The following is a 54,507-nucleotide window of genomic DNA, read 5'->3' on the forward strand; positions in this document are numbered from 1 at the left end:
CTACCAACTTATTTTGGGACAGAATGAATTTAGAAGGTCATGAAGTCAGAAGATAGCAAGCTTCAAATGCTAATTACCTGCACTTACACCAAGTAGCCTGAGGATAGTTACAACATGGCTTTCTGCTGAGCACAAATATACCACACTTGGAAGAAGGACTAGGGATTACGTCCCATAGTAGGTCCCTAGTTACTATTTTATTAAATAAATGTGTTGTAAGGCAAGAGAAAATCATTATTCCCCCAGCATGTATACGATCAGACCAGGTCAAGTTTGGTCCACTTTCTGGGGTGCCCGGGTGGCTCAGTCGGTTGAGTGTCTGACTTCGGCTCAGGTCATGATCTCGTGGTTTGTGAGGTCGAGCCCCACATCAGGCCCTCTGCTGTCCACACAGAGCCTGCTCCAGATCATCTGTCCCACACCCCCTCTCTCTCTGCTCCTTCCCCACTTGCACTCTCTCTCAAAAACAAACATTTAAAAAAAAAAAAAATTGGTCACTTTCCCCCTTAGCTACCACTCCATTTCTTTACTTCCATTTATTTATTAAAAAAAAAAAAAAAAAAATCCTGTCTCCTCCTGCTTTCTATTAAACCAGTCAGGCTTTCACACCTAGCACTTCACCAAACTACTCTTTTCAAGGTTACCAATGATTTTCATGTTGCTAAATTCAACAGTCATTTCCCAATCCTCATTTTACCTGATGGCAGCATCTGATACAACTGCTCACCTCTCCCTCCTTGAAATGCTTTCTCTACTTGGCTTCTAGGAAGTGTTAGTACCTATGACTTTCCCTCCTACCTCGCTGGCCACCTGTGGCAGATACACAATATGCAGTGCTGTATTCCCAGCACCTAAAACAGTTACTGACACTTAGTAGGCCCTCAAAGAATGAACTGTAAACGATTCAAGTTTCTTCAAAGCTACAAGTCTTTTATATTAAGAATTTTATACAATTTCCCAACCAGATAGTAGAGAAAGATTAAGTATTGGAGAAAGTAAAATGTCTGTTTAATAGGTATTCAATTGACCTTGAAATCAGTCAATTCTGTACTATCATTTTTCAGTTGAGTCAGGCCCCTTAATTAAAATAAGTTCAGGGGCGCCTGGGTGGCTCAGTCAGTTAAGCGGCTGACTTCGGCTCAGGTCATGATCTCGCGGTCTGTGAGTTCGAGCCCCGCGTCGGGCTCTGTGCTGACAGCTCAGAGCCTGGAGCCTGTTTCGGATTCTGTGTCTCCCTCTCTCTGACCCTCCCCCGTTCATGCTTTGTCTCTCTCTGTCTCAAAAAAATAAATAAACGTTAAAAAAAAAAAATTTTTTTTTTTAAATAAAATAAGTTCAAATGTGACACACCAGCATCACGAATTTTAATTTAAAACTACAGTCATGATTTGCCTTCTCCAAATATACATTCTCTCAGGTAGTCCATCCGAGCTTCCTTTGTTGACAGTGCCATAGAGTTCCATTCAAAATGAGAGATCTGTAAAATACGCAACGTAGTTTGAATTTAAAGTTTTAAAGCAACAACAAAAAGCATCAGAGAAGACTTGTAAGCACTACTAAGCCAAACTGTAGGAGCCTATTAAATTAGCTCACATAAGCATAAACCATTTTTAGAAGCCAGGTGGGTCCTTCTCCCAGATAAAGCCCAGATACCTCCTTCTGCCTCACGGCTACTTTCACCTTCCTGTTCCTACAATACCAACAGTGGACGTTTTTTCCTGTGTACCTTTCCTACATACACACACTAGCCTTTTTCTCTTGTATCTCTACCCATCTCCACAGTGCCTCTCTCTCTTGTAAGATAAATAAATATAAAAACCAACAGGTCTTCTGCAGATAATAAAATAAATGATTTTTATTTCCTATTCAAAAAACATGGAGAATGTCTGTTTTGGAGATATATTAATATAACTGTTTTTTTAATATTAAAAAAAGGTAATTCTAGGGGCGCCTGGGTGGCGCAGTCGGTTAAGCGTCCGACTTCAGCCAGGTCATGATCTCGCGGTCCGTGAGTTCGAGCCCCGCTTCGGGCTCTGGGCTGATGGCTCAGAGCCTGGAGCCTGTTTCCGATTCTGTGTCTCCCTCTCTCTCTGCCCCTCCCCCGTTCATGCTCTGTCTCTCTCTGTCCCAAAAATAAATAAACGTTGAAAAAAAAAAATTTAAAAAAAGGTAATTCTAAAACTGTCACATTAAAAGGGAACACATACTGGATGGACCTAGAGAGCATAATGCTAAGTTAAATAAGTCAGACAGAGAAAGACAAATACCATATGACTTCAGTCATGTGTGATTAAGAAACAAAACAAATGAACAAAGAAAAAAAGAGACCAAAAAACCGGACTCTTCTTTTTTTTTTTTTTGAGAGAGAGAGAGGTAGTGAGAGTGAGCACACGTGTGTGCATGCATGCAAGTGAGGAAGGGGCAGAGAGAGAGAGAAAATCTCTGCTGACAGCTCAGAGCCCAACACAGGGCTTTGTCTCACGACCGTAAGATCATGACCTGAGCCAAATTAAGAGTCCGAGCTTAACTAATTGAGCCACCCAAGAGTCCCAAACACCAGATTCTTAAATACAGAGAACAAACAGGTAACCATCTGTCAGAGAGGAGGTGGGTGGGGGGAAAGGGTGAAATAGATAAAGGGGATTAAGAGGTACAAACTTCTACTTGCAAAATAAATAAATTATGGAGATGAAAAGTAGAGCATAGGGAATTTAGTCTGGAAGACTGCAAAATGTTTGAGGACAGATGATCACTACATTTAATTGTGGTGAGCACTGAGTAATGTATAGAATTGTTGAATCATGCTGTATACCTGAAATGAATATAAAAATGTATGTTGATTATACTCCAATTTTTAAAAAAAGAAAACACATGTGCATCTAGTTTTCTGAGTTCTTTAGGGGCAGAATTACATCAGTATTTCATACCTGAATTACACGATACCCCAAAATTTCCAAATGTCGTTTTTTCATAGCAGATTTCCCCTTTAAGTGAGGGATGTTTCTACAAAAAGCTCTTGAGTCCAAAAATTCCAAAGCAATCCTACACAAGATTAAAAATATATATATTTACTTCTGAAACCAAAATGAAAAACTAAGTAATTATAAGCGTTTCAGGAACAAAGTTACATCTTCATAAATTAACAAAAACCAGATGAATATAAATGAGTATGCTAAGTTATTATTCTACTTAAATTGGTAACTAGTGACAAATAAGCCTACTCATTAGAATTTACACCATATTATAGTAAAAATTTCCATGCTTTCATTCATTTGTTTCTTTGTCCAACATATATTTATTATGCAACTACCATATGGAAGGCACTGTGAGGGACACAAACATAAAGAGATACAGCTTATAGTCTAACAAAACATGTGATACATATTAAGTAACTGTAATGCAGTGTAGGAAGTGGCTAAGTGCTATGAGATAAGTAGAGATGTATGGGAGCTCCAAAGAAGATACTATTTACTTCCACTGAGGACAATCAGAAGGTTAGCACTTTAGTTAGATTGCTAAGCTTTGGACAGCAAAGAACAGACAGTAAGTCAGAAGACACATGAAAAGCAAAGACACAGGAAAAGATAATATGAGCAGCAGATACTCCTACAATCAATCCTTGTTAACAGAATTCATTAAGTTATGCCAAATGTAACGTTTAATTAACAAAATCTGAAACTAAGAAATAAGATACCTTTCAGCTCCTGGTGGCAGTGTTGATCCAGTTATTTGGGTATTTGATTCCCAGTGCATTTCTGGTAGTTTAACCAAAGTTATATTATTGCTTCCATATGGAAGAGGTTTTTTTCTTTTATCCAAGATACACTCAAAATCTAAGGAAGTACAGGAATCAACAGTATGAATTAAGTAAATTCCTACAGGTATAGGTTTAAAGATATATTTTATTTACTTAAAAAAATTTTTAACATTCATTTTTGAGAGAGAGACAGAGAGTGAGAAGGGGGGGGGGGGGAGAGAGAGAGAGAGAGCGTGAGGAAAGGGCAGAGAGAGGGAGACAGAGGATCCGAAGCAGGCTCCGCGCTGTGAGTGCAGAGCCTGATGCAGGGTTCAAACTCACAAACTGTAAGATCGTGACCTGAGACGAAATCAAGAGTTGGCCACCTAAACGACTGAGCCACTCAGGCGCCCTAAAGATATATTTTAAACATGTATATACATATATAGAGAGAGACATACATATCTATAGACACAAACGAAAGAATGATGTACCTCCCTAATTACCCAACTTGTTTTATAAGATCTGGTCCAATGGCACCTGTCTTTGAAAATCAATCAATAAAAATCAACCAACAAGTATTACTAAACTAGATTTACATGGAGTTATATTTAGCACTGGTACAGGCCAAATCACATTAAGTTTTATTTTAATCCTCTTAAATCTCCTGGTAACATTTGGAGAAAGCTAAACCCACTCATCTGAAGGAAAGGTTCAAACATGTATCCTGTCTTTCCTGCAGGAAGTGTACATGAGAGTAACTAAATAGTTGATATGGGTAAGTTCTTTTTAGACAAAATCCAGCTAATGCAGAAGAAATGATACAGAGTATCACTACTTTACCACCCCTAACGAATGATGGATTTAGACAATAATTTTAATGGCTAATAAAATCTGTAGGTGAAAAACTGATAGGAGAACTTTCTAATGGATAAGCTGATGAATCTTTAATATAATAAAAATAAGACAACCAGCATAGTGAGTCTTCTGATATGATGCACTAAGAAATTCATACCACTTAAGAAATAGTCTGGGCAAAATAAATAAATGACAGGAATCTAGCCTGAATCTAATCAAGCCCCTAGACCTAAGGACTGGCTCACAGGAAAACAAGGGATGCAGGAGCATGTTGAATGATACAACAGGGTTGCAACTGGAAAAGTCTAGATGGTGAAAAAAAATTTCTTTCAATAAATAAATTGTAAGGGGAAATGAGAAAAGTAGAACTTAAAAATGTAATGTTTGGATTCAAATTTCAAAAAATAAACAGTAAAATAAAACATACAAAAGACAATTGAGACATTCGAACATTGACAAGCTATGTGATATTAAGAAATTATTGGGGCGCCTGGATGGCTCAGTTGGTTAAACGTCCAACTTCATTTGGTCATGGTCCAACCTTCGTTTGGACAGGTCATGATCTCACAGTTCCTGAGTTCCAGCCCTGTGATCCGGCTCTCTGCTGTCAGCACAGAGCCCACTTCGGATCCTGTTCTCTCTCTGCCCCGCCCAAGCTCTCACGTACACACTCTGTCAAAAATAAACACGTAACACGTATTTTTTTAAGTTTACTTACTTATGAGAGAGAGAGAGAGAGAGAGAGAGAGAGAGAGAGGAAATAAATGAGCAGAGGACAGGCAGAGAGAGGGAGAGGGAGAATCCCAGGCAGGCATTTGCTGTCAGCACAGAGTTCGACCTGGGGGGCTTGATCCCAGGAACCACTGAGCCACCCAGGCTCCCCAAAAATAAACATTTAAAAAATTATTATGAATGGCTATAGGGGTGATCATGATGGTACTGTGGTTATGCATCTTTTTAGATATACATTTCAAGATGGTATGTCTGATTTGCTTGAAAAGGATCAAGTGAATTTTGATAACTGTTGATGCTGGGTGGAGGTTCATCATGCTATTCTATCTTTGTACTTGTTTTGAAATTTTTTTGTAATAAAAACAATGGTAAAAATATTTAAACCAAGAAAAACAAAACAGGACCGAAATGAAAAAAGAAACAACAAATGAAAAGGAGGAAAGAGTAGGTTTAGTTATCTGCTTTTTATACATAAGGGAAACTGAGGCACTGAAGCAACTTCAAGCTAAGTATCAAACATGAAATATAGTTCTCTCATTGAGGGAACGAATTCTGGAGCTAGAATGCCTAGGTCAAATACTGGCTCAGCCATTTGCCAACTATATAACCTTGGGCACACAATAATGTCTCTGGGCCTCAATTTCCTAATATATGAAATAGAATAATTTATGTATCTAGTAAGGGCATAATAAAAGTTTATTATATATAAAGCATTGAAGACGGCATCTAACATGTAAGAAACAATATGTAGTTATATCAATTGCTATTGCTGTTGTTGTATGAAACTGCAGCATTGTTTGACAGCTGCGTGTACCAACAAAATATCCTCAAAAAAATCTAAGGATTAAATAAACCATCACACACTCACTCAATGAAATATGTATGAAGTCACTAAAAATAATATATATCTATGGGCACAGAAAAATATTTACAATATGTAAACATAGCTACAACCACTATATAGAATAAGCCCTTTTTTGTTTTAAACAAGTCAGAAAAACAGAAAGAGTAAACAATGATTAAACATGGTAATTCTTCTTTTTTGTTATCTGTACTTTCTGGATTTTTTAAGTATATATTTTGTAATTTTTTTAAAAATGTGTGTCTTGAGGCTCCATAGCTCAGGGGTTAGAGCACTGGTCTCGTAAAATGTGTGTCTTTTTTGGGGGCGCCGGGATGGCTCACTCGATTGGGCATCCGACTTTAGCTCAGGTCATGATCTCATGGCTGGTGACTTCAAGCCCCGTGCCAAACTCAGTGCTGACAGCTCAGAGCCTGGAGCTTGCTTCGGGTTCTGCTTCTCCTCTCTCTCTGCCTGTCCCCCACTCACACTTTGTCTCTCTCTCCTTCAAAAATAAATAAACATTAAAAAAATTTTTTTAATATGGGTTTTTAAAACCCTAAGCAATGCTTCCAATCCACAGTTATTAATCATACTATTATACTATCTTAATTATGCCATATCCATATACACAAATATTACCAGTTAAACCTCATTTTAATGATTTATATACATTTTCACATAAAAATAAGCCCCTTGACAGCAGGAAGTACAAACATGAGTTGGAAATACAATGGGATATAGTAATCCTGGTTTCAGTACTAATTACATGTTATGCATGATTTGTAATACATGATTTTTTTTTTACTTTTTTCTTTTCTGTATTTTCCAAATGTTTTACATAGATGTGACTCTAATCAGAATGAAACATTAACAAAAATAATAAAATGCAGTAACAGGAATGAAGAGCCAGTCACAGTGCCTGTCACAAAGCTGGTGCTCAATAATTTTAAATTATGACATGGAGTTACCCACCATTTTCACATTCATACTTTAGTGCATTTCCTTCCTTTAGTGCATTATTTTTACAGGAGTATATTTTAAAATATACAGATATATAATTTTTTTAATGTTTATTTATTTTGAGAGAGAGAGAGAGAGAGAAAGGGAGTAAAATGGGGTCGGGGGGAGGATGCAGAGAGACAGGGAGAGAATCCCAAGCAGGCTCCTGTCAGTGCAGAGCCCGACGCAGGGCTCAATATCACAAACCATCAAGAAAAATCAAGAGTTAGATGCTTAACCGACTGAGCCACTCAGGTGCCCCAAAATACACATATATTTTAAACAGTGCAGATTAACAGGAGTATGCAGACACAGTCCCCAATCTGTGAGTTTTCAACTTTACAATGGTACAAAAGTGATAAGCATTCAATAGAAACCATACTTCAGATTTTTAATTTGGATCCTGTGTGGGCTAACATGCACTACAATAATCTCTTTTGATGCTGGGCAGCAATAGCGAGGACTGACAACTGACACAGTTAGAACCATTCTGTTTTTCACTTTCAGTAGAGTATTCAATAAATTATATGAGATATTCAATACCTTACTGTAAAACAGGCTTTGTGATAGATGTTTTTGCCCAACTGTAGGCTAATGTAAGTGTTCTGAGCACATTTTAGGTAAACTAAGCTAAACTGTGATGTTCAGCATGTTACATGTATTAAATGCATTTTTGACTCACAATATTTCCAATGTAAAATGGGTCTCCTGGGATATAACCCCATGGTAAGCTAAGGAAGATCTATGTCAATCTTTTAAAACAACCCTGTCACAGGGTGTAGGTCGTCCCCCAATACCTAATACTTCCATTCATTTTTAATAATAGAATAAGCTGAGTACATAACCCGGAATAAAAACCACATTTTCTTAACTTACACATAGCCAAGTGTGGCCATGGGGTATAATTAAAAGCGGTATGTGCAGAGGCGCCTGGGTGGTTCAGTTGGCTAAGCGTCCAACTCTTGATTTCGGCTCAGGTATGGTCTCACAGTTTGTGCGCCAGAGTCCCACGTCAGACTCCACATGTTGGCAGTATGAACCTTGCTTGGGATTCTCTCTCTCCCTTTCTCTCTATCCCTCTCCTGCTCATGCTCTCCCTCTCTCTCTCTCTGCACCCCCCTCCCCAAACAGTATATGCAACTTCAAGGAACGGTACTTAAGGGACACCCTTCCCTTTCCTTCCTTCTCCCTTCTGCTCAGATTATAGATGTGTTGGCTAAAGTAGAAGGAGTCATTTTGGGCCAAAAAGTGGAAGCTACATGTTGAGGTTGTAAATTATAATAAAATAGAAGGATCCTGAACTTTAATGTTCACGGAGCTGGCATCCCAGCCTTGGATGCCAGTTACACATATGGGAGAAGGAAATAAACTTTAAGTTCCTATTATTTGTGGATTTTTGTCACTCATGGCCAAATATAATCCTGACTAACATAAAACCAAACAACTGAGAATATGTGTTTTGTAGTACAAGATGAGGGTATTAATGACTATTGGGTTCAGCCTTCGGCTGAATACAAAAATCACACACATACACACACACACACACACACACACACCATCTGATCACCCATTTCTGCCCAAACATTTCTTCTTCACAAGGCAGACCATTATTTCATTTTTTGACAAATCTTTCATAAAACTTTTATATTGACATAAAACACTCCTTTTTTTCCCATATTTTTATTCTTGAGATAAATATCCACTTCTTCTTTCACATAGCAATCCTTAAAACATTATGTTATGCCCACCGTAACTCTTCCAGTTTTCAGATTAAACATTCCTAGCTTCTTTGTTAAATAAAATTTATCGGGCACTCACTATGTTCCAAGGACAGTGCTAAATGCTTTTCATGCAATATGTCAGGTAATCCTATTAAGTGGGCATTATCATCCCCATTTACAGATGAAGAAACTAATAAAGTTCGGAGGTTTAGGAACTTGCTCAGGGACTGGAATCTGTGCAGTTCCTGTCCTCTCTAGTTGTAAGACATGATTTCTAGATCCTTTGTTTCCAGGCCCTATTTGTCACTCTCACAAAATGTAACGCTCAAAAGAAGAATACAATACTAAGATATGTCTGAAGGCCAGAATACAGTGGGACTACTAACTTTCTTGTTATTCTTAATAACATAGTTTAAAACAGTATTTGACTTTTGGTAACCATTTACAGTATTAGTTTATATCAAGCTTTTAATACTTTATAACATCCTGTATGTATGCAGAAGTTTTCTAATCCTAAATTTTATAAAGTTTATGTTAATCCTCTTAAAACCTCATCTTTTCCTTTAAGTCCACATTTGAATTTAGCTATTTTTTAAAGTTTATTTATTTATTTTGTGAGAGAGAGAGAGAGAGAGAGAGAGAGAGAGAGAGAGCACACAAGTAGGTGAGGAGCAGAGAGAGGAAGAGACAGAATCCCAAGCAGGCTCCATGCCATCAGTGCAGAGCCCAATGTGGGACTCGAATTCACGAACTGAAAGATCATGACCTGAGCCGAGATCAAGAGTCAGACACCTAACCAACCGAGCCACCCAGGTGCCCTGAATTTAGCTATTAAAAAAAAAAAAATCTTATGTTGCCACCCAATTTATCAGCTGGCCAACCAACTTTATGTCATCCATGATGAAATCAGAATGCCTTCTACAACTAGACCACTGAGAAACAAGGTTAACCAGGTTAGAGTTGATCATACGTACCTATGGAAATCTTCATCCAGGTTGATAATCCAACTTAGTTTTTATGATGAACTTAAAACAATGAAATTGTTTCAGGGTACTTAGTGGAGAGGAAAAGAACTTTTGAAGATGTAGGAATGTTCAGTGAATCTGAGCCTGGGATTTACTTAGAATTTTTTAAAAATATTTTTTAATGTTTATTTACTTTAGGGAGGGGTAGAGAGCATAAGTGGGGGAGAGGCAGAGAGAGGGGGAGACACAGAATCCAAAGCAGGGTCCACACTCTGAGCTGTCAGCACAGAGCCTGATGTGGGGCTCAAACTCACAGACTGTGAGATCATGACCTTAGCCAAAGCCAGACACTTAATGGATTGAGCTGCCCAGGAGCCCCTGGGTTTTACTTACAATTAGTAAAAGATAAGTAAAAAATTTTTTTTGAAAAACAGCAAAATGCTGACGGTTATCAAAGCTGGACCATGGGAACTTGAGAAATCACTGTACTCTTCTATTTCAGTCTGTTTGGAAATTTCCATTTGATGAGACAATTCTAGTTTAATTAGTTCAGTCTTCTGGGGCACCTGGGTGGCTCAGTTGGTTAAGCGTCCAACTCTTGATTTTGGCTTATGATCTCACATCTTGTGAGTTTGAGCCCCGCGTGGGGCTCTGTGCCTATAGCGTGCAGCCTGCTTGCGATTCTCCCTCTCTCTCTGCCCCTCCCCTGCTCATACTCTGTTTCTCAAAAATAAATAATAAATAAATTAAAAAAAAAAAAAAAAACTTTTAAAAATAGATCTACTCTATGACCCAGCAACAGCACTGCTAGGAATTTACTCAAGGGATACAGGAGTGCTGATGCATAGGGGCACTTGTACCCCAATGTTTATAGCAGCACTCTCAACAATAGCCAAATTATGGAAAGAGCCTAAATGTCCATCAACTGATGAATGGATAAAGAAATTGTGGTTTATATATACAATGGAATACTACTTGACAATGAGAAAGAATGAAATCTGGCCTTTGTAGCAACGTGGATGGAACTGGAGAGTGTGATGCTAAGTGAAATAAGTCATACAGAGAAAGACAGATACCATATGTTTTCACTCTTATGTGGATCCTGAGAAACTTAACAGAAGACCATGGGGGAGGGGAAGGGAAAAAAAAAAGGTTAAAGAGGGAGAGAGCCAAACCATAAGAGACTCTTAAAAACTGAGAACAAACTGAGGGTTGATGGGGGGTGGGAGGGAGGGAAGGGTGGGTGATGGGTATTGAGGAGGGCACCTGTTGGGATGAGCACTGGGTGTTGCATGGAAACCAATTTGACAATTAATTTCATATTAAAAAAAATAATTATAAAATAAAAAAGTGGTCTTAGAGTGATAAAAATAAATAAATAAACAAACAAACAAACTTTTATATAAAAAAATTAGTTTAGTCTTCTGAAAGTACCTAGTAACCTGCCAAATACTTACCTATTTTATGGTAATAAGGTGTAAGAACCGAGGCTTTTACATAATTGGTTCCTCCTAACACCTCTGCTAACATTTTATAAATCTGCTGTTGTGCTCCATTCATGCTGCCAGTATCTTTATGAAAATAAAAATAATTACTTCACTTAAAATAGGTTAATCCATTTTTTAATAAAAATCATCCCAATTCTGCAAACCAAAAAACAAAGATTAGTATTTTCAACAAGAGCTTCAGTATAATACCATATGCAATGATATTAAATTCATAACAATGTAAGTTCTGTATTTTCTACCAAAAGAGGATTAGTGTCCTAAATATTAAAAATTCTTATAACACAAATCTCACCTACAAAACGGTTCTACTAAATAGGTCATGGCACTCGCAGCAACTCTGGTGTCATGGTTAGGCTTAGCAAGGTACTACCTAAAGTTTACTTTGGAATTAAACTTTGCTGTCTGACCCAAAGAAAACTCAAACCTTTATTATACTGTTGTTGACAGAAGCGGTCATGAAACCATGGAATCTGATACTCAGGGCACTCCAAGCAGACAGCTCTATTTAACTCCATAAGACGTAATTGGACCCTCATACTTAAAGATGAACATAAAACTGAAAGCAAAAATAAAATATTAATGGATTTTAACAGGTTTTTCACATTCATTTATTCCCATTATTTGTTAGTACTTTTAGTCTCATATTATAAAATCATCTCATTTGCACACACATGCTTTATATTTTTTAATTATTCAATGGTTTGATTAGGAACAACTCCTATGTCATTTTCACTACTCACAAACATTAGAACTACATTTTTAAAAATACAACCAAAGAATTTTCATTGACCTAATATTTCACATTAGGAACCAATCCTAAAGAAACAAAGATGAGGTCAGTGATTCATATATAACAGTCATTATTTATAATAATGAAGAATTGGAAGCAACCTACATGATAACAAATGCTATCACATTCACATCATGGCAGATTATATAGACACTAAAAAAATCATGACATCAAAAAATACTTAACGGCATGCAGAACTGTTCAAAATATAGTTCAATGACCATAGGCAACATACAAAAGTGATATATAAATAATCCAAATTTTGTTTTAAAATACAGATAGATATATAAACACACACATAAGAACAGGAGACAGACAGAAAAAAAAGATACACTCCAAAACATTATTTAAAGGGGTAGTTTCACTTGGCAAAAGATGATGAGTAATCTCTTACTTTCGTTTTTATACTTTTCTATGTTTTCCAAATTTTCTACAAGCAGGAAATACTTTTATAAACAGAAAAACATATATTAACATTCGAGTGCTTCAGTAGAGGTAGAGTTGAAACCTGGCTAAAAGCACAAGTAATAATTTGATAAAATATAGGTACATACGTTCAAGTTGAGAATCCATTTTGGCTAAGAATTTAATGTTAAAAATAGCCTGCAGCAGATCTTCCGGAAAATATTCAAGTGTGGCCAAAGAGAAACCAAGAAACACTAACATGAGAGGATCCAGTACACCTAAAACAAAATTACCATTAAAAAATTTATAATGTACAGCCACTTCACATATACATAAGTACACACTTTATTCAGTTCAAACCAGGTTTTTAAAAAATAATACAAACACAGCCTTTTTTAAACACAAACACAGCTTTGACAAAACTCATCTATACTGTTAATAAGACAGGATAGTGGTGAAGTGCTTACATCTGGGTGGGAATAGAGTAGGAAAGGGGGACAGGAGAGGATACTGTGGTAATACTCTGTTTCTTCACCTGGATCGGATTCCTTGGGTGATTCAGTTTGTATAAATTCATACTACATGCTAAGGATATGTAAATGTTCCTGTATTATTATTTCACTTCCATAAAATGTGTTTTAAATTGCTTTGAAAAGAGAAAGAATTCAAAACAAAAGGTCAATGGTGTATGTAAAAACTGGTCCTAGTCTTTATAAATTGGTAACAATGTAATATTGTTCAGAATGTGTTAGGTATCCCAGCGCCTGGGTGGCTGGGTTGGTTGAGCCACTGACTCTAGATAAACGCTCAGGTCATAATCTTGCAGTCATAAGATCAAGCCTCACATTAGGCTCCTCCCTTTTTCTCTGCCCTGCTCTCTGCCTCTCCTCTGCTCGTGTGTGCACTCTCTCTCTCTCTCTCTCTCTCAAAATACATAAATAAACTTAAAAAAAAGAGAATGTGTTAGGCGTCATTCCAACTTTACATATATATTAACTCACTGAAATCTCACTTCAGTATATGGCAGGAACAATTATTATCTCCTCTTTGTAAATAAGTATACAGAGGCACAGAGAAGTTAAATGACTTGCCTAAAGTCACACAGTTAGCAGCAAGTGGAGGCTAGACTACTATTCTGTGCTGCTGTGTAGGGATCTCAAATATCCAGGCTGAGTGTAGACACATGTGAAGCCCAGATTTCATATAGCAGTTCCTCCCTTTCCTGTCCCCCAACAGCATGACACATGTCCCAGAGTACAAGACTAAGGTTATTTAGCTGATTTGCCTCATCCAAGAGACATTTCTGATGAGAAGGAAGGGGTCCCTATTGACAGCAATATTCTTAGAAAGGACAACAAAGATGTTAAATCTTTTCTTCTGGATTTTTTTGCTGAGTCTATTTAATAAATCAAAATTAAGTCATAAATGAGGTTAATAGTAACCTGTCAAAATTATATTTATTCAAAATAAAGAAAATTATCATACCATTATTTAAAATTTTACTTATAAAGGCTCCCATGAATTTTCCAAACATTCTCTTAGTACGTCTTAAAAAATCAAAGCTATATTTCTCAAACTTTCTTCTCTTAAACATTTTATTTAAAAAAAAAAAAAGGATATGCTTCATTTCCTTCCATCAGAAGGAACAACACAAGACTGAACAACTGGGAGAGCACACTCTAAGTCTCAGATTCAGGTCTCCTCTTTCTACACATAATTCTGTTACTAAAAAAGGGTGTATATGAATGCCACACGTGCATACACCCATTCATGACTAAATATATACATATCACAACAGCCCATTTTACTTATCTATTTGCAGACAAAGTAGTATCAGACATAGTTCTCATATCATAGTATCGGTCAATGACAAGAAAAAGGAAAAAAAAAAAAACAGAATATCTAGATTATAAGAGACTAAAGAGGTATCATCCTAATGCAATAGGTGGTCCTTGATTAGATCCTGGGTCCAAAATAACCACTCTGAAGAGTATTTGGGGAACCATGGGCTGTGTATTAGATATTAGGGACTACTCATTTTCTTAGATGTGATAACAGTATTATGGTGAAGAGGTCATTATTCTTAGAAGGTATATGCTGAAGCAATTAGGGGTAAAGGGTCACAACACAACTTACTGTGAAATGGCTCTGAAAAAAAGTAAGAGAGCAAGAGAAACAAACAATAAAGCAAATATGATAAAATGTTAACAATTACTAAATCTGCCCATTGAGTATATAGGGGCTCTTTGATTCTTTCCATTTTTTCAAGTTTGACATTTTTTCATAATAAAAATGCTTCAAAAATGGGTACAAACTTTTTTTTTAGGTCTAGAACTCATGGCTGTTATGGTTACCCCTTAAATGAAGGATATCTCTTACCACAATGGCAATGGTATCCTCCAACCTACTTACTCAATGTACTGCCAAACAATATACCTACTTAAGTAAGAATTAAGGTGTTGAACGCAAATTCCAAAAAATTCATCACTTTGAGGTGGATCATAGTTCAAGATGCTAAATGGAAGAATAATAGGAAGGATCGCAAAAGGGTGGATCTGTATAAACACAACAAAATGTTACAGTTTAAACTTCAGTAAAACAAAACAAAATTTTAACCTAATTATTATTTTGGGTAGAAATCTTTTTCTAACGTGCTGAGAGTTAAATGAACATGCCTACAGTAAAATGATAAATGCAGCACTACTTATTAATTTGTCCACCCTGCTATAATCTACTTAATCCTACCACTAGTATCTAGTAACTCTAGTATCAACGTGGAAAAAATTAATCAGATAAAATGCAAATTAATTTTGTTAGGTGTAAAACCTATTCCAGGATTCATTAGTCATTAAAATGAATAGGAAATAGTGTCACTAATTTCCATCCTATCAGCACATTATAGAGACCCATCATATAACGTAATTAAGGAAGCTAATTAGTTTATAATCATTAGCATTTATTTTTCTTTCATTGATTCATTTTTTAATTTCATTATTCACTCATTCATCCAAAACTTAATGACTGCTAGGTACAACAGATTTTTATTTTAATTTGGGAGAAATATTGTCTCGTAAGTAAAAGCCTTATCTGATATATACAAGAGATTTTAATAAGTGAGCTTCTTCTCACATAATCCAAAAAGCAACATTTTACAAGTAAGTTCCAGAAACAAATCTGTAAGAAAACACACTGACAATTTAAGAATACACAAGTCAGTGTACAGCTTATATTTTTCTCATTTTTCACATTTGGGCTTTTGAATGGAGTCGTTCTTAGTAAAAGTAAGATTACAGGATTATAGAAAATAAAAAGAAAATAAAAATCATTCATACTCCATTTCCTAATACAACTACTATTAAGAATTTCCTTCTAGACAATGAAAGTTGACTACAGATCCTAAAAACATTGTAGTGAACCAAAAGATGACTGCTAATCTCCCCAAATCTATACTGCGGGAGGAAGAAACTTTAGAGGAAGAACAAACTGTGGCACCAGACACTAGGATTTAATTTTTAAACTTCAAATTCCAATTAAGTTCTCAAAGTACTTACAATGAACTTATTCTTTTAGAAACTGACAACTACATAAAACTCAATTTCACCTTTTCAGTCTGCTGAAGGACCACCGAAGCTATCCTATCAAGTAGCAAAGTACTGAGGTAGTTAGTTCTAGAAAGAAAAGATGCAATCTCAGCCACATTTTTGTAATTAATTTCATCCATCAAACGGTGTAAAGTAGCAACCGTTTCTTCAAGAAGTGACTCAGCAAACCAGTCTCCTTTTAAAGATTTAAGTTCTTCCCATAACAGATTCAAATTGGTGCATTTCTGTAGTCTCTGAAGACCATAGTGATCTAGTTTTTGAAGTAGTTTCAGCTGTTTCCCAGTAGTATTATCCAGATATGTGCGATCATAATGAATCCATCTTAAAACAGATGTGGCGAAACTATTCAGGTCAGTTAGGTCACATTGTGGTAAAACTGCTTCAATTCGAGATATCTCCACTTCATCTAGGTAAGGAGATGGAAGAATGGAAAGGGCATAGACCAGGATGGAAATATCACTAGGTATAACACTAATTTTCAAATAACTATAAAGGAAGGGGGAGAAAATGAAAAGAACAAAATTAATAAATCAGCAACAATAATGAAATATATTTAAAGTCTGAATATATAATTATTATTATAATTAATAGATGTGGTAGGCTTAAAATACAAGTTAGTTTAAGAAGGGTTAGATAAATTCAAAGATGACAGGTCCACAAAGGATTACTAAGAGAAGTCCTAAGATTTTCTAAGGCACATCCCAAATATTTTACGCAAAAATGAAATCATAGTCCCTAGCAAACCAAAGATCAGTGTCAGAACAATGTTTCCAGTGCTGTTGCTTGTGACAGATTTTGGGCTCAAAGTTTGGTCTGACCTGTCAGGAGCTGGTATGACCTAGCACAGGCCCTGCCATACTGTGATCACTCAGTAACACTAGTTCCCCTTCCCACTTCTGCTATATAGGAAGTCCAACCTTAAAAAAACAGAAAACACAGAACATACAAGTGACCCCATTTTCTACTCCTTTTTCCCCAAATTCCCATGATAACAGTCTCACCCCCAAAGTAAGAGTCTTGCTACCAGGACAGCAGTTGTTAAATCGCAAATAAAAAACTGAGAACTTTTAAAGACTCTTTTGGCTTAGACGTACTAGAAGAAAAAATCAAATCTAAATTAAAACAAAGTTGTTGAGCTACTTTTTAAAATATTAAATTAGCACATTAAAATAATCATAATAGTCAATGATAGAAAGGGTGCATCAACACAGGCATTTTAAACCTAAAAAGCAACAATATCATTTGACATGGTCAATTCCTGTCTAGGAAACTAGACTAAGAAAATAAACTAAAATGTGGGCAAATGTGAACCTATTTTGGGGCTCCTGGGTGGCTCAGTTGGTTAAGCATCCAACTTCGGCTTGAGTCATGATCTCACAGTTCATGGGTTCGAGCCCTGCATCGGGCTCTGGGCTGACAGCTCAAGAGCCTGAAGCCTGCTTTGGATTATGTGTCTCCCTCTCTCTCTGCCCCTCCCCTATTCATTCTCTGTCTCTCTCACTCTCTCTCTCAATAATAAATAAACATTAAATTTTTAAAAAAAATTTTTAAATATATAGGATTATGAAAGAAAAATAAATAAGATGCTAGCAAAGATTTGTGTTATGTTAATTCATCATATTTTTACATGGCTAAAATTTAAAAACTAAATATTCAATGAGGGAACACTTAAGTGAATTATGATACAGTCATATGATAGGTAATATCCAGTCATCAAAAAGATTTACAAATAGTTCTAAATGATGTGAGAAAATGCTAAGTGGGTAAGGTTAAGGGGGGGGCGGTGGGGAATACAAAACTAATCTCAACTAGAAGGGACAAAAAATTTTTTTTTCAATATATGAAATTTATTGTCAAATTGGTTTCCATACAACACCCAGTGCTCATCCCAAAAGGTGCCCTCCTCAATACCCATCACCCACCCTTCCCTCCCTCCCACCCCCCATCAACCCTCAGTTTGTTCTCAGTTTTTAACAGTCTCTTATGCTTTGGCTCTCTCCCACTCTAACCTCTTTTTTTTTTTTTTCCTTCCCCTCCCCCATGGGTTTCTGTTAAGTTTCTCAGGATCCACATAAGAGTGAAACCATATGGTATCTGTCTTTCTCTGTATGGCTTATTGCACTTAGCATCACACTCTCCAGTTCCATCCACGTTGCTACAAAGGGCCATATTTCGTTCTTTCTCATTGCCATGTAGTACTCCATTGTGTATATAAACCACAATTTCTTTATCCATTCATCAGTTGATGGACATTTAGGCTCTTTCCATAACTTGGCTATTGTTGAGAGTGCTGCTATAAACATTGGGGTACAAGTGCCCCTATACATCAGTACTCCTGTATCCCTTGGGTAAATTCCTAGCAGTGCTATTGCTGGGTCATAGGGTAGGTCTATTTTTAATTTTCTGAGGAACCTCCACCCTGTTTTCCAGAGTGGCTGCACCAATTTGCATTCCCACCAACAGTGCAAGAGGGTTCCCGTTTCTCCACATCCTCTCCAGCATCTATAGTGGAGGGAAAAAAAATTTTATACACACATGTGTAAGTATTATCACAAATGTATATATATCACAAACTGTTGTCAGTGGATGAATGAGTTTAGGAATGATTTTTATTTTCTTCTTTATACTTTTTTCTATTTTCCAAAATTTCCAAAATAATTGTTATACAATGTTTGGCCCAGGGCCTGACACAAAGTAGGTACTCAATTAGTACTAAATGAATATTTTATTCTTAGAGCCACAAAATATAAATACACCCTTTTATGTAAAGGGAAAAACTTTGTCTGTCTGCAGAATTGACCTAGGAGATAGAACTCTCAATATCTGCCAACCTTGTGATACTTGTCTAAAAGTAAACTCCCAACAGATACAATCTCTTCAACCTCCACTTGATGTTTTTCCTGGAAATAGTTCCTCAAATTCCAAAACTTACATGTGCATGTGTGTTCACTTACAATATCACCACATACCCACACCAGTATGGCTAAAATTAGAAAATAAAAATATACAAGTGTTGGCAGGGACGTGGAATAGGAATGCTCACATTCTGCTGGTGGGAATATAAACTGGTACAGATACTCTAGAAAACCATTTACCAGGATCTACTGAGGATGAACATATATTTAATCTATGAACCAAGAATTACAATCCTTGGTAAATATCTACAGAAGTGCATACATATATCTACTAAAAGATATGTATGAGGATATTCATAACAGCACTATTCATAATAGCCAAAAACTGGAAACAAAATATCCACCGCCTATAGAATGAATAAAAATATTTTTGTTATATTCTTACAAAGAGAATACCATACAACAAAAACATGGATAAATCTCATAAACATAATATTGAGCCAAAAGAAGCCAGACACAAAATAGGCAAAACTAATCCATGCAGTTAGAACTAAGTGTAGCAGTTAATCTGGGAGACAGGGGAAGCAGAGTAATGATTACATTTCAATATAGTAAAAAAAAAAAAAAAAAAAAAAAGCCACCAAAAGCCAACATTATTCTAGTAAATCAATTCCCTGTCTTCTCTGAATGGTTTCAGGAGCTTATTATATAAACATCTATGTGAATAGTTCAATTAAATTGTGTTCCTTCTAACATCTACTTAATATTGCTTGCACTGAAATAGGGGAAAGTGAGCACCTATGATTTTCATACAACATCTCCCAATTAGGGTTTGGATAAAATTTTAAATTACAGAGACATATAAGGGCCATCCTTACTCAGAGTTACTAAATTTTAACATTGTCATATTTGCTTCAAGTCATTCTATAAAGGAAATAAAACATCACAAGTAAAGTGGAATCCCCTTGTATGATCCCACTTCTGCTCTTATTTTTCTGTTAACATACCTAGTGGCAAACGGTATTCTATAATTTAACTTTTTAAAAAACATCGTGCAGACCAAATAAACCATGTCCCTGGGTCAGTTTATGAAAATTTAGAACATAAAATTCTTCATTCAGAGGCTAATAAAAGTCCATGCTATACGTGAAAAGGGTGAGGAAACAATAATCCTGCATATTAATACCTTGATAAGAAGGAAGTTATTTCTTCAAGAAAAGAGTGAACTTTCTACTAACATACCTATTAAGCTAAATTTTCACCTGATAAAGTGCCATCTCTTATTCTTCAGTTCAAATCCTTCTTAACCTTAACAGCATATACCTTTATTATAATAAAAATCATTTTGAACTACGTGCCAGTCTTTTGATTAATCGCATAGAATCCCATGTCTGGTCTTCCAGGAATCAAACTAAATCAAACTAAATCAAACTAGTATAGAAAAATGAAGGAGAAAAAGATTAATCTAGCTTTAGTTTCACTCAAGACATTATTCTGATCATTAAAATAAAAAAATTTTAATGGAAAACTCCATTTTGGCTCCATTTCCATAAACATCAATGGAAAACTAACTTCCTAGTTGAAATACAAATGTTATATCCATAGAAAAGCAGAAAATGTTAAATTATATACAAAAATGCTTTTGTAAGTAATATTATTCTTAGTATCTTATTTTAAAAAGTAGAAATTAAAAAAATTTAATGTCGTAAGACAATCTAACACGCCTTAAAATAGGCAAGTAAGCAGACTGAAGTCCCCTAAATATGAATGCTCCCAAATGGAGTTTTGCCTTGTTGGGCAGCTCCAATTTTTCGTAGTTATTCTATTCCTGCATGAAAGGAAAATGCCTTGGCTTTTGCCGTTATTCATGTCCTAGGGAACTCCTCGCCCTACTGGCTTCATTTCAAAATATACCAAGCATAAGCACTTGCAAAATGGGTATTGGAGGAGACAAGTGCGTTAACATTTTAAATAATAAGCCACTTAATTCTGCCTCCAAAAGTTCCAACTCTCTACGTAATCAAGCAAAACAGATGTTGAGTCTAGATTATAAAATAAATAAACACTTTGATTTTAACCTTACCTATGCAGTAATTCTCTGAGTTTCACAAAAAGCTCTTTATTTTGAAAATGGAGAAAAATCAGTGCTCGAGTTATCTTCAATAACTCTATCGGTTTATAGTTATCCAAATGTTTATGCAGAATTGAAGCCATTCTAAAAAGAATGATAAAATATATTAAAAATTCATTCACTTATTTATTAAACATTTACTGAGGAGCTCTTTCATGCCAGACATACACTGCTTTAGAGGAATGAATAAAATAAGGTTTTCTGTTCTTGAACAGCTGTCTCAAGAAGGTGACAGAAATGTAAACAACAAAATAGAATGATATAAGAGCTATCAATGAAGTGTGAGTGAAATAATATTTAATTATTAATAGTAAGAGGAGGAGGGCGCCTTGATTGCTCAGTTAAGCATCTGACTCGATTTCGGCTCTAGTCATGATGTCGTGGTTCGTGAGTTTGAGCCCCATGCCGGCTCTACACTGACTCCTTCTCTCTCTGCCCTTTCCCTACTTCTTGTGTGAGAATTCTCTCTCTCTCTCTCTCTCTCTCTCTCTCAAAATAAATAAATAAATATTTAAAAAATAATAATAGGAGGGAAAAGCATAAAGTTTCACTTTCTAAATTAAAAAGAACTCAGAAAACAGCCATCAAATTCCACATCTTCCCCCAAAAGAAATCTTTATCAGGATTTACTAACAATTAGCAAAACTGATTTAATTCTCTTCCTTAAATCCACTGGCCCTCTAATGGAACTGATTAAAAACAATGAGAAATGCGCCAAGAAATAGGGCATAAGGAATACTTTAAAAAGGAACATATAATTGATAATAAAACATTAAGTATATATCTGAACTATGTATTTTTTTTCTTCTTAAATTTCAAGTAAAAGAAAGACAATATATGGAGGTATGATTTCAAGGTAACAACTGTGGTATGAAACAAATCAAGTTCACATAGATGCCCTCCACTTTCCAAGACTAAAATGTTCTGGCTTGAGAATAACAATAGCAGCAAATGAAGTGAAAAATACTATAGACAATTTAAAAATCTCTACCTTAAAAAACAAGCTATTTAATAAACAATGCCTTAAGTGTTAATTCCTTATTTCTTCAAAACCAACAGCTAAATTATAGAAAAAAAATAAGGCATCCTCAAAAAAAAAATAGTTACTTATGAATGACAACTAAAGATAAGGCCATGAATTTCAGGAAAGACTACTTTTTATTCAGATGTGAATTTCTGCTTTCCATCTCTTCCATTGCTCCCATCACTGCCAAGGCTTGCTGGCTGGTTAGCTCCTCTGACATTAATAATATAGTTGATTTAAGTCTAGAAGAAAAGAAAAATATTTTTATGTTGAATAACTGATGAAGCCTATGAAAGTTTTGTGTTTTTTTAAAAATAACAGTTCTGAGGTAACAAAAAAATATAAACAAAAACTGAATTCTATATATAATTCCAATTTTCTCCCCACCTAATAGGGGATAATATAAATATAATTGAATAAAGAAAAATATACTGTTTTCATCAAAGGAATTAGGCTTCAGTACAATCTAATCTTAAACTGTCTCTTAAAAAATACAGACAAAAGGTTTTTAAATTGATTTTCAAATAAGATAAAAGTTATAATGATTATAAAATACAATAATCCAGTGAAATTCAGGACTATAGAGCTAAAGAACTAAAAATTGGCATTCTAACAATATCCCAATTATTCTAAATTGAGTAAGATCTGATCAGGAAGTCAATATACCTGCATATTAACGGAAATCTTACCTACTAAATACTTGCTGTGACACTATAAACTGAAAATTTACAAAGATGATCCATTTTGAAACCATCCAAAATTGTACACTAATACAACTATCTATATATAACTGTATCTTTTAGAATTTAGAATTATTCATATTGGATAGCTCTACACCATCCTTTTCATCAACCTTATCAAACATTTTCAAATCCAGCTTCTCCTCAAAGCTTTGCCCAGTCATTTATTGTCTCTATATTTTTCTTCCATTTTCCTATCTACTATCTATAATCACTAATTTGAGTACTTATTCATAACTATATTGCAGTATCGTGGTATTTATGCAATTCAATTATATATACATTTCTATCCTTCCAATTGGAATATAAACTGCTTGAAGGCAGGGACCCAGTTAAATTCAACTTCTGTACCGCTTTAGAATATGAGATTCCAACAATACTTAGTGACCAAAAATAAATAATTAAAAAATAAAATACTTAAAAAGCTTTTTAAGTAATCATCTTGTTCCCATCTTCATACAGTCTCTTAAAATGTCTTAAATGTCTTCATATAATTCACAGGACTCTTAAAATTAAAACTCTCCCTGTGTGTCCTTTGCTAACAGAGTAATAATGATGCAGATACCTCTATTATGCAACTCCTGGAACCCCTGCTTAACTGAACCTACTAATCATACTTATCTCTTGGCTCATACCTAGTAATCATTCATTAACTTAATGTTTGCTCATCTTTATATCTGAAATAGTCCTATCTACATCAGTGTCAGGCAAAACTGGAAATTTTTTAAAGATAGGAGATAGATAAAATTCACTCCAACCTAGCAAGGGAACACTTACCAAGGTGCTTAAGAAATGCCTTTGATGACAAATGTGAGGATCACAAAGCACAGAATGGTCCATTGTTAGCATTAATATAATTCTGAATATTCCACACCCTATACTGGGGGTGGGAGAGTCTTATACCTGTGTGTAAAGCCTATCAAATGGCCCAGGAAGGGAGAATAAAAGCACTTAAGCGGCATTCTCCACAGAGAATATCCATCTCCCTCATCCTTTGGGTTCGCCACCACCAGGAAGTCATTGGCCCTTTCTCAGAATTTAGCAGTAGACTAGCAGTAGAATTTAGCAGTAGAGATGTAAATTAGAACATTCAGAGAAAGCATCAAGGAGCAGACATAAGAGATCATTCTCCCTTCCAGGACTGCATGGGGGTGACGTCTGTGCCTTCTAGAACTGCAAGGAGGGCTAAGCTTGCAAGGCCCCATAGAGTCTCAACAAGAAAAACAAAGCATTTTTAGCCAAACTTACTGTTCCTTTTCTTCAGGTCCTGCCATGGGTCCCAATGCTACAAACAGTTTTACAAAGCTATGAGGGTGATTGAACAGAGAAATCATTTCAGTTAGCCTCTTTTTAGCCATTTGAACAAATTCAAAACTATGAAACTGTAGAGAGTGGTATAGACTAAGTATTTTACTGATGGAGTCCAAATCAAGGTGGTTCATATTGCTTAAAAATACTGTATTACACCTTTCTAATAGTGGGTAATAACTATATTTAATATTTCGAAGAAATTTTACTATTCTTCTTGCAACGTTGACCTGGGAAGAATCTATGGTATCAAAAAGATGTTCTGTTTTGTTCACTAATTGGTCTTGAAAATGTTGTGATATTAAAGAAGATATGTTGACCATCAATATAGACAAGGACCTAAAAAGGAAACAAATGCAAAGATTTTTACATTATTTAAGAATAAAAAACAATTCTAAGACTAAATGATTAGATATGGAAGAGAACTAGTTAAAATATTACAGGTTTTATACCACAAAATTTTTCCTTTACTTATGGGACTTGAACACACATCTAGTAATTAAATGCCTTTAGATTTAAAACAAAAAAAATACATCAAAATAATATCTTTTGTTGAGTGTGTATAATATCTCATTCTATAGATAACTGCCTAGAAGGAAAATATTTCAGTAAAATTCACTCAGAAATCACTTTGGACCAATTGCCTATGAATGCACCATTAAAAGTCTCATTTTATATTTTTGGAAGTAGACTTCGCTTTGTTGCCCCTTTCTCTGTATATCTGTATCTTACTAAAAAAAAATCTTGGCAAAATGTTTCTTACTAATAAATTATTTCATATTTTTTAATGCCTCATGCTAGACAGATAGCAATATACGACAGTAAGTACTGAACTTCTGGCAGCATTTAATATTTCTTCACCAAAAAATACTTTTAAGGAACATAACTCTTCCAGTTATTAAGGAAGACATCAAAATTACAAAGGTGAAGTTCCTGCTTTCAAAACGCAGGTGTTACACAATACAAAAACTGAGCCTGAGTGGCTCAGTCAGTTAAGCATCCAAACTCTTGATCTCAGCTCAGGTCTTGATCTCAGGGTCATGAGTTCAAGCCCCACATTGGGCTCTATGCTGGGTGTGTAGCTGATTTAAAAAAAAAAAAATCAGAAAACTACAAATATAAAGCATCATAATGCACCCAAAATGAATAAGGAATGCAAAATGTAAAATACATATAACAAATGTTTGGGGATGATCATTAGAAAACATCTACAGAAAAGACATGAAAATGTAAATATAAAAAGATCTCAATCATTAGGATAGGGAAATTATTTACATTTATTTTTGTTTCCAAATTTCTTCAACATTTTCAATAAAATATATTTTAAAAACCCAGTTGTGAGGCGCCTAGGTGGCTCAGTCCATTAAGCATCCGACTCTTGGTTTTGGTTCTAGTCATGATCTCACAGTTGGTGAGTTCAAGCCCCACACTGGGCTATGTGCTGACAGTGTGGAGCCGGTTTGGGATTCTCCCTCTCCCTCTCTCTCTGCCCTTCCCCCATTCACTCTCTCTGTCTCTCTCTCTCTAATATAAACAAACTTAAATAAAAATTTTTATATTAAATTAAAAAACTCAGTTGTACAATCTCTGGCTTCCCTACTCAAATGTTTAATGCTAACATTAATTAGTAACCTATCATTGCTATTTCACTTAACCATAAAACCCCCTGAAATGATTTTTTAAAACTGTATATTTATTTGTAATTGTAGTTTGGAGTAGGGAAATGTCCAAAGATTTGACTAGATTCTCAGTGGAGTCTATAGGAATTTTTTACACTTAAAAAAATTTACACTGATTTTAATTGTCTCGGCTTTTACAAGCTACTTTGGTGTATGGGCGTGAAAACAGAGAGAGCATAAAATATACCACTGTAATGGTGTAAAATATACCACCATTATTTTAATGTTTATTTTTGAGAGAGAGAGAGAGAGACAGAGCACAAGCAGAGGAGAGGCAGAGAGAGAGGGAGACACAGAATCCAAAACAAGCTCCCGGCTCTGAGCTGTCAGCACAGAACCCAACGTGGGGCTTGAACCCACAAACGGTGAGATCATGAGCTGAGCCGAAGTTGGACACTTAACCAACTGAACCAGCCAGGTGCCCCTACCATTTTAAACATTTTTAATCATACCATTCAGTGATAATAAATATTTTCACATTGTTATGCAACTATTACCACCACCTACCTATAGGACTTTTTCATCTTCTCAAACTAAAACTCCTTGGCCATTTGAACAGTAACTCTCAATTCTTCACCCCCGCCAGCCCTTAGCAATAACCATTCTACTTTATATTTTTATGAATTTGACTACTTTAGGAGTTCATATAAGTGGAATCATAATATTTGTCCTCTTGTGTCTGGCTTATTTCACTCAGTATAATGTCATCCATGTTGTAGCATGTGTCAGAATTTCCTTCCTTTTTAAGGCTAAATAATATCCCATTGTAGGTATATACCACATTTTGACTGTCCATTCATCAATCAAATGGACATTTAGGTTATTTCTACCTTTTGACTATTCGAACTAATGCTGCTATGGACACTGATGTATGCTATAGACTGAACTGTGTCCTCCCCCAAGCTCCATATATTAAAGTCCTAAGCTCCAATGTAACTGTATTTGGAGACAGGGTCTTTGGGAAGGTAATTAAGGTTAAATGAGATCATTGAGGGCAGGCAAACTTGTTAGCTTGCAAGTAAAGTAAAATCTCAAATCTTTCACAGATCTCAACAATATCATGTTACATTTTACATGTGTAAACAATATCATGTTTACACTTTCCCACAGCAACATTGCAAAGTAGATGCAAGGTAGTACTATTTTTTTTTTTAATTTTTTAAATGTTTATTTATTTTTGAGAGAGAGACAGAGGGTGAGCAGGGGAGAGGCAGGCTGAAGCAGGCTCCAGGCTCCAAGCTGTCAGCACAGAGCTCAACACAGGGCTCGAACTCACAAACCACGAGATCGTGACCTGAGCCGAAGTCAGACACTTAGCTGACTAAGCCACCCAGGTGCCCCAGTAGTACTATTTTATAGATAAGGATACTAAAGTTTCAAGAGATTAAAGTCACATAGGTAAGAAGTGGCAATCTAAGTGTATATGTATCCAAAGCCCAGAACCTCTCCAAACACATATTTACCTAAAATAAATTTACCTTAAGTCCTCTATGGTTTCCAGTTTCCTGTGCACAATATCAGCTATTTTTCCCATTAATGGACTGAAATATAAATGTTGATTTGCTAGGCAAAAGGAAAATTTTGATAGCATATTAATATCAAACCTATGAAAAGAAATATACAAAGGAGATCATTACTATTTACTTTCACTTAAAACACGATACACAGTTATAAAATAAAAAGCAATCAAAAGTACTAATATACTACTAACACATTATGAATATAAAAGGAATGTTTCTAAAATGTTGATTATTTATTATTATAAAAGTAACAATTAAAAAGTCAGATACCTTTGGAATATTTTTAAAAGGGAAAAATCACAAAATTATTTGAATCACTTATTAATTTTTTGAGGTGACAGAACAATTTCAACACAAGGCTGAACAGTAACAAAACAACCACTGCTACAACCATGCTGTAAAAAACTCCAGAATTTTTCTATAGGAAAAATAATCCTATTTCTTCAAGAAGTGAATGGCAAGACAAAAGAGAGGAAAGAAAAGTTGTTACAGATTTTAAGACTCTTGGGAAAAAAAAAAAAAAAACAAGACTCTGACTTCACTAAGACAAGCAGAAGAAAGTCCACAGCAGCACAATATGTAAGAGTAAAAAACTGCAAACAATCTAAATATTTATCAAAAGTACAACAGATAAATTGTACATATTCATAAAATACTACACAGCAATAAAAAAAGAACAAATGACTGAATCATGCAACATCATGAGGGACTCCTTAAAGCATATTAAGCAAACTGAACTAGACATAAGAGAATATACTATAGGCTTCCATTCCTATAAAAACAAAACTAATTTATGGTATTAAAAGTCAAGACAGGGACGCCTGGGTGGCTCAGCCAGTTGGGCGTCCAACTCTTTTGGGTCAGGTCATGATCTTGGTTTGTTAGATCAATCTCCGCATTGGGCTCTGCACTGACATCAGAGCCTGCTTGGGATTCTCTCTCTCCCTCTCTCTGCCTTTCTCTCTCTCTCTCTCTCTCTCAAAATAAATAAATAAACATTTAAAATAATAAATAAAAGTCAACATAACAGTTATCCTCATGGTAGGGGGATGTGCCTGGAGAAAACATGAAGGGAACTTCTGGGCAACTAGTGATGTTCTATTTATGATCTTGCTAATATTACACAGAAGTGATCAGTATGTGAAAATTCATCAAGCTGTACACTTCTGATTACTGTAATATGATGATACTCTTCAATCTAATGCTTACTCACAAAATGAGAGAGAGAGAGAGACTTGAGACAAAGCAACCAAATATAATGTGTGAATCTTGTTTGGATACTGACTTAAACAAATTGTCTATAAAAAGACCTTTATAGAGCAATCAAGCAAATCTGAACACAGACCAGGTATTAGGTGATATTAAGGAATTATTATTTATTTTTCATAGTGATGATGCTATTGTTTTTATATATATTTTTATTAATGATTATATCTAGATTTCAATTTTTTTACTCTTATTTTTCACTCTTTTTTTTTTATTAAGTAGGCTTCATGCCCAGCATGAAGCCCAACATAAGGCTTAAACTCACAACCTTGAGATCAAGACCTGAGCTGAGATCAAGAGTTGGACATTTAACCAACTAAGCCACTCAAGTGCCCAGCGATTATATATTTATTTATTTATTTATTTATTTCCCAACATTTATTTATTTTTGGGACAGAGAGAGACAGAGCATGAACGGGGGAGGGGCAGAAAGAGAGGGAGACACAGAATAGGAAACAGGCTCCAGGCTCTGAGCCATCAGCCCAGAGCCCGACGCGGGGCTCGAACTCACGGACCGCGAGATCGTGACCTGGCTGAAGTCGGACGCTTAACCGACTGTGCCACCCAGGCGCCCCTTATATATATTTTTAAAAGAGAGTTCATCTCTCAGAAATACATACTAAAGTATTTACAGATGAAATGATACAATTTAAACTATACTGAGGGGTAGGGAGAAAATGGGAGGTGACCTAGATAAAACAAGACTGCTTTATGTTGGTAGTTGTTGAAGCTGGATGATGGGTACATGGGAGTTCATTATACTAATGTCTCTAGTTTTATAAATGTTTAAAATCTTCCACAATAGATTATAAATTTGAATTTCAAATACATGCTGTTTACCCTTGGTATGATCCATCATATAGTGCTAATCCGTAACAATACATCCTATTTGAATCATTATGAATTATATTCATATAACATTTATAAATATTTTAGCAAAATCATTAACAACTAATGTAACAAAAAATTAACATCATAGGCTACAGACTATAAAAATCATAAGTTAATATGTATTTTATGATACTATTAAAAACTCTATATGTGGAATACAAATTAGCTTTAAAACTTTTCATATATTATCATGCAAAAATAAAAGTATTGCTAAATATAAAAACATATAGAATAAAATCTTCTAAGCTATTTTGAAATGAAAAAAAAATTTAAGTCTAATTGACTTGGAAGTACAATAGTACATTTGTAATTTAACTGTTTAATAGAAAAACCAAATTTAACCCTAAAGATCTAGTAGTTTATACTGCTCATAATAGAAATAATATTATTTTCCTTATTCTCAATAAAAGATATTGCAGATAAAGAGAATGCAAAAATGGAGGATGAGAAGACAATGGGTTTAGGTCATGAGATCTACTAAGAGCACAATGCAGTAAATGAATGTAGAGTTTCTCGACCCAAAGAGCTGTTCGATCCTGTTTAACCTAATCCAGCCCATATAACAAAGGCCCACTAGAGCTCATCCATACATAACCACAATTGTAAGATTTTATCACGGTTTATGTTTTAAGAAGCAATATGCTAAAGGGCATGAGATGGGATGATAATAATTAATAACCAGTGAAAAGCCTGCTCCTCTGTCTACAGATAAATATATTGTTTCTTCTGTATTTTAGTCAATTCTTTCCTTTCTGCTGTAGGTTTCTGATTGGTTTAGGAGAGTTGTTCTCCTAAGAGCTTTTTGGTTTTGTTTTGTTTTTTACTTTTTAATCTCCATTACCTATTTCAGCCATCCCCCCACTCACCTCCCTTCTGGCAACCACCTGTTTGTTTCCCTGGTTAACAGTCTGTTTCTTGGTTTGTCTTTTTTTTTTTTTTTTTTTCCTTTGCTCATTTGTTTTGTTTCTTAAATTCCATATACAAGATAGATCATATGGTATTTGTCTTTCTCTGACTATTTCACTTAGCATTATACTCTCTAACTCCATCAATGCTGTGGCAAATGGTAAGATTTCATTATTTTTTGTGATTGAATAATATTCCATTGTATATATACACACACCACATCTTTTTTACCATTCATCTCTTGATGGACACTTGGGCTGCTTCCATAGTTTGGCTATTGTAAATAATGCTGCTATAAACATTCAGGTGCATGTATGCCTTTGAATTAGTGTTTTTGTATTTTGGGGTAAATACCCAGTAGTGCAATTACTGGATCAAAGGGCCATTCTATTTTTTTATTTTTTGAGGAACCTCCATACTGTTTTCCACAGTGGCTGCATAAGTTTACATTCCTACCAAAAGTGCAAGAGGATTCCCTTTTCTCCACATCTTCAACAACACCTGTTGTTTCTTGTGTAGTTGATTTTAGCCAGTCTGACACATGTGAGGTGTTATCTCATTGTAGTTTTTGATTTGCCATTTCCCTGATGAGTGATGTTGAGCATCGTTTCATGTGTCTGTTGACCATCTGGATGTCTTCTTTGTAGAAATATATGTTCATGTCCTTTGCCCATTTTTTAATTAGATTATTTGTTCTTTGGGTGTTGAGTTGTATCAGTTCTTTATATATTTTGGATACTAACCCTTTATTGGATATGTCATTTGCAAAAATCTTCTCCAATTCAGTAGGTTGCCTTTTAGTTTTGTTGTTTCCTTTGCTATGAAGAAAAATTTTTGTTTTTATGTAGTCCCAATAGTTTATTTTTGCTTTTATTTCCCTTGTCTTAGGAGATGTATCTAGAAAAATGTTGCTGTGGCCAACGTCAGAGAAATTACTGCTTGTGCTCTCTTCAAGGATTTGTATGGCTTCAGGCCTCACGTTTAGGTTTTTAATGCATTGCATTTAGTTTGGTGTATGGGGAGAGACAGTAAGCCAATTTCATTCTTTTGCATGTGGCTGTCCAATTTTCCCAACATCATTTGTTGAAGAGATTATCTGTTTCCCATTGTATATTCATTCCTCCTTTGTTGAAGATTAATTGACCATATAATTGTGAATTTATTTCTGGATTTTCTGTTCTATTGCATTTATCTATGTGCCTAGTTTCATGCCAGTACCATAGTGTTTTAATTACTACTGCTTTGTAATATAACTTGAAATTTGGAATTGTGATACCTCCAGTTTTGTTTTGTAGTTCCATACAAACTTTAGGATTGTTTGTTCTAGTTCCATGAAAAATGCTATTGGTACTTAATAGGGATTGCATTAAATCTGTAGATTGCTTTGGGTAGTATAGACACTTTAACAATATTTGTTCTTCTTACCCATGAGCATGAAATGTCTTTCCATTTCTTTGCATCATTTTGAATTTCTTTCACCAATGTTTTATAGTTTTCAGAGTAAAGTCTTTAACCTCTTTGGTTAAGTCTATTCTGAGATATTTTATTGGCTTGGGTGCAACTGTAAATGGGATTGTTTTCTTAATTTCACTAACGGCTGCTTCATAATTAGTGTATAGAAATGCAACAGATTTCTGCACATGATTTTGTATCCTGCGACTTTACTGAATTCATTTATCGGTTCTGGTAGTTTTGTGGTGGAGTATTTAGGATTTTCTATGTCCAGTATCATGTCATCTGCAAATATTGAGAGTTTTACTCCTTCCTTACAATTTGAATGTCTTTTATTTCTTTATGTTGTCTAATTGCTATGGCTAGAACTTCCAGTACTATGTTAAATAAAAGTGGTGAGAGTGGACATTCTTGTCTTGTTCCTGACCTTAGAGGAAAAGCTCTCAGTTTTTCACCACTAAGTATGATGTTGGCTGTGAGTTATTCATATAAGGTCTTCATTATGTAGAGCTATGTTCCCTCTAGACCTAATTTGCAGAGGCTTTTTATCACGAATGGATGTTGTACTCTGTCAAATGCTTTTTCTGCATCTAATGAAACAATCATATGGTTTTTATTCTTTCTTTTATTGATGTGAAGTATGACATTATTTTTAAAATATTAAACCACCTTTGCATCCCATGGATAAATCCCAGTTGATTGTGATGTATAATTTTTTTTAATGTATTGTTGAATTCAGTTTGCTAATATTTCACTGAGGATTTTTGCATCTGTATTCATGAGACATATGGGCCTGTAGTTCGCTTTTTTTTGCAGTGTCTTTATCCGGTCTTGGTATAGGGTGACACTGGTCTCACAGAATAAATTTGGAAGTTTTCCTTCTATTCTCTGGAGTAGTTTGAGAAAAGATAATAACTCTTCTTTAAATGTTTGGTAGAATTCGCCTATGAAGTCATTCGGTAATGGACTTTTGATTTGGGGGAGTTTGTTGATTACTGATTCACATTGCTGGTAACTGGTCTGTTCAAATTTTCTATTTCCTCCTGCTTTAGCTTTGGTAGCTTATATGTTTTTAAGAGTTTATCCATTTCTTCCAGGTTATCCAATTTGTTGGCATATAGGTTTTCATAATATTGTTACAATTGTTTGTGGGTTTTTTTTTTGTTGTTGTTTATTTATTTTGAGAGACAGTGCATATGAGAGCAGGCGAGAGGGAAAAAGAATCCCAAGCAGGCTCCAGACCTCCAGCACAGAGCTCAACGTGGGGCTTGAACCCACAAACTGTGAGATCATGACCGGAGCCAAAACCAAGAGTTGGATGCTTAGCGAACTGAGCCACCCAGGCAACCCTCTGTTACAAATTGTATTTCTGTGGGTGTTGGTTGTTATTTCTTCTCTTTCATTAGTAATTTTATTTGGGTTCTCTCTCTCTGTATCTTTTTTTTTTTTTTATGAGTCTGACTAGAGGTTTACCATTGCTGAGCTTTTCAAAGAACCAGCTCCTGCTTTTATTGATATGTTCTATTGTTTGTTTTATTTGTTTGTTTAGTTTCTGTATCATTTATTTCTGCTCTAATCTGAATTATCTCCTTCCTTTTGCTCAGTTTGGGTTTTGTTTTGTTTCTTTGGGTTTTTCTAGCTCCTTTAGGTGTAAAGTGAGGTTGTTTATTTAAGACTTTTCTTGCTTCTTGAGGCCTGTATTACTATAAACTTCCCTCTTAGAACCACTTTGCTGCATCCCCAAGACTTTCGTAACTTGGTTTTTTCATTTACATTTGTTTCCATGTAATTGTTGACTTTTCATTTGGTTTCAGAGTTGACCCATTCATTGTTAGTGTCATGTTATTTAACCTCCATACATTTGTGTTGTGTTCCATGGCTTTTATTTTTTATCAAGGTATAACTGACATACAACATTATATTAGTTTCAGGTATACAATATGATGAATTGTTATTTATATACACTGTAAAATGAGTACCCCAATAAGTCTAATTTCCTCCTGCCACCATATAAAGTTACATAATATGTAATATAATATTGTTGACTATGGTCACCATGCTGTACATCACAACCCCATGACTTACTTATTTTGTGACTGGAAGTTTGTAACTCTTGCCCATCTTCTCCCATTTTGCCCACCCTCCAACTCTCCTCCCCTCTGGCAACCACCAATCTATTGTCTGCACTTATAAGTTTTGTTTTGTCTGCTCATCTGTTTTTAGATTCCCATATATAAATGAAATTATATGACATTTGTCTTTCTCTGGCTTATTTCAGTTGGCCTAATATCCACAAGGTCCATCCATGTGCTTACAAATGACAAGATTTCATTCTTTTTTTATGGCTGAGTAATATTCCATTGTATATATACACTACATTTTCTTTATCTACTCATCCATTAATGGACCCTGTGGTTATTTCCATATCTTGAATATTGTAAATAATGCTGCAATGAACATAAGGGTGCATATATCTTTGATTAGTGTTTTTATTTTCTTTGGATAAATACCCAGAAGTGGATTTATTGGATCATATGGTGGCTCTATTTTTAGTTTTTGTAGAATATCCATAATGTTTTCCATGGTGGCTGTACTGATTTACATTCCCACCAATAGTGTAAGAGGGTTCCCTTTGCCCCACATCCTCGCCAAGACTTGTTACTTTTTTGTCTTTTTGATAATGGCCGTTTCGACAGGTGTGATATACTTCGTAGTGCTTTTGATTTGCATTTCCAATGATTACTGATGCTGAGCACAGTTTCATATGCCCATTGGCCATCTGTATGTCTTCTTTGGAAAAAGATCTATTCAGCTCCTTGCCCATATTTTAATCAGATTTGTGTTGTGTTGTTGATGTTATTTAACTGTAGTTCTTTCTATATTTTGGATATTAACCCTTATTCAGTTGTATGATTCGCAAATATCTTCTCCCATTCAGTAGGTTGCCTTTTCATTTTGTTGATGATTTTCTTCACTGTGCAAAAGCTTTTTAACGTTGTCTCCTTGGTTATTTTTCTTTTATTGCCATTGCCCTTGGAATGAGATCCAAAAAAAATATCACTAAGAGCAATTTCAAGGAGCTTACTGCCTATGTTTTCTTCCAAGAGTTTTATGCCATTTGGTCTTGTAGTCAAGTGTTTATTCCACTTTGAGCTTATTTTTGTGTATGGTGTAAGATAGTGGTCCAGTTTCATTCTTTTGTATGTGGCTGTTCAGTTTTCCCAGCACCATTTATTGAAGAGACTGTCCTTTCCCCATTGTATATTCTTGTTGTAAATTAATTGACCATATGTGCACAGGTTTATTTCTGGGCTCTCTATTCTGTTCCATTGATCTGTCTGTTTTTATGCCAATAACATACTGTTTTGATTACTACAGGTTTCTAATATGATTTGAAATCAGGGTGCATGATGCCTACTCTTTTTGTTCTCCAGACTGTTTTGGCTGGTAGGGATCTTTTGTGATTCCATACAAATTTTAGGATTGTTTGTTCATTTCTGTGAAAAATCCCGTTGGAATTTTGATAGGGTTGCGTTGACTCTATATGTGGTTTTGTGTAATATAGACATTTTGACAATATAAATTTTTCCAATCTATGACCATGGAATTATCTTTCAATTTATTGGTGTCTTCTTTGATTTCTTTCACCAATGTCTTAGTTTTCAGTGTACAAGTCTTTCACATCATTGTTTACATTTATTCCTAGGTATTTAATTCCTTTTGAAGCAAATATAAATGGGAGTGTCCTCTAAATTTTGTTTTCTAATTGTATGCTGTTAGTGTACAAAAGTGCAACAGATATTTTATATGTTGATTTTGTATCCTATAACTTTACTGAATTTATTAGTTCCCACAGGTTTTTGTTGTTGTCTTTGGGGTTTTCTTTATACAAAATCATGTCATCTGCAAAGGTGACAGCTTTACTTCTTTCTTTCCAATTTGGACGCCTTTTCTTTTTCTTGCCTAATTGCTCTGACTCGGACTTCCAATACTATACTGAATAAAAGTGCTAAGAGTGGGCATGATCTTAGGGGGAAATTTTTCAGCTTTCTATCATTGAGTATGATCTTAGCTGTGGGCATGTCATTTATGGCCTTTATTATGATGAGGGACATTCCCTCTATACCTTCTTTGTTGAGTTTTTTTTTTTTTAACCATAAATCAATGTTGAATTTTGTCAAATGCTTTTCCTGCATCTATTGAGATGATCATATAATTTTTTATCCTCCATTTTGTTAATGCGGCATATCACATTGATTTGCAGATGTTGAACCATCTTTGCATCCTTGGAATAAATCCCACTTGACCATGGCATATGACTTTTTTAATGTATTGTTGATTTTGGTTTGCTAATATTTTGTTGAGGATTTTTACATCTATGTTCATTTATGTTCATACTGACTTATAATTTTCTTCTTTTATGGTGCCCTTGTCTGATTTTGGTATCAGAGCAATGGTGGCCTTGTAAAATGAGTTTGGAAGTGTTCCCTCCTCTTCAATTTTTTGAGAGAGTTTGAGAAGAATAGGTATTAAATCTTCTTTGAATGTTTGCTAGAATTCACCACTAAAGCTGTCTGGTCCTGGACTTTTAATTGTTGGGAGTTTTTTGATTACTGACTCAATCTCCTTGCTAGTAATTGGTCTATTCAGATTTTCTATTACTTCATGATTTAGTATTATAAGATTATTTCTAGAAATTTATCCATTTCTTCTAATTGTCCAATTTGTTGGTATACAGTTATCATAGTCCCTTATTAGCCTTTGCATTATTTTAGTATCAGTTTTAATGTTCCTTCTTTCATCTGATTCCATTATTTAAGCCTTTTTTTCTTAGTAAATCTAGCTAAAGGTTTATCAACTTTATCTTTTCAAAAAACCAGCTCTTAGTTTTATTGGTCTTTTCTATTGTCTCTTTAGTCTCTATTGCATTTATTTCTTCTGACTTTTGCTATTGCCTTCCTTCTACTAGCTTTGGGCTTCATTTGTTCCTTGTTTTCTAGTTCCTTTAAGTATAAAGTTAGATTATTTATTTGAGATTTTACTTGTTTCCTTTCTAATAGATGCAAATATATTTATTCATTCTATTTTTATAAATGTTTGTTTTCGTTTATTTTTGAGAGAGAGAGAGGCAGAGAGAGGGAGACAGATAATCCCCAGCAGGTTTATCAGTGCAGAGCCTTACGTGGGGCTTGAACTCACAAACTGTGAGATCATGACCTGAGCCGAAAACCAGAGTCAGACACTTAACGGACTGAGCCACGCAGGCAGCCAGGCACTTGTTTCTTGAAGTAGGTGTGTAGTATTATGAACTTCCTTGTTAAAACTGCTTTTGCTACATCCCACAGATTTTGGAAAGCTGTATTTTAATTTTCATTTATCTCAAGGTTATTTTTTTCATTTTTTAATTCATCAATTGGTTGTCTGGTGGCATGTTGTCAAATCTCCACATATTTGTAATTTTTCCAGTTTTTTGTGATTGATTTCCAATGTCATACCATTGTGGTCTGAAAAGATGCTTGATAGGGCTTCAATCTTCCAAAATTTATTGAGACTTGTTTTGTGGCTAAACATATTATCTGTTCTGGAGAATGTTCCACATACACTTAAGAATGTATATTCTGCTGGTTTTTGGTAAAATGTTTTGTATATATCTAAATCCATCTGGTCTAATGTATTTTAAGGCTAATGTTTCCTTATTATTTGTCTGGATGATCTATTCCTTGATGTAAGAGTGATATTAAAGGCCCTTACTATCATTGTCTTATTGTCAATTTCTCTCTTTAGGTCTGTTAATATTGCTTTATACTTTTAGATGCATCTATATTGGGTGCATAAATATTTACAAATGTTGTCTCTTCCTGCTAGATTGACCCTTTTATCATTATGTAATGCCCACCTTTTTCTTTTATTACAATCTGGTTTAAGTCTATTTTGTCTGATATATGTATAGCTACCCCAGCTTACTTTTGGTTTCCATTCACATAAAACATCTTTTTCCATCTCTTCACTTTCAACCTGTGTGTCATTACATCTAAGGTGAGTCTCTTATAGGCAGCATATAGATGGGTCTTGCTTTTTATCCATTCAGTCACTCCCTATCTTTTGATTGAAGAATTTAGTCCATTTGGGGGGAGGGGTTGCCCTTTTCATCAAACATTTATTAAATGAATAACTGCACACAGCCTGAGCTGTGTATGGGCTGTTAAAGGCTTGAATGCCTAGCTAAAGCCAGAAAAACTGTTGCCCCTTTTTCATGTTCGCAGAGTAGCTACTGTTCATAGTTTGGCCAGTCCTATGGTCTGCAAAAGGGGTAAGCATCCCAGAACAAGATTCTGCTGAACTGGAATGGAGCCAGGGAAAGTGTACTGAGCCAACCCCTCAAGGCAGTGATCTTACAACCCATTCTTCCTGGTATCCAAACTCTTATGAAGACAGATGGGGAATAGGAAGGCTCTCTTCTGGCTAGGATGAGGCATATAGATGATAGAAAAGAAATCCAGGTCAGGTCATGATCTCATAGTTCGTGACTTGAAGCCCCACAGCATAGAGCCTGCTTCAGATCCTCTGGCCCCCTCTCACTGCCCCTCCTCTGCTCGTGCTTTCTCTCTCAAAAAAAAAAAAAAAAACACAAACATTTAAAAGAAGAAGGAGGAGGAGGAGAAGAAAAGAAAACCAGAGAGAGGCTGGTGAAGGGAGACAGCAATTGCTACTTATTGACTTAGTTGTGGGTTCTGCAGTAGAGCCCCTTTGGGTTTTAAGAGCCTTTTTCTGCCTCCTTTCTTCTTCCTGCAACTTCTCCTGCTGTCTAAGCTGCCATGACTGTAATCCAGCATCCATTTTCTGTGATAGTAGTGCAACTCATCTTGCAAACATCTCCCTTTGGGCTTTTCTTCGAAGCTAGCCTTTCATTGGAGGTACAGGGCGGCCATCTGTGTAAGATCAGTCTGGAAACTCTGTAAAGGGTCTGTAGCCAGAGGGGTTGGTAGCCAGGCCCTGCCTGGGTGGAGAAAAACAGTTCCATGAGGATTCAACCGAGCTTCTGGTTCCCCAGTTCCCCCCAGACCCGCACTCACTGGAGTCACCATTGGCCGCCCACCTAACCCACCACACTGCTGTGCAGCCTCCACACACCTAAAGCAGCCATGCTGAGGCAAGAGAGCGAGAAGTGGGTGTCAGTCCATTTATGTTTAAAGTGGTTATAGATGGTATATGCTCATTGTCATTTTGTTAACTGTATTCTGGTTGTTTTGTAGTTCTCTGCTCCTTTTTCCTCTTGCTCTCTTCCCTTGTAGTTTGATGCCTTCCTTTAGTGTTTAGATTCCATTCTCATGATCTTTTGTATATCTATCATAGGTTTTTGCTTTGTGTTTTCCTGAGGCTTACATATGTTAGCTTATGCACATCCCAGTTTATTTAAGTTGATAGCAAGTTATGTTTGAATGCATTCTAAAACTGTATTTTCTCCTTCCCACAGTTTATGTTTTTGATGCCACATTTTACATCTTTTAATTTTGTATATCCTTTAACTAATTGTTGTAGTTATACTTATTTTTACTACTTTTGCCTTTTAACCTTCATACTAAAATAAGTGATTAGTCCACTACCCCTAATATATACTTACCTTTACCAGAAAGACTTTTACTTTCATACGTTTTCTTGTTACCAGTTGGCCTTTCTTTTTGGCTTAAAGAAGTCCCTTTAACGTGTCTTATAAGCCCAGTTTAGTAGTGATGAACTTGTCCAGTTTTTGCTTGTCTGGAAAACTTTTTCTCTCCTTCAATTCTGAAGGATAATCTTGTCAAGTAGAGTATTCTTGGTTGGAAGTTTTTTGCTTTCAGCACTCCCTTCTGGCCTGCAAAGTTTCTGCTGAAAAACTTGATTAAAGTCTGGGGGCCAGGGGGTCCCTTATACATAACAAGTTGTTTTTCTCCTGCTGCTTTTAAGATTCTCTCTTTAACCTTTGACATAATTATAATGTGTCTTGATGTGACTCTCTTTGAGTTCATCTCATTCAGAACTCTCTGGGCTTCCTAGATCTGAATGTCTGTTTCTTTCCCCAGATAAGTGAAGCTTTCAGCCATAATTTCTTCAGATAGGTTTTCTATCCCTTTCTCCCTTATCTTCTCCTAACAGGACACCTATTATGTGAACATTGTTCCACTTGATGTTGTCCCATAGGCCCCTCAAATTATCTTTTTTTTTTTTTCTTGCTGCTCTGTTTGAGTGAGTTCTATTGCCCTGGTCCAAGTCACTAATCTTTTCTTCTGCTTCATCTACTCTGCTGTTGAATTCCTGTAGTATATCTTTCAGTTATTATATTCTTCAGTTCCATGTACATTCTTACATTCTCCATCTCTTTGCTGAAGTTCCGTGTTCATCCATTCTTCTCCTGAGATCAGTGAGCATCTTTATGACCATTACTTTGAAGTCTCTATCAGGTAAGTTACTTATCCCTGTTTCTTGTGTGTGGATTTTTTTTTTTTTTTTTTAATTTTTTTTTTTCCAACGTTTATTTTATTTTTTTTGAGACAGAGAGAGACAGAGCATGAACGGGGGAGGGGCAGAGAGAGAGGGAGACACAGAATCGGAAACAGGCTCCAGGCTCTGAGCCATCAGCCCAGAGCCTGACGCGGGGCTCGAACTCACGGCCCGCGAGATCGTGACCTGGCTGAAGTCGGACGCTTAACCGACTGCGCCACCCAGGCGCCCCTGTGTGGTTTTTTTTAAACGTTTATTTATTTTTGAGACAGAGAGACAGAGACAGAGTACAAGCAGGGGAGAAGCAGAGACAGAGTGAGACACAGAATCCAAAGCAGGCTCCAGGCTCCAAGCTGTCAGTACAGAGCCCGATGCAGGGCATGAACTCATGAACCAAACTGTGAGATCATGACCTGAGCCAAAGTCAGGTACTTAACCGACTTAGCCACCCAGGCACGACCTTATCTCTGTTTCATTAAGGTTTTTTCAGGAGTTTTATCTTCTTCTCTCATTTGGAACATATTCTTTTGTTTCCTAATATTTCCTTAACTTTCAGTGCTTGTTCCTATGTATTAGGCAAAAGAGCTATCTCTTCAGTCTTGAAGGAGCGGTCACAGGAAGACTGGGGTATTTCAGTCTGCTATCTGTAAATTGCTCTGGGGGTTTTAGCCTGCCAAGAACTCTGTAATTATTTCAGTTCCATGGGTCCCAGAAACGCAAACACCCCTGGCCACAAGAGGCAGGTGTTCAAAGCACTCCCTCTATGGACTGCACACACGTGTCAGCTTTGCTGGGGCCAAGGAAGAGCACCAGGCCAAGGCAATACTGCCTGCCTACCAATTTTAGCACTGTGGGTTTGTGGGGAGCAAAGGTCAGGGCAAGCTGGCCCAACAGGTTTGGTGGGGCAGAGCCACAGAAGAACACAGATGCAGAGCAAACAACTTTCACAAGGCTGAAGGAAAGTGCTAAAATGGCACCAGCTAGTGCTGGTGCTAGCAAGATAGACTGCAAAAATGGTGTGCACCAGTGCCTTTAGCCAGAGAGAGAGCTCCAATAGACCTCTGTCCCTCTGGCAGGCACTTTAAGCTTACCCAGTGAATCTCCTTCACATATGGCCTAGGCACTTCCAACCTGCCATTTTTGTGCTGGGTCCCAGGACAAGTAAGTCTGCGTGTGAGCACTTTTAAGGGTGAGTTCCAGTTTCCTATAACCCTTGGGTCTCCTTGATGTAAGCCCCATTGGTTTTCAAAGACAGACATCTGGGAGCTCATCTCTCTGGTACAGGTCCCAAGAATTGGGGTTCCTGATGTGGGGCTCAAACCCCTCACTCCTCAGGAATATGCTCCATATTTGTTAGATCCCTCCCTTTTGTGGGTCACTGAGTCAGGAGTGGGGTTCCTGGTGAAACCAATCTCTGCCTCTCCCACTGGTCTCAATGTGGCCCTGCCATCTTTGTTGTGGAGTTGTTCAGCTAGTCTCCAGGTCTTTTTCAGAGACAGACGTTCTATATGTAGCTGTAGATTTGGTGTGTCTTTGGTAGAGTGAGTAGGATATCTATGCCACCATCTTGAACCACCTCTCTGTTCTGTGGTTTTTAAATCCTCCTTTCTCTTTCCCACTTTGATTTTCCCTTTCTTCACTAACATTTGTTTACTCCACTAATAAGAGACCTAGGCTATGGTGATCCCTACATTAAAAAGTTTAAAATTTTCAGAAATAGCTAACAATTTTCCAAAATGAGGTCTGTTATTATCTCAACTCTTTTATAAATGGAGTTTCTCACATATTCTCATATAGCATAAATAGCATGGTTTTGTATAGAATAGACTTCACTGTACTCATAAGAAGAATGCCCTGAACAAATTTTACATTTTTCTAGATGACTGCTGATTATGGCAACATGCTACAAATAAAGCTCTGTATAGTAGAGGAAAGAGATCTGAATCAATCATAGTCACAGCAGTGAACTTGAAAGCATCTAAGTCACCTATGAGTGATGTTCATTGTCTCTCAATAAAGAAGTGATAGGCAAGTACCTACAAATGCTGCTAAACAATGTTAAATAGTTTTCCTTTCTACTAAACTGGTGTCTTCTTTTCTCTCCTTTTACGGCTCCTGAATTTCTAGGTTTTTATAGGCAGCCTATCACTCAGAGAATCTTTCCTTTCTTTTTTTCGTAAGTTTTTAAAATAAATTCTACTCCTAATATAGGCTCAAACCCACAATTCCAAGATCAAGAGTTGCATACCCTACCACTGAACCAGTCAGGGCTCCAAATCTTTTCTTTCTGAAGCAAAATCTTCCAGAAAAGAAGATTCAAAAAGCCAAATAGCTGTTGCTCCACCTTACTTATATTTTGACTAATTATATATGTGGCAAAGCACACTGTTTCCACTCTTAATTTAAAGAGCAAATATTGGTGCCTCAGTCAGTTAAGCGTCCAACTTCAGCTCAGGTCATGATGTTGCAATTTGTGAGGTCGAGCCCTGCATCGGGCTCTGTGCTGGCAGCTTGGAGCCTGGAGCCTGCTTCAGATTCTACGTCTCTTTCTCTCTCTACCCTTCCCCTGCTCACTCTGTCTCTGTCTCCCAAAAATAAATAAACATTTAAAAAAATGTTTTAGGGGCGCCTGGGTGGTTCAGTCGGTTAAACGTCTGACTTCAGCTCAGGTCATGATCTCATGGTTCGTGGGTTCAAGTCCCATGTCCGGCTCTGTGCTGACAGCTGGGAGCTTGGAGCCTGCTTCAGATTCTCTCTCTCTGCCTCTCCCCTACTTGCACGCTTTTTTCTCTCTCTCTCTCTCAAAAATAAGTAAACATTAAAAATAAATAAACATAAAAAATAAATTAAACATTTAAATAAACATTAAAATTTTTAATTTTTTTTAATAAATAAAGAGCAAATATTCAAGCTTTCTTTGTCTCTTAAGGAAAATACACATTCCTCATTCTTTTTTTACACAATCAAAATACCCTCGACTAATTTTTTTTTTTTTTTTTTTTTTAGTGAAGGTTGATAGGTAGGCAGCAGCTCCCTATTCTTTCTCTACAAGATTTCAGTTAACCTTGAATAGGATAACTGTGATCTTAGAAAATGAACCCAAAGTACTTGCCTTTCCAGTCTTCTCCATGCTTCTGTAACTAGAGCTTCAACCAGTAGGTCATGGGTCTCAGTAGCACACCTCAATAAAATCAAGAGAAAATAATTTTCCATACATAAACATTTTTAAAGTATTAAAAACAATCATGCAAGTTAACAATTATAATGCAAAAGTGAACCTCAAGTTATTATACTCTTACACAGTCTTTATTTCTGGTCCATTCCCATTTCAGTATTTTGATTTCTTGATACGGTATAATAAACATCTACATTTTATCCCATGCCTCTCTCATTCTTTTATCTGTTCAATGCCTTCCACTGAACAATGAGAACATTCAACAATACATATTATTTTAAAAGTACATATAATATATATTACTTTGATTAGAAAAATATTTTTATAGGAGAGTTTTGTAAAATAAAGAAAAACTTGAATAGGGTACTAAAACTTATTTATAGGTCTGTACTCATAAACAGCCACCATCATTAATCTGCAGCATTTTTGCTCCATTTGTCTTTTCTACGCACATACGGAATATACATATTCCTTTTACAGTTTTTTTTTTAATTTTGTTAAAAGATTTTATTTTTAAGTAATCTCTACATGCAATGTGAGGCTAAAACTCACAACCCCAAGATCAAGAGTCACATGCTCCACTGACTGAGCCAGCCAGGCACCTCACTTTTACACTTTTGTACCCTGCCCTTTTCAGCATTTGCCCATGACACTACATAGTGTTCAAAACAATTTTTAAACATTGTATATTATTCCATTAAATGAATATAGTATCATTTAAACATTCACCTACTATTAGAATTTTAGTTTTTCAATATTATAAATAACGCTGGCATGAATATCAACGCACAATAATCTTAAATATGTACCCCAGATTCTTTTCTTTTTTTTTTTTTTCGCATTTTATTTTATTTATTTATTTATTTATTTACACCCAAGTTAGTTTGTATATAATGCAATAATGATTTCAGGAGTAGATTCCACTGATTCATTCCCTCTGTATAACACCCAGTGCTCATCCCAACAAGTGTCTTTCCTAATGCCCCTTACCCATTTAGCCCACCCCTGCACCCCCCAACTCTTCCAGCGACCCTCAATTTGTTCTCTGTATTTAAGAGTCTCTTATGTTTTGTCCCTTCCTTGTTTTTATGTTATTTTTGCTTCCCTTCCCTTACATTCATCTGTTTTGTATATTAAATTCCACATGTGAATGAAGTCATATGGTATTCATCTTTCTCTGACTAATTTTGCTTAGCTTAATACCCTCTAGTTCCATCCATGTAGTTGCAAATGGCAAGATTTCATTCTTTTTGATTGCTGATTAATACTCCATTGTATACATATTTACCACATCTTCTTTATCCATTCATATCCCAGATTATTTTCTTAGAGATAAACTTTAGAAGCAAAATTATTGGATCCAAGGGTATCTTTATAGTTCTTGATATACATTGTACCATCAGAACATATAAGAGTTCCTCCTCCAGTATAGCTTCATTAACCATGAATACTATCTATATAACTAAACCACATACACTATATATTGTAGGTATAAAAATACCTGTTTAACCAATTTCAATATCTTTACAGCATTAAGCCTATATTAGTTTGTCTCCCAAAAATCAGAAACTTTCACGTTGAGTCATGAAGCAAAATTGAACTACATATTGCTTTTAAAACCTGAAAACAAAATTATATTTTACTCTTGAATCCTTTCATAATTAAAATACAACTTAGGAGCAAAACACAGAAATATAGTTTTTAGGTAAATCATCACCAAGCAGCATTCCTCCATCTGCCTAACACACATGAGTCTTGTGAGGTGTTTAACACAATGTTTTGTGGTCTGGAAACTGCCCTCACTCAGAGATTTACAGTATACATTAACATATTAAAGCTTCTGAAGAGTCCTGCAATAAAGACTTGTTGAATTTTATTTTATTCATCGTTTTCCAAGCTGACATGACCACTGAGAAAGCAAAACAGGTATCTTGCCCATTATCATTACATACTCTCTTCATATACCTCAGAGAAAAAAATTTGCAACCACAGAAAGACCACCAAAGTAGGGAAGGCTCTCTTCTTTTAGTCTAACACCACTCCCCCAAAGAGGTAAAGCCCTAAGCCCCTTTCCTGTATAAGCGGACTTCCTAATAAAAACAACTGTATCTCTGCTTTGTGCAATGCTGACATCTATAGTTACTGATAGTCCTCACAGGTTAGCCAATCAAGTGAGAAAACTTATTTTTCCATGAATGAGACTAAGAAACAGACTAATTGCAACTTCTGTGTGTGTGTGTGTGTGTGTTTTCCTTATATACCTGCTGAATATTTTACTTAGAAAATCCAGTTCTTTTGAAGGCTGGATTCCCTTGCAAATAATGTAAAATTTCTTTTCTTTTTTAATGTTTTCCCAGCTTTATTGAGCTATGGCTAACAAATAAAAATTGTATATATTTAGGTTGCACAACAGGATGTTTGACATACATATATATTGTTAAATGAATACCACAAAGAATATCCTCTAAACATCTTAAAAATATTCAACGATCAGGAATACTATTTACAGGAAAAAAAACCACATTGTTTTTCATTTTAAAGAGATTTTTAGAAAACTGATATATAATCATAAACTATAATCATTTCTATAAAATGTAAAAGTACATTACTTACTGTTGTGTGAGGTACAACACATTCACCAGGGTATCATCATTCATGAATTCTGTTTGACTTGTAGCTAAATTATGAAGAGTAATAAACTGGGGATGGTCTCTGACACACTCAACATTTTTTAAAAAGCTGGTCTTCTGCTTTTGAAACTGCCAAAGTATATTAAATGCACATTCCACCTGCTTTTCTGAAAGTATGGCTTTGCTTTTTTGAATAAGATCAAAGATTTGCCCTTCATCGGTACACTTAATCATTTCGGTAATTAGTGGTTTACAACTGCAGGATCGAAACTGAAACGCTCTCCAGGAGAATGGACAAACAGCTCTCAGGCGAAGCATATTTACAAACAATAAGTCTTTTTTTAAAAAGGTATTTTTTCATTTATGTCACCAATTTTCTTAGGCAGGAAAACTATTTGCAACAAGTAGTCAGGTGTAATATCCTGGTAAAAAGGTAACTATTTCTCCTTCATGTATTTTGCTTCCATTATGATAACTCCAAATCCCATTCCAAAATGCAGCTTCTGTAAAAGGATTGGTTTGACATGGATTAATACCAAATTAGTTCCAAAATTTAAATTAAAGTTACAAGCTTTTTCTGCATTAACTCTAGTTAAGACTTTGTTCCTAGTCTGAAGCAAACAGCAGGATTTGGTCCAAAATTAAGTGTCCGGGAAAAGGGGCTTCTTTCTGCACTCCATTTTAAAAATGTTTGTTAAATTTTACACATATATAGTTTTCAAATTTGACGACAGAAGCAGAAGGGAAAAAAAATCCTACACTCAGAACCATCTTTTTAAACCAAAAGATTCAGGGTGCCTGGGTGGCCCAGTTGGTTGAGTGGTCAACTTTGGCTTCAGGTCATGATCTCAGGGTTTGTGGGTTTGAGTCTCACACTGTCAGCGCAGAGCCTGCTTTAGATCCAGTCTCCCTCTCTCTCTGCCCCTTCACCCCTCTAAAAATAAATAAACATTTAAAAATAAATAAATAAATAAATAAATCACTCAAACTGTTTGGAATAAATATGTCACCTTCAATATTTTTACAAGGAACAGCCATTAATTCAGAGTTATAAAATTTTATTTTATTTATTTATTTTAAATGTTTATTCATCTTTGACAGAGAAAGAGTATGAGCAAGGGAGGGGCAATGGGGGCGGGGGAGCAGACAGAAGATCTGAATCTGAAGCCGGCTCTGCACTGACAACAGTGAGCCTGACGCAGGGCTGGAACTCACCATCCACGAGATGGTGACTTGAGCTGAAGTCTGACACTGAACCGACTGAGCCATCTAGGCGCACCCAGAACTACAAAAAAATTTTTTTTTCATTTTTTGGAAGGATAGTCTCTGGTATATTTACTTTCAGGATAATTGCTCCTTTCCTCTAGAACCCTAAAAGAACTCAAAGGGTTTGGTCCCTACTGACCTCAGATCAGTTTGAACCAAAAAGCAAGGTGATTAAAGCTCCAATCAGGAAATAAGAAATCAAGTAATGTATCAAGACATGGTGAAGCAATATAAGAACCAAAGATAATTATGAAAAAGGATAATTTGTTTTAGAAATATACTGTAAATGTTTATATTCCTAATTGAGAAAGAACATTTAGAAAATCTGGGACTAAAATCATAGCATTTAACATTTCTGCAACATTTCATAAAGGACTTTTAAAATATATCATCCTATTAAATTTTCTCATTTAACCTGTCAGGTAGATATCATTTGCATTTTACAGATAAGGAAAGCTATTTGCAAAAAGGTTAAAAATCTACTCTAACTTGTGAAGCTGAGACAATCACTCTGTTCTTTGAATTCTTTCAACTTGGAACACCTCCTTACGTCAACAAACAAATACTAAAAGATTGCCTCAGAGTCTTGTCTATGGCTATGCTGTCTGTTCACAAGAAAAAACAAAAACAAGATAGAATTGGTATTTTATGATCATCAGTACAGCATCCTGGCCCACGCCAACCTGGGTCATACACATACACAAATAACCCTGTACAGAGCAAAGGTATCTTCAAGATTCTCCCGCCTATTCACAACTGAAAATGGAAGCAGCTCAATGATTAGAATATACAGGTGTCAAGTCCCCAGCTCTGCTCCCAGATAAATGACCTTGGGAAGTCACTTAACAAAAGGAGGGGCCTTAAGACGATGAGTGTAGGGGCCTGTGCAAATGACAAGCATCCTCCACGCCGGGCTCACAGTAACACAGAACGAAAGAAAGTGATCTTCCGCATCCCCGTCTAGGAGTGGGCTCACCCCTGCCCTCCTCTGAGCACTGGAAAATCCAATACCGGAAGGAGGCCTCTGTTCTCAGCCGAACTCTGCATCTCGGGCCCGAAAACATGCTGGGTGGAAGAAAACCTGCCGTAGCTACCCAGCCCTGACTTGCAGGTTAAGTTCTTCCCTTAACAACCTCCAACTTTTCTGGAGGATCCCGGGGAAGGCTGCTTACAATGGCTTAGAAGCCAAGGCTATTCCTGGTCCCCAACAAGAAACGCAACAGGCTTGATTGTGTCATTCCCGCCCACGTCCTCCCATATCACATAGTTTTCCTCGAGAAACATCACCTCTCCTCTGACGGTGCCAGTCCCCAAACCAGGAAAAAATGCCGGGACATCGCAGCGTGCTCAGCGGAAGGCACGTACTACATGCCCCAGAGGACGTAGCGGCGAGGCCAATGGAATGGACGTCGCTTACGCATTCACGAGGAATTCTGGTCATTGTAGTTCCACATTGAGAGACTGGGACGACACACCTTAAACTATAGAAGTTATGGGTCCTTTAGGTCAGTGTTCCTCAATCCAAGTTAAGGTTTTACCCCAGTCCATGGAAGACAGATTTTTTTATAATATATAATAGAATATTATTATTTAGAAAATGAAATTTGAAATGGTAAACATGGAAAAAACACATGTGGATTTTTGTTTCTTACTATATTCAGCATATATGAAATAACTGTCAAGTGGCTACAAAATAAACCCTTACTCTCAGTTTCTGCCCCTGTGTCATGGTGAGGCCAGTCTTTGGACCACACTTCTGTTTTTAATAATTTTATTGAGAAATAATTTACACAGTATGCAATTTACCCATTTAGTGTACAATTCAATACTTTTCTTAATTTAGGGTTGTGGAGCACCACCACAATTTATTTTAAAATAGTTTCGGAAGTCCAAAAAGAAACTGGGTAACCAATAGCAATCACTTCCTATCCCCCACCCCCAACACCCTAAGCAACTGCTAATGGCAGAGCACACTTTGAGTTGTGATTTAGGTTGTTTGGAACCAGATCAACTGATAACAAATTTGAAGACTGAGGTGTTCTTAACGCGCAGAGTAGAAAGAGTTTCAGAACAAACGTCAGAAAAAACATAGGGATGAAACTGGGCATAACCTGTATCAATGCCCTTCAGAGACCTATAGTTAAACAAAGTTGGGATTACTGACCAGTTGCAATGAAGCAGAACACACATCCCAAGGGGTGTCAAATTAAAAAGGTGTTAAAAAGAACTTATAGTATTCATCCCTGTGTTAAGTGATTTTGGCAAGGCTTAATGGAGCTTTCCTATGGACTGGATGCTGTGAGGAAGCAGGAATAATTCTATTATTGGGTATCTTAATAAACTTTATCCATAGGGCAGGAAGAATGAAGTTAAAGCTGTGCTTGACAAAGAGGGAGCAGTCACTCATAATAGCCAGGATACGTAGATGTTTGGTCATTTTTTGTGATTTGGACTATGTTCTTATTTGTTCTCAGTTCTGATATGATTATGTAATGGTCTTGTTTTTGTCTTGATCCATCATAGCCAGACATTGGCCTTGTCTCATGTTGGTTTTCTGTGTAATTGTTCAACAGAATATGAAGGCTGAGCTACGAGGGCCAGACCAGCTCCTGGCAACAATAAGGCCTAAATGATAGTGTCAGGACAGTTAGTTCACTGCTGGGATGTGTTTGTCTCCTTCTCACGTTTGTGGAATTGTAAGGAGACTAGCCTAAGAAACAAATACCTGAAGCTTGCCTTTCTCCGGAATCTTGTTTATATAAGGAAAGGAAACATTTTATTTAGTCACTGTTAGCAACTTTTTCCTTACTTGCAGTCTAGGGCATTCATAAAATATATATTTATGTATAAATCAAGCCTGAGAACAAAATCAAGGTAATAATTTAAGTACACAGTCATAAAATTGTATTGTAGCTAATGATTTAAATCATGAAGAAGCATCTTTTACAAGAGCTAACAAGTGGTTAACAAAGGGTGGCTCTTAATTTCTTCCTAGCAAATGTCAATGCCCTTCAGCCAAAAATCACAAGAAGCCTGTAGTTGAGGTTTATTACTTGTTGCAGCTAGCAAAAATGCACACAGCAGGGAGTCATTTAGCTGCGCAGCAAAAGAGTATTAGGAAGAACCTATTATAGGATTCTTTGGTTGGGTAATTTTGGGGAGGGTCTACAGAAGGAAAGGTTCACTCTATCTTGGGTGCCATTAGGAAGTTGGGCAAGTCTATGATTGGGCATCTAATACATCTTGACTATAAAGAAGGCAGACTAAAGTGGGGCTAAAGCTAAAATTGGTAAAGTAGCATTCACTTATTTAATGAGAGAGAAATCTTTGGTATTTTCTGTGGCACAGTGACCTTGTCTGATGTCAATGTTCTGTGAGATTGTTTATGTCCAACAGGAGGACAATATGCTTTGAGTTGTGTCAGATTAGTTTAAAATAACACTGAGGCTTCACAATGAGCATTAGGTCAGTTTCTCCAACATCAGAGCATCAGAGACTTTTGTTTGTTTATTTTTGGTTTTTTTTCCCCCTCACCAATTAACTTGAATGCTTTTTCTCCTGGAATAATTCTGCCAGTATATATATAAAAAAAGTGTTTATTGGATATAACACCAAAAGCACAGGCAAGAAGAGAAAAAACTAAGTAAATTGAACTTCATCAAAATTTAAGACTTTGGTGCATCAAAGAACACTATCAACAGAGTGAAAAGGCAACTCACAGAATGGGAGAAAATATTTGCAAATGATATGTCTGATAAGGGATTAATATCCAGACTTTTGAAGAACTCCTCTAAATTAGTGACAAAAAATGTTTTTTCAATGGGCAAAAGACTTGAATAGACATTTCTCCATGGTCACATGAAAAAAAACGTTCAGCATCACTAATCATTAGGGAAATACAAATCAAACTACAATGAGAGACCACTTCGCACCCAATAGGTTAGCTATTATAAAAAAAACAGAAAATAACAAAGGTTGGCAAGGATGTGGAGATACTGCACCCTTGTGTATTACTTACTGGTGAGAATGTGAAATGGTGCAGCTGCTGTGGAAAATAGTATGGTGGTTCCTCAAAAAACTAAATAGAATTATCATGTAATCTAGTAATTCTACTTCTGGATATATACTCAAAAGAATTGAAAGCAGGAACTTGAGCAGTTATTTGTACAGCACTGTTCATAGCAGAATTATTTATAACAGCCAAAATATGGAAGCAACCCAAGTATCCATCAACAGATAAATAAAGAAAATATCATATACACATACAATGGGATTTTATTCAGCGTTAAAAAGAAAGGAAATTCTGACACATGCTACAACATGGATGAACCTTGAAGACCCTATGCTAAATGACATAGGCCAGACACAAAAGAACAAATATTGTATGATTCCATTTATATGAGGTACTTAGAGTAGTCAAATTCATAGAAACAGAAAGCAGAATAGTGGTTGCCTGGGGATAGGGGGAAAGGGCAATGAAGAGTTGTATAGAGCTACAGTTTTGCAAGACAAAGAGTTCTGAAGATTAGTTGCACAATGTGAATGTGGTTAACACAACCGAAGAATACACTTAAAAACGCTTGAGTGTAAATTTTATGTTATGTGTATTTTACTACACATTTTAAGTTTTTTAAAAAAAAACTTAAGTTTTTTTATTTATTTAAGTAATCTCTACCCAACCCCCCCCCCCCCCAACTAGGGGCTCAAACTCACAACTCCAAGATCAAGAATCACATGTGTCTCTGACTGAGCCATTCAGGAGCCCTTATTTTACTACAATTTTTAAAAAGGTATTCAATTAAAAAGGGAAGGGCAACCTCACTGGTAGTCAGGAAATTAAAAAATAAAATGATACCATTTTTTCACCCATTAAATTGGAAAAGATTGAAAACAATTTTCATCAGGGTAAACAGACATTTTCATTCAACCTTCAAGTATTACAACCTTTCAGGATACTGATCTGGTACTATATGCCACATTGAAAACTGTATGTGTCCTGAGATGCACTTCTGGCCATCTTTCCTGCAGCTTTATAAGCATCAATATTTTAAGGATATAAGGATATATGTAAAAGGATGTTTATTACAATACTGTTTGTCTTAACCCAAACTTGCAACAACTGAAATGTCTAATAGGAGAATGGCTGGATAAATTATGGTATATCTATACTATGGAAGGTTATATAGATATCAGAAAAAATGTTCATAATATATTTCATGCAAACAAAAGCAATTTAAGAGTAATATGTGTGATGGAATCTTTTTTTGAGAGACAGAGAAAGAGAGAGAATGCACACATGTGAGTGGGAGAGGGGCAGATGGAGAGGGAGAGAGTGAATCTTTTTTTTTTTTCTTAATTTTTTTTCATGTTTATTTTTGAGAGAGAGAGAAACAGAGTGTGAGTGGGGGAGGGGCAGAGAGAGAGAGGGAGACACAGAATCTGAAGCAGGCTCCAAGCTCTGAGCTGTCAGTACAGAGCCGGACATGGGGCTCAAACTCACAGACCACAAGATCATGACCTGAGCCAAAGTTGGATGCTTAACCAACCCAGGTGCCCCGAGAGACACAGAGAATGAGAGAGAGAGAGAGAGAGAGAGAGAGAGAGAGAGAGAGAGAGAGAGAGAATCTTAAGCAGGCTCCATGTTCAGCATGGAGCCCAATTCAGGGCTTGCTCTCACACCCTGAGATCATGACTTGAGCCAAAATCAAGAGTTGACACTTAACTGACTGAGCCACCCAAGAGTCCCCGGGATCTCATCTTTGTTGAAATAAGGGAGAGAAAGTTCTTAAGTTAATACAGGAATAGAAAAGAAAATCACTGGATACTTCAAGGGAAAAGAATTGGAAAGGATTAGGGGCAATTATTTTTAAATCTCTATAGAATGTTCAAAATTTTACAATAACTTTTATTACTGTGAAATATATGTGACAACAAGCATGCTTCTTTTAAACAATATAATCAAATTGCTCACAGTTTTTAAAATTAATTAATTAATTTAGAGAGAGAGAGCAGGGAAGGGGCAGAAAGAGAGAGAGACAATCCCAAGGAGGCTTTGCAATGTCAGCAGAGAGCTTGATGCACAGCAAAACCTCACAAACCATGAGATCATGACCTGAGCCAAAATCAAGAGTCAGATGCTTTACTCACTGAGGCACCCAGGCACCCCAACAAGCATGCGTTTTTAAAAAGTCTAACATATTATCGGTGATATAGAAGAAAATTAGAACAATTAATTTGTTGTTTTTCTATGGATAGAAAAAATTTCATTATTGTAAAATAAGGCAAGTTGAGGCACCTGGCTGGCTTAGTCAGTGGAGCATGTGACTCTTGAGCTTGGGGTAGTAAGTTTGAGCCCCACGTTGGGTGTACACATTGTTTAAAAATAAAATCTTTTTAAAAATTAAAAAAAATAAATAATGGTAAATTGTAGTAGCCAAGCCCACCAACTTCCCTTCTTTTGGTATCAGACTCTATTCCTCACACTACAAAGACTGAAATGTTGTAGGCTAAGCCAAATCTCGTAATTCACACCCATGTCCTAGTAGATGGGTAATGCTATCTGCTGTGATAAATAAGGCCAAATGTCAGTGGTTTAACACATATAGTTTGACTTCTCAACCATATCACATTCCAATGTGAATATCCCTGGTCAGTGGAGGACTTTTCTCTATTCAGAGATTCAGGGAGCTATGCTTCTTTTATAATCTCCCAGGGCCTTAAAACTCTCTGAATCTACCTGACATAAATAGGAAGAAAGGACATGGAGAAGATATAGTACTTTTGGAAACATCTTGGCCTAGATGTAACATACATAATTTTCACTTACTTTCCACTGATGAAAAGTATTCACATATCTTTACTCAGATGTAAGAGGACAGCTAAAAAAAAATAAAATAAAAAGTAGGCACGTCAGACACTTCCCAGTGTCACACCCCTCACTATGTAACTGCAAGGACAAATTTTGGGGTCTGTCACTGTAATGCTAATCAAAGACTTCCCTGGCATTCTATAATTGGAGATGGCAAG

General features: G+C 36.0%; 1 protein-coding gene and 1 pseudogene across 5 annotated transcripts; both read right to left on the reverse strand.

Annotated features, from left to right (window-relative positions):
- Nucleotides 1-1,342: 1,342 nt before the first annotated feature.
- FASTKD1 (FAST kinase domains 1) lies at nt 1,343-48,871 on the reverse strand. 5 transcript variants are annotated; one of them, XM_045480116.1, is made up of 15 exons: nt 48,769-48,871; nt 46,199-46,718; nt 43,523-43,591; nt 27,376-27,501; nt 24,159-24,557; nt 22,302-22,412; nt 21,099-21,230; nt 16,160-16,646; nt 14,999-15,113; nt 12,708-12,836; nt 11,788-11,919; nt 11,313-11,426; nt 3,695-3,833; nt 2,928-3,042; nt 1,343-1,477 (listed from the first exon to the last, which is right to left on the reverse strand). In XM_045480116.1, the coding sequence occupies exons 2-15, from the start codon at nt 46,531-46,533 to the stop codon at nt 1,382-1,384; spliced, it is 2,499 nt and encodes an 832-aa protein (XP_045336072.1). In that variant the 5' UTR covers nt 46,534-46,718; nt 48,769-48,871; the 3' UTR covers nt 1,343-1,381. The 5 variants fall into 5 exon arrangements, with proteins under 5 accessions (XP_045336072.1, XP_045336074.1, XP_045336071.1 ...); XM_045480118.1 differs by having other exon boundaries at nt 24,159-24,215; nt 48,769-48,863; XM_045480115.1 differs by lacking the exon at nt 48,769-48,871 and adding an exon at nt 48,654-48,674.
- LOC123599045 lies at nt 38,620-40,403 on the reverse strand (annotated as a pseudogene).
- Nucleotides 48,872-54,507: the final 5,636 nt, after the last annotated feature.

The sequence above is a fragment of the Leopardus geoffroyi genome, chromosome C1 (assembly GCF_018350155.1).
Source record: "Leopardus geoffroyi isolate Oge1 chromosome C1, O.geoffroyi_Oge1_pat1.0, whole genome shotgun sequence".
NCBI lineage: Eukaryota > Metazoa > Chordata > Mammalia > Carnivora > Felidae > Leopardus > Leopardus geoffroyi.

Bases quoted from the DNA above. Each gene is read 5' to 3' on its own strand.
- FASTKD1 (XM_045480116.1), bottom strand. From the start codon at position 46,533: ATGCTTCGCCTGAGAGCTGTTTGTCCATTCTCCTGGAGAGCGTTTCAG. The intron at 43,592-46,198 runs GTAAGTAATGTA...GATTTTATTGAG, and splicing joins GTGTTGTACCTCACACAACA to GTGTGCTACTGAGACCCATG. The intron at 3,834-11,312 runs GTAAGTATTTGG...GTACTTCCTTAG, and splicing joins ACCTTATTACCATAAAATAG to ATTTTGAGTGTATCTTGGAT.